General features: G+C 34.7%; 3 protein-coding genes, 2 non-coding genes and 2 pseudogenes across 6 annotated transcripts; 3 read left to right on the forward strand and 4 right to left on the reverse strand.

Moving 5' to 3' along the window:
- Nucleotides 1–355: 355 nt before the first annotated feature.
- Nucleotides 356–3092, forward strand: LOC143578645 (serine/threonine-protein phosphatase PP2A catalytic subunit; the record flags this gene model as incomplete). Its single annotated transcript, XM_077062154.1, has 10 exons — nucleotides 356–412; nucleotides 891–974; nucleotides 1095–1166; nucleotides 1255–1326; nucleotides 1408–1448; nucleotides 1676–1742; nucleotides 1826–2017; nucleotides 2311–2400; nucleotides 2494–2601; nucleotides 2724–3092. Coding segments are annotated over 10 exons (849 nt in total), but the record flags the coding sequence as incomplete, so codon positions are not given.
- A 568-nt stretch (nucleotides 3093–3660) lies between these two features.
- On the reverse strand, nucleotides 3661–6987 carry LOC143578658 (phytoene synthase 2, chloroplastic-like). Its single transcript, XM_077062160.1, has 6 exons — nucleotides 6558–6987; nucleotides 6404–6454; nucleotides 5666–5838; nucleotides 4805–5040; nucleotides 4090–4282; nucleotides 3661–4010 (listed from the first exon to the last, which is right to left on the reverse strand). The coding sequence occupies exons 1-6, from the start codon at nucleotides 6871–6873 to the stop codon at nucleotides 3852–3854; spliced, it is 1128 nt and encodes a 375-aa protein (XP_076918275.1). The 5' UTR covers nucleotides 6874–6987; the 3' UTR covers nucleotides 3661–3851.
- Nucleotides 6988–9225: 2238 nt separating this feature from the next.
- Nucleotides 9226–9297, forward strand: TRNAE-UUC (transfer RNA glutamic acid (anticodon UUC)). The gene has a single exon. It is a non-coding gene; the product is annotated as a tRNA-Glu (tRNA).
- Nucleotides 9298–13466: 4169 nt separating this feature from the next.
- TRNAE-UUC (transfer RNA glutamic acid (anticodon UUC)) lies at nucleotides 13467–13538 on the reverse strand. The gene has a single exon. It is a non-coding gene; the product is annotated as a tRNA-Glu (tRNA).
- A 3581-nt stretch (nucleotides 13539–17119) lies between these two features.
- Nucleotides 17120–18541, forward strand: LOC143578653 (putative polyamine transporter At3g13620 pseudogene; annotated as a pseudogene).
- A 2246-nt stretch (nucleotides 18542–20787) lies between these two features.
- Nucleotides 20788–22405, reverse strand: LOC143578659 (putative polyamine transporter At3g13620; annotated as a pseudogene). The gene is made up of 2 exons (XR_013143313.1): nucleotides 21016–22405; nucleotides 20788–20983 (listed from the first exon to the last, which is right to left on the reverse strand). The product of XR_013143313.1 is annotated as a putative polyamine transporter At3g13620 (transcript).
- Nucleotides 22406–24080: 1675 nt separating this feature from the next.
- Nucleotides 24081–28503, reverse strand: LOC143578660 (lysine--tRNA ligase, chloroplastic/mitochondrial-like). The gene is made up of 13 exons (XM_077062161.1): nucleotides 28279–28503; nucleotides 27237–27455; nucleotides 27040–27151; nucleotides 26838–26946; nucleotides 26683–26740; nucleotides 26513–26581; nucleotides 26331–26438; nucleotides 26150–26242; nucleotides 25943–26047; nucleotides 24785–24991; nucleotides 24530–24715; nucleotides 24297–24461; nucleotides 24081–24224 (listed from the first exon to the last, which is right to left on the reverse strand). Exons 1-13 carry the CDS (start codon nucleotides 28501–28503, stop codon nucleotides 24132–24134), a joined length of 1749 nt encoding a protein of 582 aa, XP_076918276.1. The 3' UTR covers nucleotides 24081–24131.
- Nucleotides 28504–56500: the final 27997 nt, after the last annotated feature.

Here is a 56500-nt window from a genome sequence, read left to right on the forward strand (position 1 = left end):
TATTTTTGTTTCTGTTCGTTTTGGTCGATTTTAATTTTGGATAAGATTGATTTAGGGTCAAAATTGGTTGATTTAATTTCTGCTCTATGATTGTTAAAGAACTTAAAGATTCGTAACTTGTTTAGATGTGTGATTTGAAAGTAAAGGTTTGATATTATTCAATTAGAGTTAGTTAGTTCTTTAGGTGCAATAAACTCAACCCTTTACACATACACTTATGCCTGGGGATAAAGCTTACAACTTTTCACTTAATTGCTAATTTTATTGTAGATGATTGTAACAGACAGTCGAATGCTTCGGTCTTCTTGCGTTTCCATTAAACATATTAAATTTTGTTTTACTTATATGAATCTAGGTGAAGTCATTGTGTGATAAGGCGAAGGAGGTCCTGATGAAAGAAAGCAATGTGCAGGTGCATTCCTTTTCTTGTTATCAGATGTGCATTTGGGTGTAAACGAGCCGAGCCTGTTTATTTTGAGATCTATTTCTAAAGCTCGAGCTTGGTTCATGAGAAAATTTTCATGCTCGAGCTGAGCTTGTTATAATTTATTAATTAATTTATGTATATTCATAATTATTTTTATATATCTTTTTTGTTATAATTTTTATATATAACATAACACACACACAGAGATATTAATTAGTTATTTATATCATATTGATATATAAATATATATTTAAATATTTAATACATTAAATTAATATATATGAATAATAGACTCGTTTGGGTTCGCAAGCTTATTTTTAGGCTCGAGCTGCTCGTTTAAGCTCGGTTTGGTTTGAGCTTCTAGCGAGTCGATCTCAAGCAGCTCATGTGTACTTTCATTTCATGATACTATCAAAAGTGCAATTTTCTACAAATAAATCACCTTTTGCACATTTTATTTCAGCCTGTTAAAAGCCCCGTCACAATCTGTGGGGATATTCATGGGCAATTTCACGATCTTGCAGAGCTTTTCCGGATCGGTGGAAAGGTGTGTTTTCATGCTTCTTTATCTTGTGGGCATTTTTTATTTTTACGTCAAAATTGCTGATAAATAATATTGTGATTATTTTAGCTAATCATGCTGCTCTCTTTTCTTTTCTTTATTTAGTGCCCGGATACAAATTATTTATTCATGGGAGATTATGTTGATCGTGGTTATTACTCTGTTGAAACCGTGTCTGTAAGTATTAAAACACTGTATGAGCTTGGTTTATATATGTTTTAATTTTTAATTTTTCATAGAAAATGTATTTAATTTGTCATTTCAGCTGTTAGTGGCTCTCAAAGTGCGTCATCCACAAAGAATTACAATTTTAAGAGGAAACCATGAAAGTCGCCAGGTACATTTTCTGGATTATATGATGATAATTTTGCAAATTATTAAAATAAAAATAACAGTAACCGCAATGTTGTTTCTGCAGATCACTCAGGTTTATGGGTTTTATGATGAATGCCTAAGAAAGTGAGTTTTCACGACATTCTTTAATATTTGACTTGCCTTAGTTCAGTCAACTGTTTGACTTTCTTTCAGATGTCTAATATACCCTTATCAAGAATGTCAATATTTTGTGAAGATGACGATATTCAGTTTTTAATTGATGGAAGGGGCAACACTTATCTCGTTTATTTTCAATTTTTAACGTGTATGACTATAGTTTTCTTCACGGGTCAACGGTTGACTTTTTGCAGATATGGTAGTGCTAATGTTTGGAAGACATTTACTGATCTATTTGATTATTTTCCCCTCACCGCATTGGTTAGTCACATCTAACTATTAAACCTTGTGCTTTACTGTTTGACAGTTTTAACCCTGGTGATTTAATTGGCTTTTGTTCATAGGTTGAATCTGAAATATTTTGTCTTCATGGTGGATTATCGCCTTCAATTGAAACACTTGATAATATAAGGAATTTTGACCGTGTTCAAGAAGTGCCACATGAGGGGCCCATGTGTGATCTTTTATGGTCTGATCCTGATGACCGTTGTGGTTGGGGTATTTCACCTCGCGGTGCTGGATATACATTCGGTCAAGTATATATCTCTCTCACTAAATTTACATATTCTTTTATTTTTATCTACGGGTAATCGCTGAAAAAGTAGCCACCTTTCTTTAGTTTTCTGTTCTAGGTAAGTATATTATTTTCTTACTTGTACAAAAGGTGCATAATTTAATGTTATTTTTCTATCTACGAGTGAGAATTAGTGGAATTACTATATTACCCATAATTTAAATTTGAGGAAAGTTGATTACTTTATACGTGATTAGTCTTGTATTATTGTGTTACTAATTACTAATTTTCTTTTGTTTCTATATTGTAATTCAGGATATATCCGAGCAATTTAATCATACAAACAGCTTAAAGCTCATTGCTAGAGCACACCAACTGGTTATGGAGGGATATTACTGGGGCCACGTAAGCATTTTATTAATTTCCTTTTTTTTGTTGGTGTAATTAAATTATGGTTTATATATTTTTTTAAACAGGTTATTCAATTGGTTATAACAGGAACAAAAGGTGGTTACAATCTTTAGTGCACCTAATTATTGTTACCGTTGTGGGAATATGGCTTCGATCCTTGAAGTAGACGATTGCAAGGGTCACACTTTCATTCAGGTAAAAATTTAAAATATATGAAAATATTTAACATGCGCGCTTGCATGCGTCTCTCTCTAGATAAACACACACACACACATATATGAGATAAACGTGTGTCGACTAATACTTTTGAATCACAGTTTGACCCGGCTCCAAGGAGGGGAGAGCCAGATGTGACACGTAGGACGCCAGATTATTTCCTATGATCCTGATGTGGCAGTTTACATCGGACCTGCATGGTGCTCGTGGGAAATAACGAGGGCAAAAAGGGAATACATGAAGCTTGAAAATTTGGCAGTGATGGTGGAGCACAAACATGGATTTGGTCATCTTATATTGTTTGTTCTGTTTGTATAGGAAAGACAGTTAAAATGTTGGATTGGTGTCTTTCCTTTTCATGTTTTGTTTTGCTGTTATAATTCTTTTTGACATTAGTTAAGAATGAATACTCCATTAATTTGTTATCAAGATTCTTTTGAAATTTGTTGGCTTGGCTCTTGGTCATTTAGAGCTCTTAGACTAGGCAATTACATGCATATTACATGGACATGTGATAGATCTATCCCGTTTAATAAACAGCGGGTTGATTTGTTTAAACTTATGATCTGTTAAACCCATTTATCTCAACCAACCAAGATACTTATGACTTGTTTAGTACGTTTACAACTTGATTACAACCCACTAAACTGTATACGACTTGTCAACATTTTTTTGACTTATTTAGACTTTCAATAAATAGATTAAGGAATTATTTTCTTAAAAATCATATGAATTTTTTTTCTAATTTAAAAATGACGCCAGATGAAAGTCTGTCGAGCCAGATTGAAGTCGTTGTGCCAATATGACAAATGTGTCATATCGTGTCGTGGTTGATCACTAGTTTCTAAAAGTCATGGCAATTTTGTTTATTATTTTGGTCAACATGACTATATTGGTGATTTTACCATTGTCTAAAGGGTTTGTTCGGTTTATACGATTTTAAGTAAGTCCAGGTCGGAGTTGATGAGTTCAGACGAACGGTCAATACGGGTTGTGTTAGTGTTCAACGATTTTTCTCGCCAACCCATAACCCGTCAGGCTGACACGATTGCCACCGGCCACCACTAGTAAAAGTACAAGAAAACCACTATGCTAAAGTACCAAAGTAGTCCATTGAGGGTAATTTCTTGTGTTGAAAGATCATTATGGCCAAATATACATTAATTGATACATTAAATAAAATAAAAAATATATAATATCAACACATATTTTGCACCCCATAAATCTTTTTAGAAGGCGAAACTGGTCGACACAGATCTAGTGTACGATAAAGGCAACATAAGTAGTTTCTTAGTTCTTCCAACATAAGCTCTCTTGGTCAAGTTATCATAGTCATTCTCCTCAATAGCATCCAATATTTTGCGGTACAACAACAATGATGACCAAACCTGTAATTAAAATGTTCGGTTTTAGACGAAATGATCTCGTTTAAAAAAATATAATTTTGAAATCTAGATATGAACATACCGGCCAACGACTATCTTTGTCAAGCTTAGAAGCTCCTTCTTCGGCCTGGTTGAAGTAGAACCGAGCCCGCCTGATCTGACCTTTCATAAATTCTCTCCAGTTATTAGTTACCCGCCTTGAGTAAACATCTTCGTCACATAGCCCGAATTGTGATAGTTCGTCTTGAGGAAGATAAACTCTACCTCTTAATGCACTGAAAGAAAGAAAGATGGCCGGGATTAGAAAATGGCATACACTACAAAGCATAGGACTTTCATCAATGGACTCCGTTGGCAATCTCTCAGTGAAGGTAGGGCCCATCAGTAGGCGTAGGGTTGTAAACGAACCTAAGCTTGACTCGTCAAAAGTTCAAGCCAACTTGTTTATTTTTTTAATATAGTTTAATTTTATATGTTTGTTTTTAACACAATTTGATATATGTAAAAACAAAAAAAGTAAAGAAAACTTTTAAGATACACATAATGCAAAATTTATAAACTCAAAAAAGGTATATAAAACTTATATATATGTTAAAACCTGGGTTATAATTTATCTATTAAAATCTGGGCTTTATTTTGTAAGAGCCAAACAAGCTAGCTAACGAGCAAGGTTACCTTGGCTCGGGCTTGGTTCATTTACATTAACTTCACCAACGGATAACCAACAACCGCATCACTGTTAGAACGACGAATATTAGACATAATAACAATGAAACGATTTAGAGGAAAAAACTTACTCTTCTCCAACATCTCTAAGAATATTGGTGAGCTGATTTCCAATACCAAGACTAAGAGCCGAGTTATAGATGTTTGGTGCATCATATGATGACTCCGGTGCAATACCCATGACCGGAACACTCATCAGACCAACTGTCCCAGCAACATAGTAACAATACAAGTAAAGTTCTTGAAAGTTTTCGTATCTACTTTTCTTGATATCCATTCTCATCCCTTCAATCATGTCTCTAAACGGCTGATCGAAAACCCAAAAATGGTTACTTATTTTAGTATGCATATATGAATAATATGGACTTTAATCAGGAGTTCAATTATCTTAAGGGCTTTCCTATACGGGCGTATAATATTCACATATCATACTGGCCATATAACTATATAAAATAGATCATATAGATCTGTCAGCTATGTCTGGATAGTGTTGTTAGACGTAATTTCCGTTGAGCTACTAATCGAGCCTATGATGAGTTGGTGTCTTGTTTATCGAGTTGAGCACGTGACTTGGTATGCATGGAATAAATTACTTGGTGAACAAGTCGAGCCAATGACTTGGACAACAAGGAATTTATTTATTAATTATTATTTAGATTTGTTTTTACCAATTAGTATTTGAATATGATTATGGTATTAGTATTCTAGTCTAGTTGGGTTTTCTAATCTAAATTAGTATATATACCCGAGCTTGTGGGTTATATCATTAAGAAGAAGAAGAGTTTTTGAGTATTGTAATTTTCGAGCTAATGAGAATTACAAAGATCGAGCTTATGATCTAAATTTTCGTTTTTGTGTTTATCGATCCTGATCACCAAACTTCAAGTGTGTGAGTGATGTTATCCTAATTAATGATCAAGGTATGTATGTACCTTAATGTCTAGTGGGAACTTTTGAACAGTGTGAGTTAAGGCAGCATCAAGCATGTCAAAGGGCCGGCCATGAAAGAGATCATGGAGTCTTTCTTCCCATCTGTCAAGAACCGCATCGCTCATGTGGATTGCGTTTGGTCCATCAACGAGTTCATCTGTTCTCCTACACCAAACTGTAAATTGCTGGAAATCAGGCCCAAGAGCACAAAATTTGATCTTAACCAAGATCGACTCATTCGGTTTATTATAATTCTTGACACTAACTACATACGCCTAACCATCTATTTATATTAAATATCTTCCTAAACATAGTATGACTCAAACTTCTAATATCTAGTAGTAACTCAAACAAACTAGATAAACATGCAGTTATTAAACCGATAAACAAACTAATAAAATAAAACTCTCTCTTGACTCTTGTATCTAACCAGGATTGACTTTCAATATAAATCAAGTAATGTTAATTTTGATCCTATAAGAATATGGGTTTGGATCAAATACAAATGATTTTTATGGTGAGAAGTGTATAAATAACTAGAGTAATTATTATTAAAGTATAACTTTTGAACTAGAGTAGTTATTATTACACTATATTATTTTTTATTACATAATTACTCTAGTTAAAACTGTAATTACTCTAGTTATTTGTATATTTAGTACGTTAATTTTATTTTACCGGATCCCACCCCATAAGAACATACCCATATATATATTAGAAAAATTGTTGCATTAACTTACCATATATAGCCCATATTGCTTTCTGTCTTTCTTCAGTCATTAACCTTGTTCCTGTCAAATTCCAAACCAAACTCATCAGTCATCACCAAAACTAAATAAAACTTTCCATTTTAGGAAACTTAATTTTTTAGTTAGCACAAATCAAGAATTTTACCTAGATAGAAAGTTTTTGCATATTCTGCACAAATATCTCTACACCGGTCATACGCCTCTTCAAGAAACTCTGGATGGAATTGATCAGGCTTTCCGCAACCAGAATAATCATCACGTCGTGTTTGCAACTGTCTTTGAACGATCTCTCGAACGCGTAGATCAGTGTGAGGAATTCCTTTTAATGATAACTCAGGCAAATTCGGTTTCTTTGGCGCTACAACTCTAACCGTTATCACGAATTCTCTACGAGAGTTCCTGTGAGTGTTGATCACTGATCCTATACAATGATTACCTAAAATAGAAACTGTAGATGCCATTTGGAAATCTTTATTGAAACCCAAAATTTATTTTCAAAATCTTTCTAAAAAGATTCTATATATCTTTTTTGTGGGATACTCTCCAAGAAGTGGCTTTGAGACCTTGTAGTAATAAGTTGTATGCATATATAGAACTTGTCGATCACCTTTTAAACAAGAATTTGAAAGTGACGTGGGACCGAGGTTTTTGAGTTTAGATTAACATATCTCTGTAGATGATCACTGTTGTCATGATCGCTTTTAATATGTTTCACGAATTTGGAAGTGCCGGCCATGACAACTACATGTGGCTCTTGTTGATATATAACTAATCAAACAATTACATATGCCTACTTATCTCCTCTCACATGATTGACTTTTTATTTGTAACACAAGTATTTGACACCTAACACGTGTTTATACTATTTACATTTGCTACTTTTGGTTTCCTAGCTTATGAGACTGTGAAGCTACTTAGCCGTGTCCAGTGGTCATGCATAGTAATGTTGTGACCGATTTTTTTTAAATGACTTAGTTTTGCTATCTGAAAAAGACTAGAAGTTCAGTTTGTTGCTTGTTTGCTTTCTGTATCGATGCGAACACAACCTTTTAAAGGTTCTTTAAAGTGAAGTCAAATTCGAATCCGTAAACCAAGGAAAAATAGAAGTGGAGAAGAAGATATTTACCTCTAATAATGAAAATGAAATAAACAATATTGAATTAAATATGTATGTGCCTAAAAATAACTGTTTATATATGTTGTGCTTGTCTCTTGATCAATCGATCTTTTTAACTATCTCATATAATCTTGATGAGATTTTAGGAGATTCTGAAATTGTTCTAAGCTCTTTATGCTAGGTGAGGCGAATAATGAATACCACGTACTATGTGTTTATATTGTCATAAAGTGTATAGGATTATTGAAATTTTACTTTTTCTTATCGGCTTCCAATCTATTGTATTAACTAAAATTATCTACCATGCACTATGCAAGATTCGAACTCTCTTCATTTATCGACTCACGAGAAATTTAAAAATAATTTTGAAATACATTAAAACTGTAATAATTATCATAATCAACTTGTTATGTTCACAATATTTGTTTTATACCATGCATATTCCATAATTTAGCCGTTTTCAAAAAAGTGCGACATCTTCCTAATTAAGGTTTTGGCTTTATTCGACGAGGAAACATGTTTTTATATGCGAACCGAATGAAGAATCTTGTAACCAATGATTCCTCTTGTTTCCCTAAGGTGCTTCTACATTGGATTTGTCGTCATCCAACCTTTGCCCTTATTTTCCAATAAAAAATCTGAAAAAAATTATATATATTTTTTTCTAAAGAACTAATTTTAATAATCTTCAAGCACTATACAAAGCCACCTACGCAAAATTTATCATGGTTTAACAACTGATTTATCCTGTATTAAACCAGTATCACACGTGATTTGTTCTTTTATATTATTTTCATTATGAACAATTAAAATAAATGATTTGATTCCTTTGATATCTTGTAACATTCTGTATTCATACGAATAATATTGCATCCTTTTATGCTATGGAAGAACGGCATGTGATTTCCTAAATAATCACACTTATAATATATTTTAATCGTAAATATATTTTAAATCTAGGTTTGTTATTCAACTAGTTACTAAATATAAGCAATTCACTATTTTCCCGTTTCTGAAAGCGGTAACCTTGTATATAATAGTAAGAAAATTTTAAAATTATTTTAGTTAAGTCACTCAAGTTTAAAAACTGTTTCAATTAAGTAATTTAACTTTTATATTTTATTTAACTTATAGATTTTAACATGCTTTTCTTTTCAATTAGGAAATCTTTTATTTTTTTATGTTGATGGGAAGTGGTGATGTAGATTTTATTTTTAATATAATTAACGTTTTTTTATTTAGTTAATAGAACTACATATATTGCAAATCCATACCCTCTACATCTTCTTTTCCATTGCTTTCTTGATGTAATGATGCATAAAAATCCGATGAGGCTCGATTTGAAGATCTCATAACTCGAAATGAGTAAAAATTGCATGTGTGATCTAATTAAAACACTTTTGAAAGTTTATTATTTTGTGACATTTTTCATTTATTGAATTAACTGGACATTCATCAGATTTAACATCTTATAATTATCTGCATTTAGTTTTACTTAAACAAACAAAACAATACAAATTCTGATATATATCATTAAATTAAATAAAATAACTTTCCGTCAAATACGTACTCATATCAACAGTAAATAATTATTATAAAAGTAAAGATTGTTACCTCGTTTTCTCTAAGTTTATTTTTGAAGAAAACAATAACTTAACATCTAGGTATAGGATAATTTAAAACGGATCTCAACATAGCGTTTGTAGTCCAACGGTTAGGATAAATGCCTTTCAAGCAATAGACCCGGGTTCGACTCCCGGCAAACTCATATGTTTTTTGGTAACTACTTTTCATTATTTTCCTTTTGTCTAAACGAACAATAATTGATAAAATTGGGCAACATCCATAACAACAAGAAGAAATGCCATTGCCGAATCACCACCTCAATATCATCCAAAACAATAGAATGACTTACCCGTCTTAACATCATACAAAACGATAAAACATAACAATAATAAAACATTAATGAAAACGATAAGACGTATAACCTGGAGTAGGCATATATACTTCTGTTAAGACATTTGATAAAACCCAAATTAAGAGATGTACAAGAAAAGACAAGACACTTGAGACCCAAAGAGGTGTTACAAAGCAACTTTGTGTTAAAACTCTGCCTTGTAGAATTTGGGCATCATACCATTTGTGTACAATATTTCACATGCTTGTGGTTGGCAAAGATGTTCTTGTTACCAGCAACGTTGGTTTTAGATACAAAGCTATTGCATTTTTTAAGAAATAGATAAAATTTTATATGGATATATAGGTATTTAATTTTAAATAACAACTATATCTTGGTAGTCAATCTAAACCATTCATATTTTTGGATCCTATGAAACTGTAGATTATATCAAAATGTATAATACTCTTTTTATTTAATCTCAAATTAAATAAAATTTATTTTCCAATTAGTTTGTTAAACTTTAGGTAATTGACTATAGCCTTATTGGAAATAAAGAGATGAAAAGGAGGAGATGAAGCTTAAGAATCAGGATTGAGGAGAAGGTCAAAATAAAAGGACTTTAGTGATTAGTGGCAATCATACGTCGAAATCTTAAATCTCATATTAGATGCCATATTTAAGTGAAAAGTTTTTTACTAACTTGATCATGAATAATTTTATATATATGACTTACAAAAATAATTATTTTTGAGACTTCGTTTTACCATGTGAGAGCTTCACAACGAACCAAAAGCATGTGAGTGTAGTTGGGTGCCAAGCTAATACGAATCTATGATACCACCACTCGTGCGTGAAAAATAGTGTCTTGAAAAAGAAAAGATGAACAAGACCTAACTACTCTACATACTAAAATGGTTATTATAATAAATAAACAAATATATAAGTTTGTGAAAATGTAAGGACGTTTGTGGGATAGAATGATTATTAGAGAAAAGTTTGTGGTGATGTTTGTAGTTGCTAGTATATCAAAAACACCACTAAGTTAACGTTGAATAAGTGCAGTTAACGATCTGAATGGAATTGACAAGACGCGTGAACCGTGAAGAGTCCAATTGCAAGAAAAAAAATATTTTAAACGAAATTGCCAAAAATGATCAAACCTTAGGGACGATACAGGATACTTTATTCAAAAACTAGAAACAAATTATTTACGATCTGAAAATACAATATTAAATGGTTACTTAATTTGCAAAACACCCCCTTAAGCATATATAGATGATAATAGAAAAAACATGATTTTGCGACGTCTATGAATAATCAGGTTCATGACCTAATGGTCTAATGGCATGGGGTCTAACTTTATAAAATAGAGGTAGTGGGTTAAATTCTTTGCAGGTTCAAGGTTAAAGGGATTTTGTAAATTTGCTGTTAAAATAATAAACTAAAAAAAAAAAAAGTGGCACAACACTTCTATTTTCAAAGGTAAACATAGCAATCCTTCCTTTGGATCGGATCTAGTCCAAATGCTAGCCCAGTGGGCTTCGAACCATAAATAATATTGTTGGTGTAACTTAATGGAACAAACCATAAATAATAATATTGTTGGTGACTTGGTGTCTTGGTGAAGTGTGATTATTCTATTTCTACGATTAGAATTCGTTGAAAGAGTTAACTTACCACATGCATTGTATTTTTTTATTTTTATTTTCCAAACGTACATATTAGATTAATAGAAGAGTCAATATGCCTTTCCATGAAGAGTCATATATCACCGAACATCAGTCGCCTGAAGCTGAAGTGCAACGTTCCCAGATGAGATAGCACATTAAATTTTAGCACGTCTCACCGAATTTTGTTAAATTAATATATTGAATATCCAATATGCTTAATAAGTAAATATAGATATTGATGTTCGGGTATTTTGTATATATATTAGTGTGTTAATTATGTAGTTTTGTTTAGTATATTGTTAGAACTTTGGTACTTCATACGTGCTTTTGTATTTCAGGTCATTGATCGTTAAAGATGCTAAATTGGAGACTTGTACGAGCATGGAATGATATCTCGGGATGACCGAAGCATAAATTGAAGTCTTAGGAAGTGTTATAAGGATTCGGGAAGAGTTTTAAATGACCGGTGATATATGACTCTTCATGGAAAGGCATATTGACTCTTCTATTAATCTAATATGTACGTTTGGAAAATAAAAATAAAAAAATACAATGCATGTGGTAAGTTAATTCTTTCAACGAATTCTAATCGTAGAAATAGAATAATCACACTTCACCAAGACACCAAGTCACCAACAATATTATTATTTATGGTTTGTTCCATTAAGTTACACCAACAATATTATTTATGGTTCGAAGCCCACTGGGCTAGCATTTGGACTAGATCCGATCCAAAGGAAGGATTGCTATGTTTACCTTTGAAAATAGAAGTGTTGTGCCACTTTTTTTTTTAGTTTATTATTTTAACAGCAAATTTACAAAATCCCTTTAACCTTGAACCTGCAAGGAATTTAACCCACTACCTCTATTTTAGAAAGTTAGACCCCATGCCATTAGACCATTAGGTCATGAACCTGATTATTCATAGACGTCGCAAAATCATGTTTTTTCTATTATCATCTATATATGCTTAAGGGGGTGTTTTGCAAATTAAGTAACCATTTAATATTGTATTTTCAGATCGTAAATAATTTGTTTCTAGTTTTTGAATAAAGTATCCTGTATCGTCCCTAAGGTTTGATCATTTTTGGCAATTTCGTTTAAAATATTTTTTTTCTTGCAATTGGACTCTTCACGGTTCACGCGTCTTGTCAATTCCATTCAGATCGTTAACTGCACTTATTCAACGTTAACTTAGTGGTGTTTTTGATATACTAGCAACTACAAACATCACCACAAACTTTTCTCTAATAATCATTCTATCCCACAAACGTCCTTACATTTTCACAAACTTATATATTTGTTTATTTATTATAATAACCATTTTAGTATGTAGAGTAGTTAGGTCTTGTTCATCTTTTCTTTTTCAAGACACTATTTTTCACGCACGAGTGGTGGTATCATAGATTCGTATTAGCTTGGCACCCAACTACACTCACATGCTTTTGGTTCGTTGTGAAGCTCTCACATGGTAAAACGAAGTCTCAAAAATAATTATTTTTGTAAGTCATATATATAAAATTATTCATGATCAAGTTAGTAAAAAACTTTTCACTTAAATATGGCATCTAATATGAGATTTAAGATTTCGACGTATGATTGCCACTAATCACTAAAGTCCTTTTATTTTGACCTTCTCCTCAATCCTGATTCTTAAGCTTCATCTCCTCCTTTTCATCTCTTTATTTCCAATAAGGCTATAGTCAATTACCTAAAGTTTAACAAACTAATTGGAAAATAAATTTTATTTAATTTGAGATTAAATAAAAAGAGTATTATACATTTTGATATAATCTACAGTTTCATAGGATCCAAAAATATGAATGGTTTAGATTGACTACCAAGATATAGTTGTTATTTAAAATTAAATACCTATATATCCATATAAAATTTTATCTATTTCTTAAAAAATGCAATAGCTTTGTATCTAAAACCAACGTTGCTGGTAACAAGAACATCTTTGCCAACCACAAGCATGTGAAATATTGTACACAAATGGTATGATGCCCAAATTCTACAAGGCAGAGTTTTAACACAAAGTTGCTTTGTAACACCTCTTTGGGTCTCAAGTGTCTTGTCTTTTCTTGTACATCTCTTAATTTGGGTTTTATCAAATGTCTTAACAGAAGTATATATGCCTACTCCAGGTTATACGTCTTATCGTTTTCATTAATGTTTTATTATTGTTATGTTTTATCGTTTTGTATGATGTTAAGACGGGTAAGTCATTCTATTGTTTTGGATGATATTGAGGTGGTGATTCGGCAATGGCATTTCTTCTTGTTGTTATGGATGTTGCCCAATTTTATCAATTATTGTTCGTTTAGACAAAAGGAAAATAATGAAAAGTAGTTACCAAAAAACATATGAGTTTGCCGGGAGTCGAACCCGGGTCTATTGCTTGAAAGGCATTTATCCTAACCGTTGGACTACAAACGCTATGTTGAGATCCGTTTTAAATTATCCTATACCTAGATGTTAAGTTATTGTTTTCTTCAAAAATAAACTTAGAGAAAACGAGGTAACAATCTTTACTTTTATAATAATTATTTACTGTTGATATGAGTACGTATTTGACGGAAAGTTATTTTATTTAATTTAATGATATATATCAGAATTTGTATTGTTTTGTTTGTTTAAGTAAAACTAAATGCAGATAATTATAAGATGTTAAATCTGATGAATGTCCAGTTAATTCAATAAATGAAAAATGTCACAAAATAATAAACTTTCAAAAGTGTTTTAATTAGATCACCCATGCAATTTTCTAGCTCAGGATATGTTCGTTTTACTTCCTGGTCGCTTTTTGTGAACCCATCTTATTCAGTTTTAACATTGGCTTTAGGTTTCTCATCCAAACTCTTCCCGAATCCTTATAACACTTCCTAAGACTTCAATTTATGCTTCGGTCTTCCCGAGATATCATTCCATGCTCGTACAAGTCTCCAATTTAGCAACTTTAACGATCAATGACCTGAAATACAAAAGCACGTATGAAGTACCAAAGTTCTAACAATATACTAAACAAAACTACATAATTAACACACTAATATATATACAAAATACCCGAACATCAGTCGCCTGAAGTTGAAGTGCAACGTTCCCAAATGAGATAGCACATTAAATTTTAGCATGTCTCACCGAATTTTGTTAAATTAATATATTGAATATCCAATATGCTTAATAAGTAAATATAGATATTGATGTTCGGGTATTTTGTATATATATTAGTGTGTTAATTATGTAGTTTTGTTTAGTATATTGTTAGAACTTTGGTACTTCATACGTGCTTTTGTATTTCAGGTCATTGATCGTTAAAGATGCTAAATTGGAGACTTGTAAGAGCATGGAATGATATCTCGGGAATACCGGAGCATAAATTGAAGTCTTAGGAAGTGTTGGAAGGATTCGGGAGGAGTTTGGATGAGAAACCTAAAGCCGATGCTAAAACTGAACAAGATGGGTTTACAAAAAGCGACAAGGAAGTAAAACGGGCATATTCTGGGCTAGAAAATGAATTACGGACCCATAATATATGAATTTTGGGTTTCTCGATGAGAGGAATCCAAATATGAAGTTATTTTGGACCATCGCGTTTCCTAGACCATGGCGCTGCGCGATGGTTCCCAAAAACGGGAAAGTTAGGGTTTTTGTTTAAAACATGTTTTGACAACCCTAATCGATTCCATTCAGTTTCCAGAGCATTTTTGGAGGAGAATAGCTGCCCACCATCACTTCCATTCATCTCAAGGCCATAGATATGATCCAAATCATCATAATCTAAGACCGAGAGATGCCGAGACGCGGCTAGATCCTTCGAGTCATACCCGGGATGTATAGTTTGTAATCTTTCAGTTTATTTCTCATGTATAGAACAACTAATTGTAATTGTTTTGATGTTAATCTATGAGTATTGATGTTTAGTATGTTCATACAATCAGTCGGTTTAGATTTATTTCGATCAGAACGATTAGTTTGTCGATTGCTATAATAATTGCTCATAGGATTGTTTGACCTGTTAATTGCAATAAAGTATACGTTTGCCTTTAGTTGAGTCACACAGGCAGGGACCGTTTGATAACCAGTGTCGTGTGTTAGCGAACGTGGATGCCTAAGGTTTAACCGGTTAGTCAGTCTGTAGTTGACACAAGATAGTTAATCTGTTAAGTTGCATGAGATTGTTGTTTGATTGCTTACTTGGATTCCCAGGTGTGATTTGCTGTATTTGATTGACTGAATCTTGAGTACTTGTTCATTTCTTATACAACTAAATTGTTTGCTAGTGTGATCAGCACTTTGATAGAATTCACTTCATAATCTTAGGAATCGATTTCACTGCACACTGACCACATACTCCTCGTGGTTCAACACCCTACTTACCCTGACTAGCTTAGGTGATTAGGACACTGATTTACTTGTTTTTGACTAGATAGCGACAGTCTAGCATCAGATATCTTACACTTCCATACCTTCCAATTATTCTGAATTATTATAACCAAACTCACAATTTATTGTAATCAAATACCTATATATATAAAGTATTGCATTTAACGTTATAATTATTAAGCATTAAATTCATATATTCATACAAAAGTTGTCACCATCATTATATCAAAATCTGACTTGATGTTCAAACCTTCTACAATCTGTTAACCCTTGCACTAATTTTGTCTTTAAACTCCATATGTACTTTTAGCTTTGTTGGATTCTCAGTCTTCAAACTATCCAACCCTCTCAACAACACAGAGTGTTCAACCTCAAAACAAGTGAAAACTTTGTATGAACCGTCTTCCCATTCAATCGCAGCTCGATCAAAGTCCTGAAAGTAAAACAATTCTTTCACATGATACTTAAACACTAGTCATATATTTTTAACAAATATTCTCCAACTTAATTAATTTATTATAATAAATAATAAAAACATTAAAAATTGGCATCTAAAATAATACAAGAAATAATTAAAATTAATGAAAGTTATCATTCGAAAAATGCAACCCATTTCAACAATAAATAACAGAAAATGGGTACGTTCATTGTTAAAAAAAATTAAATATATAAACACTAATAATAATAACAATAATAAAGTTATAAAACATAAAAAAATTATTGTTTTAAAATGATTTAAATAAATAAATAATTTAAGATAAACAAAATTATTAATTAATAAGAATATATAAACTTTAAATGTATGATAATGATAATGATAATTATAATAATATATAAAAAACTAATAATTTTGTTTAAAAAAATGCAAAAACTTGATGCGTACAACTAACAACACATAATTTTGTTGTTATGTTTTTGCAACCTTTAATTTTAATATAAAACACTTTAAATAACACTTTAATTTTAATGTTTATGTTGAAAGAAAAAAAACTTCGTGCCTACGTTCAAAACAAATATTTAATTTAAACTAAAATATATATTCTAATTTCTATAGAAATCATGATGAAACACAATTATGTGTTTTTACTTTTTAATGAAGTAACCATAAAACAATCAACTACATTTAACTTCCTTGCAATTTAAGTAAACCAAAATATTAACTAGGGTTTGGATCAAATACAAATGAAATTAACGTGCTAAACATGAGAATCAAGTAGAGTAATTAGGTAATTACATCATAGAGTAACATTACTCTATGATGTAATTACCTAATTACTCTACTTGATTCTCATGTTTAACACGTTAATTTCATTTGTACGTTAACTTTTCCCGTATTAACTAACCAACCCCTCTACCAATGTACTTTGGACATATAAATTTTATTAAACTTAAATTTTTTTTAAGTAATCTAAAAAGTTACATAAATTATTACTATAATTTAAAAAATAGATAACTCTTAACTAAAAATTCAAACTTAAAACCTCTTCAACACATTGAGATAATCTCGCAAGGTATCCCAGCTTGTACACAACACATTCTATGACCTCTATAAAACAACAATCCTCAAAAACATTCTTAAACTTAAACCATAAACCTCCCATAAACACATTCTCAATCTCTCAACCTTGTCGATGATGCTGCCGTCTGCCGCCACCACCACCACCACCACCACCACCACCGACACCCTCCCAATAACCAACCCATCCACCACCACCAAAAACACCCACAAGAAACTCACCCTCATCCCCCTAGTCTTCCTAATCTACTTCGAAGTCGCGGGAGGGCCCTACGGCGAAGAGCCCGCGGTCAAGGCCGCGGGCCCCGTCCTCGCGATCCTCGGGTTCTTAATCTTCCCATTCATATGGAGCGTCCCGGAGGCTCTAGTCACCGCGGAACTCTCCACCACTTTACCCGGTAACGGTGGCTACATCATCTGGGCCCACAAGGCCTTCGGCCCATTCTTCGGATCGTTAATGGGCACGTGGAAGTTTCTCACTGGTGTTATTAATCTCGCTGCTTTCCCAATATTATGCATTGACTATTTAGAAAAATTGTTTCCGATATTTAAATCCAAGTTACCAAGAACCGGTGCACTATTAGCTGCTAATGTTGTCCTCTCCTTTGTTAACTTTACCGGTTTGAATATCGTCGGGTACGCCGCGATCGCTCTCGGGGTCGTCTCACTCGCCCCGTTCGGTATCATGTCCGCGATCGCGGTCCCGAAGATTAAACCGCATAGGTGGCTCAGTATGGGACAAAAGGGTGTTACAAAAGACTGGAATTTGTTTCTAAACACATTGTTTTGGAACTTAAACTTTTGGGACACTGTGAGTACGATGGCGGGTGAGGTCGAAAACCCGAAAAGGACTTTCCCGTTAGCGTTGTTTAACGCGGTTATTTTAACGTGTGTTTCATATATGGTTCCACTTTTAGCTGTCACGGGTGCGGTTGCATTGGACCAGAATGCATGGGAGAGTGGATACATGGCGGTAGCAGCCGAGTTGATCGCGGGCAAATGGTTGAAAATTTGGATTGAAATCGGGGCGGTGTTGTCCGCGATTGGGTTGTTTGAGGCTTTGTTGAGTAGTTGCTCGTTTCAGATACTAGGAATGGCGGGTTTAGGGTTTCTACCGAGGTTTTTCGAGGCTCGGTCGAAGTGGTTCGATACTCCTTGGGTTGGGATATTGGTGTCTAGTTTGATTGCTATAAGTTTTTCGTTCATGCAGTTTACGGATGTGATATCTTCTGCCAACTTTTTGTATAGTTTGGGGATGTTGTTGGAGTTGGCTTCGTTTATTTGGCTTCGGGTTAAGTTTCCGAACTTGAAGCGGCCGTTTAAGGTGCCCGGGAACGTGTGGGCAATGGTGGCGATGTGTTTGGTACCCGCGGCTTTCTTGGTGGTTATTATGGTCATTGCTACGAAGATTGTGTACTTGATTAGCGGGGTATTGACGGTTGTTGGTGTTTTATGGTATTTTCTGATGAAGTTTTTTAAGTCAAAGAAGTTGTTTAGTTTTAAGAATGGTGATGAAATTGAAGTTGGTGAAGAAGAGTAGATTGGTTTGATTATGTTCTTTTTATTTGTAAATGATTTTAGGGAAAAGATTTATATGTTTATAGCTTTTTTTATTGCCTGTTTATCTTCTATTTCAATTTCAATGTGTATATATGTTAATGAAAATAATTATCTAGCTAATACAAGTTTTTATTATGTTTCATTGTGTATATCTTTTAATTGGTAAAACTATTTAATCTATTTTATGTGGTCAGTCTTTAATAGATTTTACATTGGATAACTAACTTATCGAGAATAGTGGGATCAATTAGTTGACCTTATATTGTTTTAATTCTATGTATAGAAATTTTAGTGTTTTATTTTATTTATATGTAGTTTTCGAAGTTAATAGTATTTTGTGTATTTTTTTTTGAACGGTCAATAAAAAGAAATTTATAAAAGAAAAAATGACAAGTATAAAACAATTAGACTAACAAGACACTAGTCAACACAACAACCCCAATAACAATTACACTTTAAACCTACATCAATCCTTCCATGACAAAAGGAAAAACGACAAGTACTTTGCATTTTTATTAACAAGTCATTGGAACTTTATCTCAGAAATATAAACAAAGTTAAGTTCAATATTTCAAATTGATTAAATAAGTTTTCAATTGACGGAATAGTTTGATATTTTTAGGTGTTATGTTTTAGCTTGTACAAGGCTTACAAGCTACAAAATCCAACATCTTTGTCTCTTTGATAACAGCTTTTACACAGTTTAAGTAAGGCCCATTATAGACAATTCCTAGTTTGGTCCGGACTAGTGGGTTAAGCTTTACCAATAAGGCCCATTAAAGTTTTTAGTCCATCCACACCATTCTTGTTGAATGTTGACCACTTGACCCTGTATAGAGATTTAATCCAATTGGTCCACTTGGAGAGAGGACAAATAAATGTTGACATGAATAATCCCCTCTTCCAAACGCCTAAGTCCTACCGTAGAAGTTAGAACTCTATATATTCTCAACACTCTACACAATATTTTGGATATGCATGTGATCGTGATGGTAAAAACTCCGTCTAGGGGTCGATTAATATCCAATTAATTGTTAGTCGGTATGCCACCGACTGCTTATCAATTAATTGCTATTTGGTTAATATTGTAAATTTTACTTTCTGATTTCTACAACACTACATGTGATACACACATAACATACACGTGTTGATACTTGTTGATTTTGTCTACACATAATAGACTTTAGCATCCGAACGGTTCAATATCTAATGTTCTTTACAATGAAAACTAATTCCTAAACCAGTCAGTCTCCCTAAGAAGAACCTCAAGCAAGGATATTCAAATCCTCATAAAATTAGACAAAAGAGTTGGAAAATAATAAGATTATATGATATTCTTTCAAAAGTAATATGTATTGAGAAATGCTTTTGAATCACTTGGTTAGACAACTTGTACCTCCATGTTGTGGTAAAGTTTATTCTTTAAAGACCAATCTTGTTGATTAATAATTATTTTGATTTGGTAGGCGTGACAAATTCGTAGTCCACAACTTTGAAATGCCTACACCACACATACATATTTATATATCCAATTGTACTAGAATAACATAATCCCAAAGACAAGACAGGTTCAATTTCAGACAATATCCATACATAAGATCATCAACAAGCTACTGGTGCATCTAAGAATATATTCCTTCTTTTTAAAGTTTCAATTATGCATAGAATCATATCAAAATGCTTCTAATCACAAGTTCCAAACCAACAATGTAACGAGAATTTATTCAACCCATGGTATCATTGATGCTACCTTTTGTCACTTGTGCATATGAATTCGATTCCCTTGTAAACTTAGGTAAGTTAAAACAGGCGGTTGGATCACATAACCAGTCATAACGAGTTTTAATCAAAATATAAAAAAGTACTAATTCGGTTTGGGTCAAAATTTGGTGTACCAAAATAAGTTATGAAAAAATAAATGTAACAAGCGTAAAAAAAATAATAAAATAAAATAAATTGTACCAACTATTTATTATCATTATTCAGAAGCGTTGAAGATAGAGGAGACAATATAAAGAAGAGAGGTTAAAATATGTAGAAAAGAAGGCATGATAGACATATTTTATACAAAAACGTTCATTTTTCAAGTATTTTGAGTAAAGACAGTGCATTTTAGGACGTTTTTAAAGATGAATTTTACTATAACTTTGTGAGACAAAATGTTGACAAGATGACACATATGATTACTTATTATTAGTAAAGCCAGTTTTGAAGCTCATTGTGATGTTCTAAAGATATAAAATTATGATATATATAGTAAAATATATAAAACTTGTACAAACTTGAGGTTGACCGATAATGACTTCATCTAAACAAACCTACACTACATACAACCCAGCCAACCCTGTCAGCCTTGACTAACCACCAACCATGAGCCACTCAGTCAACTCACCACCAACCATGACCCCACCGGACCCAACGTCTAAACAAAATGAAAAATATCACGGTGACAACGTTTCTTTGCCACCGTTTTCAAAGGCAAACCATTGCTTTGACTTGCAATAATTCATCAAAAAATACCACAAAACAGCCCCCCCAGTCATCAACCCACTAACCAAATAAACAATCCTGGTAGCAATAACCATAATAATCACCAAAAACGCTGACGGAACCAGACACATCACCACCAGCCCCGGCAACCGCAGCGGCACCTTATACGGCCGCTCCAACCGCGGAAACTTCCTCCGCAGCCACAAGAACGAAGCGAACTCCAACAACATCCCCAAACTATATAGAAAATTCGCTGACGCCACAATATCCGTAAAATCCATTTGAGAAACGCCAAGGGTGATCAAAGTCGATATTAGTATCGCCAACCATGGAGTATCGAACCACTTCGACCGAACACCGAAAAACTTCGGTAAAAACCCGAGTTCCGACATTCCGAGAACCTGATACGCACAGCTACTTAACTGAGCTTCGAATAAACCGATGCCCGATAACACGGCTCCGATCTCGATCCAAATCTTTAACCACTTACCTGATATTGTTTGTGCTGCGACCGCCATGAACCCGGACTCCCATTCGCTTTGGTCGACTGAAACCGCGCCGGTGACTGCCATTAATGGGATAATGTAAGCGAAACACGTCAAGATGACCGCGCATAATAGGGCTTTCGGGAAAGTCTTTTTAGGATTTTCGACTTCTCCAGCCATGGTACTGACTGTGTCCCAGAAGTTTAAGTTCCAGAAAAGAGTGTTGACATATAAGTTCCAGTCTTTTTTGACACCTTTTTGGCCTAAACTTAACCACCTGTGTGGATGAATTTGAGGAATAGCTATTAATGACATGACCAGGAATGGGGCTAGGGAGATCACTCCGAGGGCGATCGCCGCGATTCCGACTATGTTCAACCCGATGTAGTTCACAAACGAGAGGAATACGGTGGAGAATAATATTGCTAGCGTTCGAGGTAAGCCCGATGAGAATACTGGAAACAGTTTCTGCATGTAATCTATGCAGAGAATTGGGAAGGCAGCTATATTGATGACTCCTGTCAAGTACTTCCAGCTGCCCATCAACGAGCCCGAAAACGGGCCGAATGCTTTGTCAGCCCAGATGACGAACCCGCCGTTACCTGGGAAGGTGGTGGAGAGTTCTGCAGAGACTAGAGCCTCTGGGATACTCCATATGAATGGGAATATTAGGAATCCGAGGATGGCGAGGAGCGGGCCGGCGGCCTGGGCTGCAGGCTCTTCACTGTACGGGCCGCTGCAACTTCGAAGTAGATTAAGAAGATGAGGGGGATGAGGGTGAGTTTTTTGCTGGTGGTGACGGTGGTGGCAGGTGGTGATTTTGGTTTTTCCGTTAGGATTTCCATGCCCATGATTGTGATAAGGCCGGAGAGTATGGGTTAGAAACTTAGAATGCTAGAATGAGCATTTTCCAATGGGTTTACTGCTATTTATTATGGGGTTTTCTAAGGGCACATGTAAGAAACATTAATTAAGTGAATATTCTTGTTAAAACTATAATGTTATATTAATTACATTCATTTTTTAATAACAACCATATTTAACATTATATTGTTTCCTTATAAATATTTCCTACATTGATGAATACTAAATAATATTTTTCTAATTCCTTCTAAAATTATTTAGTAGTCATCAATGTAGGAAATATTTAGAAGGAAATATAATGTTAAATATGGTTGTTATTAAAAAATGAATGTAATTAATATAACATTATAGTTTTAACAAGAATATTCACTTAATTAAAGAAAATAATATAAATAAATGATTTTTTTAATATATTTATTTCACAGTGTAAACAACTAGACAGAAGCAAATTTCAAATATTCGTTTTGTTTTCAAGAATCTGCACTTATTCTTTGAAAGTACAATAATTATTTTTGCGTTTAAACTTTTCAGGTATCTATTTTATTTTATCTTGAAAATTAAGTATTTTTGTACTTCACTTTTCAGTTTATAAATTCACGTGACATAATTTAGTGCAAGGTAGAAGTATACCTAACTGTATTTATTATTGAATGATATTTTGTTGAGATGAAGATAGATATTAAAGTTGACTTCTGTGTTGAATTTAATAGGCGTATGCCATCATCCAAATAATTGGTAGGAAATTTTATACTAACTTTTAAATTGGACACAATTTTTAAATGATGTTTTGATGGGTAAGCTTTTAGCATGTTGTCCTTGATTTTTTATGTCAAAAAAATCCTAAAATCAGGGATCTAAAAGGATTACTTTTCATATTTTAGTATATATGATTGTTGTTCCGATATATATGCACATGCTCATTGTCTTAGAAGAAAATCATATGCTCTGTTAACGGCTGACACAAACTCTAAACCTGCTTATAAATATATACCAATGTCTATTATAGGGCTTGAAATCTTAATCTGGAAGAAACACTATTTTACACATCATGATATCATTAGGCTAGAGGTCCTTTGGTACGAAAATCTATGGTTAATGTTCAACATGTGCACATTACGCACCCTCCATTTTACGATCCAAGTTTTTTCATCGTTACTACAAAACCCTTCAGCGGCATTCGATTAGTTGAATTGGAATCTTAATTCATTCCTAAATATTTGGTTTGTAAAATTTGTTAGAATTGGAATCTGAATTCAAGAAATAACATTTAGGCTAGAGAATTCAATTCCAATTCCTTTGACAACTCAATTGGATTCTTTCCCTCGAATTCTTGATTGTTCTAGATTTCTTCAAAAAAAATGTCTACAAATTAAATCGTTTTATCGATTTTTTTTTCCTTTGTTTTCTCTCCAATTCTTCGTTTCGTAAATTGTTTTTTTTTTTTCAAAAGTGAGTCAGGACTCCGATTGTACCCTAAACAAAATCCGTGTAAAAGAACCGACTGTTTAACATTTAATGTATATGTATAAATATTTTTTTCATTTTAAGAATATAAAGCTATGTGTAGCATATTAAATTTAAAAAAACTACTACAAAATTATGCTTTGAAAAAGATGGTCTCACTCAAATTACAAATTCACCCAGTACTGAGAATCCAAGATATCAATAAATGCCATCACATATCATTGCTTAAAAATTAAAACAAACCTGAAATTCAGGAACTTCAATATATTATTGTTGAATCTTAAGCACAGGGAAGGCAATAACATCTCTGATACTGGCTGAATTTGTCAGAAGCATCACAAGCCTGTCTATCCCAAGTCCCTAAAATCAAAATTACTCCATTAATAACATTTAACAAAACGAATTAAAACATTAAATGAGGTAGAAATGTACCATTCCTGAAGCTGGTGGCATCCCATATTCCAAAGCTGTTAAAAAATCTTCATCAAGAGTCACTTCATATGACACGCCATCATCGCCTTTTGTGTCCGAGTCTTTTGAACTTGCAGCTTCTTTCTTTTGACTATGCTGCTTCACTTGTTCTTCCAACCGACTTCTCTGTTATAACTTATAAATTGTTAGTTATATAACGAGTAAATAATATCGAAATAGTGATAATAATATACCTGGTCCAAAGGATCAGTTAATTCAGAGAACGCGTTCCCTAACTCACGACCGCAAATAAATAATTCAAATCTCTCGGTTAAACCTGCATGCCTCCGATGAGGTTTAGCCAAAGGAGATACCTCAACAGGATAGTCCAACACAAATGTCGGTTGCACTAGTGTCGGTTCAACCACCATCTCAAAGATCTGAAAGCACAACTATTATTGTTAGTATTCGACTAAAACCTAACATTAATAAGAATTATTGAAATCGACCTCATTCAGCATGCGACCAACTGAGGAACATGCTTCAATTAAATGTCTTTCTTGACTATTTGGACCCAAATTAAGCTTGCTAAAAGTCGCTTCTTTTAGAGCATTAAGATCATTTTCAAATTCATTAATATCAATCCCTGTAGCTTCTTTGACTAAATTGTGCATTGTCTCCCTCTTCCAAGGTCTTTCTAGATTAATTTCAACACCCTGCATGCAAATAGATAATTAACAGAAAGTAGTAATGACAGTTTAATCCCAAGATTATGTACAGTAAATATTAACTGAAACAGTAGAAAAGGAATGTGAAAGTAGCATTTAGCGACTTAACATTTGGGTCTACATTTTTGCGGTTAGATATTACATATATATGATTATTATCATTGTGACAATAAATTAAAAATCATTTATTGTTTTAATATATACATGCACGTTACAACAGACTAACTATATTATATACATACTGTTATTAACATGGCTGTAAACATATTGAAAGCAAATTCTATTATAAGACACACACACAAGTGATACAATAATAGATTAACAATAACAATAATAAATAAAAAATTATTGTTATTACGACAATAAAGTAAATGGACACAGATATTACAAGTTTCATCTCTAATATATTATGTTACCACTCCCAAAATGGCAAAAATATTGGATTATGTGTTACGGTGTGTATGCTTTATGTAAAGTGAAAAGTTTTTTTAGGGGGTGTTTGGGATTCCTTATTTTACCTCCTTATAACTTTTCATTAAGTTAATAAGTTACAAAAGTGTAACTTATGGAACTTTTCCTCTCCACAATATAAGCAATCCCAAACACCTTATTACTTTTCAAAAAGTTAATAAGTTATAAGTTGGTGAAAATAAGCAATCCCAATTCCCAAACACCCCCTTAAATCCAGTGAACTAATCAAATTATGAACTAACATTGAGAAATAAATTAAAACTTTGTGAAATCATTATAATATTCAGTAATTTGAAACTATACTTACACAATAATTTAATTTGAAACTATACTTTCATTGTTCAACAATTATGTGCAAATTTAAAAATATGATAGGGTACAAGTTAAGAAGATATTAATCAAATATAGTAAACTGGAACTCCTAAAAGTTTGGTGTAAAATGTTATGGGCAATAGCATTACACCTTACCTGATAGTCAACAGTAAGCTTCCCATTAACTGAAAGAGCACATTGAGTTACAATTTCTTCTGCCATGTTCATCATACTTTCATAGTCTGAATATGCTTCATATATCTGGATCATTTTATTAACAAAACCAATAAACCCTGATAAGTGATTACACGAACACAAAAACTTGTAATATACAATTATGAAGAAAAATGATGCATTTATTACTTCAATAGTTGTGAATTCTGGATTATGACGAGTCGAAATGCCTTCGTTTCTGAATATTCTGCCAATTTCATATACTTTTTCAAAACCCCCAACCTATATTGCAAAACATTTATTTAAAAACATATAATAAAATGCTAACAAGTTAATATATTTATTAAAGCTACAGTATTTAGAATCTCACCAGCATTCTCTTCAAATGTAGTTCAGTAGCAATTCTCAAGTAAAGGTCCCTACCAAGAGAGTTATGGTGTGTAATAAACGGTCTAGCTTCTGCACCACCAGCCGCTCCCTAATTAATAAAAATAATTTAAAAAACCAGATCAAACTAAACAAAGTTTACGCCTTTTTGGATGATTAACAAACCTGAAGAACCGGTGTATCAACTTCAATAAATCCCACATGTTCAACAGTCTGGCGTATGACTGATACAATCTACTGAAGTGAAGCAGAGATAAACATACTAATTAAGTAATTATGCTATTATATGAGTAAGAAATAAGGAGATATAAAAATATGATATGTTTCAAACCCACCTTTGCTCTTTTCCGAAATACATCAGCTACCTCAGGATTTGCAATCATGTCAACATATCTGAACAAACAAATAAAACCGCTTACAATAATGCTTCAACAGTTATTTACATACACACTCATACACACTTTCCCCATAAAAATATTGGAAAACTAACCGTTGGCGGTATCGCTTATCCACATCTGTTAGACCATGAAACTTATCCGGAAGTGGAAGTAAAGATTTTGTGAGAATCAAAAAAGAATTAACACACACAGAAAGCTCCCCTGAAAATACATTAAAAATTGCATATAGTGTGGTAATTAGTACTAAAGAATGTTTTATTCTTAAATAATGTTGGTTAGCGTAATGAAGCAAACCTTTCTCAGTTCGTTTAATTGAACCACGTGCACCCAATATGTCACCAATATCAACAAGGCTTTTTAACTGCTCAAATTGATCATTTACAAGCCTTTCTTTCTCACAGTAAAGCTGAAAACATAAGTTAATATATCGGTAACAGACATGACCTATAATTAGTGATAAAAGCATGTTCACTTAGTTATGCAGATAACACCTGTATTGTCCCAGAATCATCCCTCAAAGTCAAGAAAGCCAGTTTTCCAAAAGCCCTACGCGCCACAATTCTTCCTGATATTGACACTTGATCATCTTCACCATTTGATTCTTCACCATTTTCTAAATGTTTATAAAGATCTTGCAACTGATTGGCAGAATGAGTTCTGTCCCATTTGTAAGCATAGGGTTCAAAACCCTTGCTCCTCAGTTCTTCTACCTATAAAAGCATACATTACACAACTTTCATTATAAAATAATAAAAACCTTAGATATTATGTATTATTAATCAACTATCTAATCAAATAATATCTCCTAAACATGATAACAATAAACCTAGGGGCTGTAAACGAACCAAACTGTTCATCGAACAGTTTGTGAACCGTTCGGCAGGGAAGCCGGGAAGTTCGTTTATGTTCGTTTGTTTAATAAATGAACGAACATGAACAGAGATTGTGTCTGTTCATTTGTGTTCGTGAACGGTCAGTATCGTGTCATTTATGTTAGTTTACATCCGTTTGTTTAAGTTCATTTAAAAGGTTTGTTTTATAGGTTTATTTGTAATAATTAACCTAACATTTAAATTTTATAGTTTTATTGTTTATGTGCAGTTTGTTTCATTTTATAAAGTCTTGCTTTAACTAACAACAAATCTAACTCGTGCTTCATTGACATTAGAATAAACCACTGACTAGGGGATTATTATGCTTTATATTATTATCTCAAGCAGTCTAAGTGCTTAACTTTATATTTAATTAAAGTGATTATGTCTGATGTTTTAGATTAAGAACGTTGCTTTTTTTCCCCTTAAAACAGTAAATGTCCGTTTGTGTTTGTGAACAAGTTCAACTCTTTAACGAATGAGCACTAACAAAATTTTCCGTTCGGTTAGTATTTGTGAACAAGTTTCGTTCGGTTCTGTTTACAGCACTAAATAATATTCACATATTCAATCAAGCAGATATGACCTAAATTAGCATCTTCAGTGATTAAAATCAGCAATTTAATTATGAAAGGTTAATAATAATATTAATGAGGCGAACCTTTTTGAGGCGGATAGCGCGAATGGCGTCTCGGTCGGAAGTTGAGGTTGCGGTTGAATTGGCTGGTTGTCGCCTGCCTCTGCCGCCTTGTTTTGGCACGGCGGCGGTGGTGGAGGAGGAACAGCAGCGGATGAAGGAAGAAGAGAGGTGTGATTTAGAAGGTGAGGAAGCTAAATGGAAAAAGTGTCTTAGAGGCCGTGAGGACCAGACCTTCAACGCCTCCATTTTTGTTATCTAACTGATTGTTGATAATAATCGGAATGTCATCAACAAGGTTGAAGACGGAAGGGTATGGTTGTAATTTTCTTCTTAATAAATGGGTGAAGGAATTCGGGTCAAGCCTTAAACATGTTTAACTTGACGGCTTGTGTTCGGATGAACTTAAATGGCTTTATGAGTTGGCTCGTCTAACATGTTTCAAACGGGTGGTGTGGTTGACGGGTCTACATAAAATTGAAAATCATGTCAAACATATAAACCTAAGCATCACATATAGAATTGTCTGATCCAAATCTTTTTCTTATTTGGTATCAATACTTCAAATTATTACTTTACAATAAACTACAAATGTATACTTAACAAATGGATTATAGTTGTAAAAGCTTAAGAAGTTTAAAATTTCGCATAAGAGACACATCATACAAATAAAAAGGATATATGGGTTAAATAGGTCAAACTCTAAACTTGTCATGTTGACTGGAACTTGACTTATTTATCTAAATTTGTTTGCGGGTTTAAACTAACCCAGATTTGTTTATAGTAAACCTCAATGTGTGAACTTCATCTCGTGTTAGAAACTCACAACCCTAATAATATTCCAATTTTAGAGTATTAAATATTCTGTAAAAAAAATAATAAATAGAATTTCCCGTTCAATATGCCATATTCATGTTAGCCTACACAAACTTGTGTCATGTTCATCATATATGTCTTAATCTAACATGATTTTCATGTTCACGATTGACCCGCTAATACTGATAGTAGTGGACTAACACACCGTCCACATCAATCAGATCATGCCCGCCAAACCATTTCATGGTGAAGAAGTCAGGCGTCAATACGTTAACGAGCAAGGGGGTCAAAAGGTGGGGTCACAACTTTAGTCCAACCAATCATATATACACACTCACATTTTTGTTTAATAAAAAGAAAATTATAATTATATTGTTAATTTAACCGTTACGCATTTTAAATGAAAAGTTAGTAACAAAAAAGTCACCATTCTATAAAAAAATAAGTGCCCTGTTAATCCACACTTAGGGGGTGTTTGGGTGAGCTTCTAAAATCTGCTTATTGGTTTATTAAAAAGTAAAAAGAAGTAAGTGCCTCGTTAATCCACACTTAGGGTGTGTTTGGATGAGCATCTAAAATTTACATATTGATTTATTGAAAAGTAAAAAGTGTTTGGTCAAGCTCTTCAAAAACTTTAAATTAAAGCTTTTTAAAAATATCTTTTACTTTTCAAAAAACTAAGTAAGTAATTTAAAAGCTCGTCCGAACACCGCTACGAAGAGTCAAGTCTTTTCTTTCTTCCTAATGGGCCGGGCCTTCGTTCACACTGTAGCGCTCCGCTCCCCTCTCAATTCAAAATATGGGTCATTTCTCTGTTATCGAAAACAAAAGAAAAAGAAACAGGGAGATGAAACCTACAGCAGTTTCAATGAAGTCCGGCAAGAGAGAAGCTAACAACAATAAGCCCCAATTCCGGCCGGCTACTGACGATACGAAGCCCCTTCTTCAAGATCCGGTACTACTCTCTTTCTTTCTTTCTTCCAGTCCGATTAAACAATGAATTTGAAGCTGCTGTTCTTGCTTGTGTAGATTCTAAGATCAGATCCAATCGAGACGGAGGAAGCTGCTCTCCGATTGCCTCCGGTTAACTTCACTTCTAATTCATGTTCATGATTTCCTACCTACTCTTGCAATATTGACCTTAACTATTCATCTCAATTACAATTATTATTATTATTATTATTATTATTATTATTGTATTGAACTTGTTAGGTCATACCAGAAAGGGGCAAATTAGTCAATTAGTTTTCTGCTAATGTGCTGGAAAAATGGATTTGCAACATTTGTATTGTATTTTGCACCCAGTTCGCCTTCTGTAACGTGCTTTTTGAAAAACTAGCAAAGTTTATAAGAAGAGCTTGCAAAAGTAATCTGAAAGTTACAACGGTGCCACTAAAACCAGCTGTTGTGGTTCATGAGATGAGAGTTTGAGGAACATGGTCAAACCAGCATTTGTGGTTGCAAAACACCACTTCCTCGTTCCTTTAGCCGGTTTTCTGTTAAGGTTCTTTGAATGTGACGTTTTGACATGTTTGAAACGTTGTTGGGTGATAAGTTAGGTGTTGGGTAGTATTCTCGCTCACTCCATCTTTCTGTGATCTCCCTACCAGGAATGTCTTTCAAGCTATTGTTTCAAAATTCAAACATGATTCCAGTGAGATATCCGGCTTAATTGTGACCATTTTTCCCACGAGCTCCCATAGGATTCGTTTTGAGACGCTGCACCATTTTATCCAAACATTTTTGTAATCTTTCTAATCATGCCAGAAGAAAATAAGCCGATGCATTTCTCTGATCAAGCAAAGCACATGTCAAGGGGTAGATAAAAGACCAAGAATGGAGTCCACGTAACTTTGGAATAAGATTTGATGTCATTCACTTGGATGCCCTGCCATTTAACCCAGACTAGAATCCCCTAAGTTTCAATTGTCAATTAACCGGAAAAATATTTAGTTATGGAACTGGAATTGTAAAATAGACGCTTAAAAGAAAACCCGAGCAGGACCACTGACCCTTCGCAAGAAGACACCTATAGGTTTCTAATAAGTTTTAATGCTCACTAGTTTTAGAAATCAAGTTTCCTTACGGTTACCTGATTAATTATGAACTAGTTCCTTTATATGAAATCCTACCATACAACGCGGAAATCAAAGGCAGTCTAATATATTCAATTGACTCAATAGACAAAGTTAATTAATCAAACCTAGACGGACTCCTTACGAAAAACTAAATCTAGCAATCATGATCAACAAAGACCTATCAATAACCTAGCACCTTACAGCTATTTAGGTTAGCAACACGCTTAGGTTTATTTGATTAATTATATTATTCTTTTGATCTTAATGCATATCAATCATAGAATAGTCAAAAACACAAAGTATATAACCTAATAGCAACCTATCATATGACAAACAATAATCAACGCAACTATGGAATAATAAAATTCAACAAACAACCTAAGCACATATATGTATCAATTTAATATAATCAAACCTTTTAACTAGTGTTCATAAAACCATAACGATAAATAAATCCCAAATCAATCACAACGTCAAAATAGCCTCATCATATGCCTAAGTAGTTTATAAAGTCTAGCCAAGCATTGCAAAATTAAACACAATAAACTTAAAAGAATTCATGGTGAGAATAATGGAAAGCAAAAGAAAATAAGCGTAAAACCCGTATTCTCTGTCTTCAATCGATAAGGACTTCACCGGATGATTCTTGGCCTTCAAACCCGCAAAAAGTAGCAATCCTAAGCTTGGGGGAAACTCCAAAATCGGCTGGCTCTCTTCATGGTATCATTAGGGTTAAGTTTAGGGTGCTAGACTTTCAAGGCTCAAAACCCTAAAATTCGTAGAATATTCTGGAACATGGGCCCAATGCGTCATGTAAATAATATCAGCCCATATGATATTTCAATTATTAACTATGCCTGATTATATAGACATAAATAAAAGGAATATTGGCCTCATATAATCCCAACTATGGCCCATTGGCAAATATAAGGACCAACTATCGAAATGGCAAAATATAATCCCAACTACGCATGTGGGTGGAAAATTAACTGGAAATTAGCCTTCCGTTAGTTTTTGTGACGTGGCGGCTGAGTTGTCACGTAACCGGCTGACTGGGATGTTGACTGGGATATTAATTAAAAAAACATATAGATTAAATTAACGAGGATGATGACATGGAATTCGTAATATACTAAAACCTAATAATTTCGTCACTCCTTAATCAATTGACCAGTCACCATTCACTCTCACCCTAATTCTCTCCTTAATCGATTGATCGCCGTTTCACTCTCACCCTAATTCTCCTCAATCAAGCCCCAATTTCTTCATTTTCGTCTGCTTCACTCCAAACCCTAGCAACACTGACAATGGGTGATAATATTATCATCGACTTCAAGACAGGTGGGAAATTTGAGGTCGAACCTCCGAAGCTAAGGTATGTTGGTAATGTAAAAACTACTTCATTAGAGTTAGATGTTGATAAGCTATCCTTTTTTGAGATACTTGGTTATGCAATGGATTATGGTCCGTATGAAAAGAAGGAAGATTTGTGGTTGTATGCCACGATACCCGGTGATGGACGTGTGAAATTGTTGGATAGTGATAGTGTAGTGCATGAGATGACTTCTTTGTTATGTGCATCAGAACGTTTGATCATATATGTTCAAACCCAAAAGATAACCAAACCAAAGCCATCGGAGCCCAATAATCCTCAAGCCAAGCCCATTAACATGGAATCCCAGCCCACCCAGCCCATTAACATGGAAGCCCAGCCCATTAACATGGAAGCCCAGCCCACTAACCCTCAAGCTCTTGCTAACCCAGTCCTAGTTATTGCAGCCACTTCTCCATCAACTACCTTAAGTCCTCGTAGGTATTCCAAGAATACAGCAAGAAAGCAGGTATTCCCAATTTCACCAGTTAAGATTTCAACACCAGTAGTCAAAACTCCACCTCCACCACCAGTAGTCAACATTTCATCACCACCAATTGTTCAAACTCCACCTTCACCACCAATTGATAAACCTGCATCCCCAATTCATAGTAGTTCAGATGAGTCTACTGATGTTGGATTTGGTGATGATTCAGAGGATGAATCTTATAATTTCAATCTGGATGATGATGAGGGATATGAGGATGAAGAGTTCAGGAGCTCATTTGTTGCAAGAAAACAAGTGAATGAACAAGCTGTTGAAAAACAAAAGAAGCTTCTTGATGATTTGTTGAAAAACAAAACAAGTGAAGATGCAGATGATTTGAACTTCTTAAGTCATGTGGGGACCAGTCACTTAGACACATACAGTAGTTATGAAGATTCAGATGGTGATCTTCACACACCTGGAAATAGTGAAGATGATGACATAAGAGGCAACAAGTACAGAGAAAATGTTCCAATTGTAGGTAAGCAAACTGATTGGGCAAATTTTAACTGGTCTGTTGGAATAAGGTTTATAAGTAGGGAGGCTTTTAGATCAGTTGTGAAGAAGTATGCCGTGGTAAATGGTAGGAATATGTCTGTTTCTTCTAGTAACAAGCACACAGGTGGCAGAATAAGTATTAAGTGTGTAAAAGGGTGTCCATTCAAGTTGTTTTATTCATATGATACTGGAAAAAAAGCTACAAGATTAAATCTGTAACAAATGAACACAGTTGCCAAAGAAACATGAAAAAGAATAGGCAATTGACTAATTCATACATTGCTACTGACTTTTTACCAATGTTTAAAGCAAAACCAAATTGGTCTGCCAAAGATATTCAAGATGTTGTTAGAGAAAAGTATCATGTGATCATAAACAAATGGATGGCTTATAATGCCAAGAGTTGTGCTTATAAAATGTTGAATGGGTCAATGAGGGATCATTACAGCAAACTCGGTTCATATATAGCAGCATTAAGAAAGGCAAACCCAACATCAACATTTGAACTAGTTACTGCCCCACCATGATACAATAGGGAAGATTTGGAAGCATCCCCAATAGAGTCTTTTTTCAGGTACATCTTAACTTTTAATGATTATATAGTTTTAGTTAATATATAGAAGCTTTAACATAGAATTGGTATGTTTTCAGGTTGTTTGTATGTTTTGATGGTTTGAAAAGGGGGTTTCTAGCAGGCTGTAGGAAGATTTTGTGTCTAGATGGTTGCTTCCTTAAAACCTTTCTGGGTGGTATGTTATTGGTTGCTATTGGTAGGGATCCAAACAATCAAATGTATCCTGTAGCATGGGCAGTGGCTGAGGGTGAAAACAATGACAGTTGGGAATGGTTTATGCTTGAGTTAAGTAAGTGTTTAGATGTGACTGATGATGGGAAAGGTTGGACATTGATCTTAGACCAACAAAAGGTATTTGTGACTTAATCATTTGTCACATTTACATGCATATACTAATATTTTGGTCTGTTGTGATAGGGACTTGTTAATGCTGTTCATGTGGTGTGAAAGAATGCTGAACACAGAAACTATGCAAGACATATTTTTGCCAACTAGCATAAAGACTACAAGGGTGAAGAGTACAACAAACTTTACTGGAGGGCATGTAGGGCTTATACCGAAGTTGATTACAATGCTGCAATGAAGGAGATGTATGATATATCACCTGATGCAGTGGAAGCATTAACAAAACAAAACCCTAAATGCTTCTCAAGGTGCTTTCTTGAAACTGATACCAAATGTGATGTGATAGTAAACAACATGGCAGAAACTTTCAATGGAACCATAGTTGCAGCTAGATCCAAACATGTCATTGATATGTTAGAGGATATTAGGGTGCAAGTAATGAGCAGGCTAGCAACAAGGTACACACAGATGTTACAAAAAAATGTGGTTGTTTGTCCTAGGATTCAAGCTAAGATTAATAAAGAGAAAACTTGGGCCCATAAATGTAAAGTATACCCCTCATCAACAGTTGTATTCCAAGTAAGTGATTTTGATGAAGACTTTGTAGTGGACATATGTGAAAGGTCATGCACTTGCAGAAGGTGGGACTTAACTGGTGTACCATGTAAGCATGTTTGTGCATTGGCTGGGTTCTTGAAAACAAATGCAGAGGATTTTGTTAATAAGTGTTATCTTAAGGAGCAATACTTGAAGGCTTATGAATTCAGTATTACTCCTTTGCCAAGTGAAAGGTACTGGCCACATGTGGACTTACTTCTTGACCCACCTCTTGTGAAGAAAATGCCTGGAAGACCAAAGAAAAAACAAGAAGAGAGACCCACATGAAGATCCAAAGAAGCCAGGAAGGTTGACTAAGCATGGAGTTGTTATGAAATGTAGTTATTGCAAGTCCACAACACACAACATCAAGAAGTGCCCGGAGAAACATAAGGGTAAAAAAGTGACAGATGTGAAAAACAAAAGAGGAAGGCCAAGAGCACAACCAAAACCAACCCCAACTGAGGGTGTTTCAACCCAGTCAGGTTAACATGTGTCTGGTAAGTTTCATTTTTGATGTAATAATATTGTCTTGTTTGTTATTTAATCATGTATGTTTCTCTCATTTATGATTGTCAGGTTCTAAAAGGCCAAGATGATGGGACAGACTACCAAAGGGTAGATTCACAAAGGCCAAGTCAAGTCAACGAAGCCAGTCAACCAACACAGTCAACTCAACCAAGTCAACCAACACAGTCAACTCAGCCAAGCCAACCAACATATTCCTCTGTTGCAACAAGGAGTAAGAGCAAGGGAGACAAAGAAGCTAGTTGAATAGTGTTGAATTTGGTTGAAATGTGTTTTTAAGACAAGTAATCTACTATTTTGGATTAATGTAATCTGTTCTGGTATTAGTAACATGTATGCTATGGTTATTTTGTATGACTTTATGTGTGGTTATTTTGTATGACTAAATGGTTATTTTTGGATGAATGTAAATGGTCAAGTGTTTACTTTTTGGTTTGTTTTTGACCAAGGGTATTTTGGTCATTTCTGGAATAAGGGTATGGTTATTTTATTAGTGCAGATTGTTAGTTAGTGCAGATTGCTTATTAGTGCAGATTGCTGATTAGTTAGTGCAGGTATGGTTATTTTGTTAGTGCAGATTGCAGTTAGTGCAGTTTGTTATTAGTGCAGATTGCAGATTGCAGATTGTTAGTGCATATTGTGGATTGTTATTGCTTATTAGTGCATATTGCAGTTAGTGCAGATTAGTGCACATTGATGATATTGCACATTACTTAATACAAACCATTGCAGTCATATTAATACAGGTTGCACATTGAATTCAATAACAAAATGATGTGTCCAAGTAGATCAAACCATTGCATTCAACTTACAAACAGCCAAGTCAACATAACAAACTGATGTGTCCAAGTCAAAATAAGAAACTGATTATCAAACCTAAAACATCCAACATATTGCTATCATTACAACTATTAAACCTAACACAATTTGAAGCTTCCAATTGTTCTTTTTCAGCAAACACAAATCCTTTAGTTTCTGGTTTTCTTCTTGCAAAAGCATGTTCTACAACTTCAAGTTTTCCATCCTTAAATCTTCAAGTTCTTGTTCTTCTCTGGTTCTGCATATGCATTGGCCATGCTCCTTCAAAAACTCATCAATCTCTTGTTTCCACATGAAGAATTTGCAATCTTCATTCTAAAAACACACAAAGATTGTAATCGACCAACAGAATTTGATAATTTGTACATTGGACGGGAGTACTTACAAGCCATAAAGGGCACCCATAGAACTCTTCTCCATTGCGAACACTTTTATGCCCAGCAACTCTAACCATCGAAAGCAAATCATGTTTACAATACACCTTCTCATCAAAATCAACCATGAACCTTTTAGGGTTTTTCTTACGGCGAGATGACGAAGTGGAAGACGAGCTCAATTCCATGGATTTTGTGTTTCTAGGGTTCTTGAATGATCCCAATTTGGGGTTTTAGGGCGTAATTGAACGAACCAGGTGGTTTTGATTTAATCTATATGTTTTTTTAATTAATATACCAGTCAGCATCCCAGTCAGCCGGTTACGTGACAACTCAGCCGCCACGTCACAAAAACTAACGGAAGGTTAACTTCCCGTTAATTTTCCACCCATATGCGTAGTTGGGATTATATTTTGCCATTTCGATAGTTGGTCCTTATATTTGCCAATGGGCCATAGTTGAGATTATATGAGGCCAATATTTCTAAATAAAATAATTAATATATCTTCACTGATTTTATGATTAAATGTAGGAAACAATTAGAAATATTAAAATATTATTTGTTTCCTTGTTTTAATTAAGTTTTCTTTATTAATCACAAAAACTCATGAGATCTTTACCAAAATTACAACTTGATTTATTATTATTCAAATTATTTGTTGTGATATGATAAAATTCATATTTTACCTCGTTCCTTAAGTTTTTTAAATCTCAAATATGAATTCATTAAAAGTAATTATTAACCCAAAAATTATTCAACATGTAGGAAATATTTATATAATTTTATGTATATTTTAGGCCTCATCAACTTATATTTAAAATAAATATATAAAAAGTTATATCGGGTATATAATCGGGTAAGCATTATCGGGTAATCCGGTCGGGTATCGGGTATTATATAAATCCCAAACCCGTGAAAAATTTCAAAACTAATCCCAACCCGTCCTAATTATCATCGAGTTCGGGTTTCACTGCCATCCCTACTGATGCTTTTAATACACCTGCTTTCTGGAGCATTCATTTCATCATCCATATTTATGTTCGAACACTCCATTCTTCATCCACACAGCCACACTTAATGTTCCAGATCAACTATCTCCTGATATTAATGTTTAATGAACGCCCCTCACGTAACTCCATTCTTCACCCACACGGTCACACTTAATGTTTGAAATCTACTATCTCTTGATATTAATGTTTAATGAACGCCCTCACGTAACTCCATTCTTCACCCACACAGTCACACTTAATGTTTGAAATCTACTATCTCTTGATATTAATGTTTAATGAACGCCCTCACATAACTTATTTAAATCAGGTTTTTTTTATCGTGACTCACATAACTTGATATTATTTTTTTATTCTAGAATTGAATTGCTTTTACTTTTTGGTCCTTGAATACCCCGTCACATTTCACCGATTTCAAATAGATCAGCTACAATATCGAATGTCACATTACATATTCATTACACAAAAGGTTAAATATAATATATATGTTTGGAATATATACCATTAAATTAAAACAGAAGGATTACATACGCATACGAAATTTACATGCACGTACAAAATATGTAACAAACATACCAACATGTAACATAAGAATAAAAGGTGTGGATACAATTTTGCTTTCCAATTTATATTTATAGTGCTACGTCAACGCCACATCATCCCACACTTCATTCTTTTATCTTTCACACTACCATGAAAAAGATCACCAATTCACAACTTCTCTTCTTTTTTATAAATAAAATAATAATATTTATATAACTAAAATTAACTTTAGCTACCCAATATTAATTTAGTTTTGATACTTATTTTAGCTACCCACGTACAATGGATGTGTTGTCTCACGCTTTTAGACACATTGAATTCACAAATTAATTTTGTTTTGATATTTGTGATAAAACACTTCTTATCAACCTGTATCGTTTGATCAACAGTTAATTTAAGATTTTAACACAAAAAAGCAGCCAAGAAAATTAAAATTTATACAAATTATATATGCTTTTTTGTTGGTAAATTATAAAACATTGTTTGGACAAATACTGTAAACACCTCAACCAAGAACAGGCTGACATGTCACTATTACAGATATCGTAACAGAATTCATATAAGCCTGATTCAAATTAAATGTAGTCTTTATAAAAATTTTTGAACTTTGTTACTCTCTCTCTCTCTCTCTCTCTCATCACTAATTCCCTTGATTTTTCCAGATTACATGTCAACAAATAAAGAAACATACGACAAAGAAAATATGACCGAGTCAAAAATTGCCAGTAGCAAAAAAGAACAAAAGTACAAGGGACAAAGAAAATAATCTATGAATTTTAGTTCAACTTGAAACCAAACTTTAAACTGAAATAAATACTGAACATACACTGAGGCATAACCCGATACTTAATCGAAACATAACCAAATGCATACAGAAGAACATAAGAAACATATCAGAACACATAGACACATCAAACCATGCGACTACTCATAATTAGAAATAATGTCGTGTGAGAGTGAAGCTCCCACGAGCATAAACTAAACAGACTGGTACACAACTAGCTAGTCCATGCACATATGAGACGGTGAATATTGCTTGTACCTATTATTCCATCTCCACACAATAAACACAAACTCAGAGCTAAGATCGATCTATACTCTTCTAGGGGCCAAAGTGCTACACAAGCAAAAGCTGGAAACGCCATGAACTTTTATTACGCACCGTCACGATAAGTGCATGCCGTTGACACCCATACGATATTTCAGACATGCTCGGGTGACATAGTACAAAGGCTAAAGACATGTAAATAATCAACATGCAACAAAAATACTTCTAACAGAACATGCAATAACAAATACAAAATATATAATCTATTGCATGTTACAAAAATAAATATAAAGCATAACATACTAAATAAACTGAACTCAAACTGTAACTAAAAGCTAACGAAAAGTCTGCACTACAAAGTGACAGACACAGAAATAAAAATGAAATATAATTAATACTACAAGTAAACGAAAACCAGAAACCATACCTTAGTTTAGCAAGAAAAGCAAAACAACTCAACTAGCCATTAACAATAGAGAAAGCCTACAATCAATTACTCTCCGAATTAAAATATACGGAGTTCAACCTATTTATTTTATTTATTTGTTGAGTGATTTTCCAGTGACATAAACAGGAGCTCTTGTTCGTAAACATTCTTTATAGGTAATTTATTTGAACCTGTTGGACGTAATTTCCATCTTAATAAGCCCGTCACGTGTAGGTGACCGTGTTAAACCTATTGGGCATGTGGGATTCGTTAATGATGTAATGGGGTTTATAAGTTAGGGTTAGTCTATATAAACCTAGATATGTTAGACATTATAGAACGTGTGAGATGCAATCAAGTAGGGTTCATCTAGAGACACACATCAGATGTAATCGAGTTAGGGTTCATCTAGGTGCAACTAAATTAGGCTTCATCAAGAATCAAAACGAGTTAGGGTTTGAGAGATTGTATCGTTCTTTTTAGTTATATTTTCTGGTCAATATAAACGAGAGTTAATCGTTTACTTGATGTTCGATTATCGATTGGGACTTGAGAACCTTCCCGTTTTGACTAGAACATAACACTAAGGCCTCATCTAATCAATTAATTAGAATAGTACAACTCATTTAAAAATTTAGTCAGTAAGTAGGTAGATTTTAATCATTCCAATTAACTATTATATTTTATAAAATATTTCAGTGTAAATCAATTTAGCTTATAACCTGCTGTATGCAACTACGTATATATAAAACATTGATCATGACGACTTATTCTCCTATTAACTGTGATATACTCCTAAATTGGATTAAAACTTCCTCCATATTTAATTAAATACTTTTAACGTAAATAAAAAGCTTATACGTGTTATAAAGTCATATATATGTACTCTGTCTCAAAACTTTGTTTGGGGATTTAAGTGTGATAAACTGAGTAGAAACCGAACAAACAAAACTCTTGGGTGACAAATCATGATGTATGTTTATGTTCTTCAACAAAAATCAAATTTAACATCTTAGTCGCCGGAAACAAATCGGAATTAACTAAACCCGATTACTCATGCAAACGAACCATGCAAACGAACGATTAACAAAAGTGAGAGCGGCGGGACTAAACGGACGCGTCGGTAGCTGCGTAACTAACCGAATTAATTATAACTTCTGCAACCAGAATTTCATGTAAATATGATATCAAAAGAACGAAACAAACTCGCGCTCAGGAGTGGCTCGTGGGACAACGCAAACAAGTTAGGGATTTAGGCCCACACTTAATCAAGGCCTCCAAGTGAAAAAAAAAACATTATATATAGATATATTATATCAGTAAAGTAAATCAAAGTAATGTATTGGTGTGGTGGTAGGTTTGGTCGTTAATAAAGAAGTATAGGTTATGAGTTCAAAACTTATAACAAACAATTTTTTTTCTTAACAATTGTCATGAGAAGGCAACAAAATTTTGTTTTGATTTAGGCCTCCACATTCAACAGCGAGATCGATTAGTAATATCCAAATATAAGATGAAGGGAACAAAGATTATGTTATTTAAACGAGTGTTAAGCCCCCAATTTCGGTTTACAAGTTAGAACTTCAGATTAGGATTATTCAAATATAAGATATAGGAGTTGGTACAAATTCGGTTTGAGGAAATAACAACTTTGGTCCTTTATTTTATCTTTTTAATTCATTTTGATGTTTTACAAATAACACCCTCTATATTCAAACCTAGACATTTAAGTATGTTTTACAAAACGTAAACATTATTATTATTATTACTACTACTACGAGTATTACAAATACATATTACATCCATCAAAGTAAAATATATATTATATAAACAAACCAATAATAACCAAGAAAAAATGAATAGTAGTTTTGTAAGTAGTACTATAAAAGTTGGTTTTTAATATATATATATAGAGTAAAGTAATATAAACAAATATCCCAAGTTTAAAAAAACCCTCATCTTCTCTATCACCCCCCTATTCTCTCTCTCTCTCTCTCCACAACACCCATCTATCTATGTCTCTCTCTAACAATTTATATTAAAAAAAGAAGAAAAAAAATAAAACAAAACATTTAAAAAAGAAAGAAGAGCACCATTTTCATAGGAAAGATTTCCGCAAGTTTACCACCGGGCGGCACCAACACGCCTAGGGCGGTATTCACCACCGGTGCCGCTGGCTAGGCCAGATCTTAGGCGGCAAATCGAAGCCCATACCCTTTAGTCGAACTACCAATAACTAGATTCCAACAAGTTGAGCAAACCGTAGAAACTAATATGTAAGAGCGTTCACATTTCTTACTTCATCTCTAAATCCAAAATTATACTAAAAGTTACTATATTTTCTCTTTCATGTTCAATTAAATAATAATTTTTATATCTTTATTATTACATTTTCTCCTTCCTATAATCGCAACTACTCTAAAAAATATTAAAAAAATTATAGCGTGCTACATGAACTTTTCAAATATACAGACCAATCACAACATTTTCTCTCTCCTTCATTCCCAACCAGGGACGGATCTACGTTATAGGTACCGGGTTCACGTGAACCCACTGGGTTTCGGATTTTTAGTAGAACGTTTATATAAAAAGCTGCAGTGAACCCATAAATAAATATAGAGTGAACCCATAAACAAAAAGATCAAATGCTCTGTTGGTTCTGTCTTTGCTTTGTAACTGTAGGAACCCGGGTTCTAATCTCTTCCTTAGCATGTTTTCTATTTTTTTAAAGATATATAGCTGAAATGATAACTATATAGGACTTAAGTCATTACTGCAGAATTTAGTTTGTATATATTTTTAGAAATGCACACTGCAACTGTGTTAGTATAGGGTCATTACCACTTGTTCAAAGATGCAATAGCAATGGATAGTCACAATTTTAGTGTATATAATTAATAAACTAAACTTGTCAAAGTTTGTCAAGAGGTATCAACATGATTTTATTTTTGTTTTTTCATTTCTAAAGATGTTTTTTTACTATTGTATCGTAATTTTATTGTGTGATGAATCTTACCCGACCTAAGCCGAACCGTCGAACCGACCCGAAAATTTTTATATCCGGCCTTGTGAAATTAGAGCATCTAAAACGAGTGAACCCACTCTAAAAATTTTCTGGATCCACCACTGTTCACAACACCCTAAACCAATCCTTATATTACAAAAACCCCACTCACATAATATGATGGAGGGATTGAGAATACTCTAATATATTTGTAACCTATGTAACAACAGTTGTAAAGTATTGGTACCACACAAGTAACAGGGCCAAGAAACGAATTCACGACTTCTCTAATTTTTTTTACAAGTTTTCATTGCTTGTAACAGGTATTCACACAAGTTGATTTTAACTAAACTCATACTAGTCTGGAGTTATGTAATCCAGAATTATTTCAGTGCACCGACCCTGCAGGCTGTTGCAATCAAACCCATAATTTCCAAGAACAACATGAGGAAAGCTACCGTGTGTTGCGGTGTAGCGGGCTAAATGCATTATATGTTTGAAAGCTACCGCGTGTTGCGGCAAAAAAGAGGCAGAAAGTCGGTCAATATCGGTTCAATTTGTAACAGTAAAAGTTTTGTGACAAAAGCTTCATTACTAATGTTGAGAAACCAAAAGGTATAGACGTAAGTTGAAAAGGCAAAAAAAGTAAATACATGAGATTAAAGTTGAGCGGTTAAAAGATATGTACGTGAGAATTTTGTGGCCAAAGCCTAATTAACCGAAGTTTGTAAAAAATGTTAAGGGGCGAAAAGATAAATTTTAAAACTTATATGGCTAAAGCATAGAAAACTAAACTTTTATATTTGCATTTTAATTATATATATAAAGTTGAAGGCTAAAAAATATATATTTAGAACTTTTATGACAAGAGTCTAAATAACCAAAATTTGTACATAAAGTTAGATCAAAGATAGATTTCGAAATTTATGTGGGTAATGTATAAAAAACTGAACTTTTATAATTACACTTTAATTATATATGTGTAGGTTTCAGGAAAAACATTACCCATGAGGTCATGATGTTCAAATATATAGCGCAGTGATACACATCTGAATATTCTCTATATTGGCCGGTCTAGATTCAAATCATCTTTCACTAAATTCCTGTTACGAAGTTGCTGTTGAATTACGAAAAGTTAAGTGTTTAGATGGAAATTTCTTCTTCTCACTAACCAAAATAATAGATACCGGGCCTAAGGGAAGCTTCGTCGCTGTGGCCATTTATATTGGTTTACCAAAATTAAATATTGTGAAGTTTCTCAATAACAAACGTGTTCTGCGTGTTCGTGCTCGTGTTGGTGTTCGATACCCGGTACCAATTCCATTAGTTTCCCGGGAAACACCCAAACCAAACTCTGAGGCTAGCGTGTACTCGATTAAGACAACTCGATTAATAACATAACACGTTTGTTATTTATTTTATTTATTTTTTGAGTGATTTTCTAGTGACATAAACAGGAGCTCTTGTTCGTAAACATTCTTTATAGGTAATTTATTTGAACCTGTTGGACGTAATTTCCATCTTAATAAGCCCGTCACGTGTAGGTGACCGTGTTAAACCTATTGGGCATGTGGGATTCGTTAATGATGTAATGGGGTTTATAAGTTAGGGTTAGTCTATATAAACCTAGATATGTTAGACATTATAGAACGTGTGAGATGCAATCAAGTAGGGTTCATCTAGAGACACACATCAGATGTAATCGAGTTAGGGTTCATCTAGGTGCAACTAAATTAGGCTTCATCAAGAATCAAAACGAGTTAGGGTTTGAGAGATTGTATCGTTCTTTTTAGTTATATTTTCTGGTCAATATAAACGAGAGTTAATCGTTTACTTGATGTTCGATTATCGATTGGGACTTGAGAACCTTCCCGTTTTGACTAGAACATAACACTAAGGCCTCATCTAATCAATTAATTAGAATAGTACAACTCATTTAAAAATTTAGTCAGTAAGTAGGTAGATTTTAATCATTCCAATTAACTATTATATTTTATAAAATATTTCAGTGTAAATCAATTTAGCTTATAACCTGCTGTATGCAACTACGTATATATAAAACATTGATCATGACGACTTATTCTCCTATTAACTGTGATATACTCCTAAATTGGATTAAAACTTCCTCCATATTTAATTAAATACTTTTAACGTAAATAAAAAGCTTATACGTGTTATAAAGTCATATATATGTACTCTGTCTCAAAACTTTGTTTGGGGATTTAAGTGTGATAAACTGAGTAGAAACCGAACAAACAAAACTCTTGGGTGACAAATCATGATGTATGTTTATGTTCTTCAACAAAAATCAAATTTAACATCTTAGTCGCCGGAAACAAATCGGAATTAACTAAACCCGATTACTCATGCAAACGAACCATGCAAACGAACGATTAACAAAAGTGAGAGCGGCGGGACTAAACGGACGCGTCGGTAGCTGCGTAACTAACCGAATTAATTATAACTTCTGCAACCAGAATTTCATGTAAATATGATATCAAAAGAACGAAACAAACTCGCGCTCAGGAGTGGCTCGTGGGACAACGCAAACAAGTTAGGGATTTAGGCCCACACTTAATTAAGGCCTCCAAGTGAAAAAAAAAACATTATATATAGATATATTATATCAGTAAAGTAAATCAAAGTAATGTATTGGTGTGGTGGTAGGTTTGGTCGTTAATAAAGAAGTATAGGTTATGAGTTCAAAACTTATAACAAACAATTTTTTTTCTTAACAATTGTCATGAGAAGGCAACAAAATTTTGTTTTGATTTAGGCCTCCACATTCAACAGCGAGATCGATTAGTAATATCCAAATATAAGATGAAGGGAACAAAGATTATGTTATTTAAACGAGTGTTAAGCCCCCAATTTCGGTTTACAAGTTAGAACTTCAGATTAGGATTATTCAAATATAAGATATAGGAGTTGGTACAAATTCGGTTTGAGGAAATAACAACTTTGGTCCTTTATTTTATCTTTTTAATTCATTTTGATGTTTTACAAATAACACCCTCTATATTCAAACCTAGACATTTAAGTATGTTTTACAAAACGTAAACATTATTATTATTAATACTACTACTACGAGTATTACAAATACATATTACATCCATCAAAGTAAAATATATATTATATAAACAAACCAATAATAACCAAGAAAAAATGAATAGTAGTTTTGTAAGTAGTACTATAAAAGTTGGTTTTTAATATATATATATAGAGTAAAGTAATATAAACAAATATCCCAAGTTTAAAAAAACCCTCATCTTCTCTATCATCCCCCTATTCTCTCTCTCTCTCTCTCCACAACACCCATCTATCTATGTCTCTCTCTAACAATTTATGTTAAAAAAAGAAGAAAAAAAATAAAACAAAACATTTAAAAAAGAAAGAAGAGCACCATTTTCATAGGAAAGATTTCCGCAAGTTTACCACCGGGCGGCACCAACACGCCTAGGGCGGTACTCACCACCGGTGCCGCTGGCTAGGCCAGATCTTAGGCGGCAAATCGAAGCCCATACCCTTTAGTCGAACTACCAATAACTAGATTCCAACAAGTTGAGCAAACCGTAGAAACTAATATGTAAGAGCGTTCACATTTCTTACTTCATCTCTAAATCCAAAATTATACTAAAAGTTACTATATTTTCTCTTTCATGTTCAATTAAATAATAATTTTTATATCTTTATTATTACATTTTCTCCTTCCTATAATCGCAACTACTCTAAAAAATATTAAAAAAATTATAGCGTGCTACATGAACTTTTCAAATATACAGACCAATCACAACATTTTCTCTCTCCTTCATTCCCAACCAGGGACGGATCTACGTTATAGGTACCGGGTTCACGTGAACCCACTGGGTTTTGGATTTTTAGTAGAACGTTTATATAAAAAGCTGCAGTGAACCCATAAATAAATATAGAGTGAACCCATAAACAAAAAGATCAAATGCTCTGTTGGTTCTGTCTTTGCTTTGTAACTGTAGGAACCCGGGTTCTAATCTCTTCCTTAGCATGTTTTCCATTTTTTTAAAGATATATAGCTGAAATGATAACTATATAGGACTTAAGTCATTACTGCAGAATTTAGTTTGTATATATTTTTAGAAATGCACACTGCAACTGTGTTAGTATAGGGTCATTACCACTTGTTCAAAGATGCAATAGCAATGGATAGTCACAATTTTAGTGTATATAATTAATAAACTAAACTTGTCAAAGTTTGTCAAGAGGTATCAACATGATTTTATTTTTGTTTTTTCATTTCTAAAGATGTTTTTTTACTATTGTATCGTAATTTTATTGTGTGATGAATCTTACCCGACCTAAGCCGAACCGTCGAACCGACCCGAAAATTTTTATATCCGACCCGAAAAGTAAATACATGAGATTAAAGTTGAGCGGTTAAAAGATATGTACGTGAGAATTTTGTGGCCAAAGCCTAATTAACCGAAGTTTGTAAAAAATGTTAAGGGGCGAAAAGATAAATTTTAAAACTTATATGGCTAAAGCATAGAAAACTAAACTTTTATATTTGCATTTTAATTATATATATAAAGTTGAAGGCTAAAAAATATATTTAGAACTTTTATGACAAGAGTCTAAATAACCAAAATTTGTACATAAAGTTAGATCAAAGATAGATTTCGAAATTTATGTGGGTAATGTATAAAAAACTGAACTTTTATAATTACACTTTAATTATATATGTGTAGGTTTCAGGAAAAACATTACCCATGAGGTCATGATGTTCAAATATATAGCGCAGTGATACACATCTGAATATTCTCTATATTGGCCGGTCTAGATTCAAATCATCTTTCACTAAATTCCTGTTACGAAGTTGCTGTTGAATTACGAAAAGTTAAGTGTTTAGATGGAAATTTCTTCTTCTCACTAACCAAAATAATAGATACCGGGCCTAAGGGAAGCTTCGTCGCTGTGGCCATTTATATTGGTTTACCAAAATTAAATATTTTTCCTATGAACGACTTTCTTGTGTTGAGGCCACCGCCATCTCAAATTGGAGAGCCTCGTTGCCCCACTCTGGCAAACTATGTTGTCTTAATCGAGTACACGCTGGCCTCAGAGTTTGGTTTGGGTGTTTCCCGGGAAACTAATGGAATTGGTACCGGGTATCGAACACCAACACGAGCACGAACACGCAGAACACGTTTGTTATTGAGAAACTTCACAAAACTCAATTACTCAGATTACAATCTCCTAAACCCCAAAGCATGGGTATTATAAGCTAACATATCACGTTTAGACTACAACTAGGATTGCTAAATAACAGGACATGATAATTATACTAACAATTAAATCTGAGCACATTTAATTGTTTATAATTATTCACTCCTTAAATCATGTTACTTTGCTTTGCACGCCAAGTAACGCACTTGAACCGAAATTCTCAATAGAAACCATACCGCTGGCTGCCATTTCACAATCGTTGTGCCCCCACAAGAGCATGGCATAGCGTAACACACGGTGGGACTAAAACCCTGGTGGGCTCGGGATTCGAACTGAAAACCTTGTTCACAGCCTGCTCAAATTATTCATTGCCTTAATCTACCAAAAGTGGCACAACTGATGTAACACCCCGGCTTAAGCGGAAACGCCCGAGTGTGACGTACAGATTGCTCAAACACACGTGGCACTATTAAGTGACCATAATAACATTAATTCATTTAATAAGCCTAGTAACACAAGTTCGAAAGTAACAATACAAGTTCAAACCAAAACATAACCATAACAATAGTTCTTTTATTGAAATACCCTAAGTAATTTAAGTGTCTTCAATACTTCAACCTCTAATCACGGTACCTGTAACATATGTATAAAATATGGTCAGCTATAAATATAGCTGGTGATTTTCCACAGTTTAAATACGTACATAAAAACCATACAATTCATAGACATGTGATAAACGAGCAAGTAAGTCCTTTCCAGTTGGTACAACCAACGTACTTGGATAATCGTGCAAGTAAGGTCCTTTCCAATTGGTAACAACCAACGTACTTGGATAATGAGGCCCTTTTTCCACTCGATACAAATGGACCAGAGTGCAAAGGGGGGTGTATGATCATACTTAATGAGGCTTCCCAATCGTGCAAGTAATATTCGTGCAAGTAATACAAGTAACGCACAAGTCCATATACGAATTGTAGTTTTGTAATAGAAGAAATAACACTTGAATCTTTATAAGGATACATATGCTACCCAAAACATTAAAACATTAAAACGGGGTGGTGAAAAACTAACTCACCTTAGTAATTGAAGTGAAAAAGGAATAAGAATAATTGGAGGCGTCAAAGGAACCGAAGCAATCAATCCGTACGAACTATAAATAAGAATAAACATGACTTTTAACGGCTATTCCATCGGGATTTTAAGGTTGTTTAATTGTATGATAGTTTTAGAAGATAGTTATTATTTTATTACGAATCTTATGGCTCTTAGATTATTATATTATTATTTATGTTTTAACGACAACTTGGTTATTAGTACAATTTAAGCACTTTAATGACGAGAAAACAAAGTTTATATGTTCTAAAAGCTTGAACTATTGTTTACAAGTCGAAAATATAATTGTTGCTTTAACAAAACGATTTTTAGAGAATTAAAGTTTACTTTGCGATTATTACACGATTTTTAATAACGACTTATGAAAACGAGAAACTTGATATTTATATGTAAAATGGTGAGATATATTTTATAGTTAATTTACATAATTTTTATTTAATTTAAAAAGGTTTTTATAAATTTATTATGATTATTAATTGATTAAAATGATTTATTAATTAATAATAAACTGGAAAAATGTTTAATAAAAAAAATATGCGATTGACCCGGGTTTCAAACCCGGGTCTTGGTGGTATAAGTTCTGGGTATTATCCAACTGCTCTGGTGACAATATTCGTTTATAGTATGGTTTTTAATACTTAAATATACCATTAGCTTTGAAATGGATTTTAATAATAATAATAACAATACAGTTTATTAAACCAAAAAATGAGCATGACCCGGGTTTCGAACCCGGGTCTCATGGTTGCGAGGAGTTGAGTTTAACCAGTTGAACTAGAAGGATATTCGTTTAAGAGTTAAGAATCATTATATATATATAATACTTTAGGTTCATCTTCTTCACATGAAGAACATAAACCCTAATAATTCAATCTCAGTTTCTGTTTCATGTGTGTTTAAATTAGTATAGGGTTTTTGTTTATTGGATCAAAACTAATCAAAAACATGTTACAATTACCTCAAAAGGTGTTGATTTGGTGAAGAACAAGAACTCGCCGGAGCCGAAGCTTTGCCGGATTATTACGACTATTGTAGAGAGAATTAGAGGGAAAGAAGGTTATGAGCGAGTTGTAACAAGGCTTAGGTCCCTATTTATACAACTAATCGGAGCGTCTAAGCGTTAAATGCCTTGATTTGATTACCCGGATTTTCCGGCAACGATTACGGGGTGATTTACGGATGTTAAACGCAATTAAATAGTTAGTTATTGTTTAGTGTTGACGGCAAATCATTTTTATATATTTAATTTGGAAAAAAAATGTGTTTTAAGGGGGTGGCGGCCACCTCCGGCGCCGGATTCCGGTGGCCGGAGGTCCCGCCGGAAAAACGAACAAGGAAGGGGGGGGGCGGCTAGGGTTGGGTATATTAATAATATAATTTGAATTATTTTTATTTCTAGTCCCTCAAGTTTCAATAACCATTTAAAAGATAATTTAAGTTCTTTTAAGTTTTAAATAAGTATTTGATGTTTACATTTTTAACCCAAACTTTATAATTAAATTATAAAGTTTTCGGTTTTGGATTATTTACGCGTTTTACTCGCGCGGCTCGATTAACGCTAAGGTTCGGAAATTTATAAACAACGAACAACGAATAATGAACATTAAATGTCGGGAATCACTTTATTAAAATATATTTAATACATCAAAACGACCCAACGGGTCGGGTTTACAATATGAACACGAATCGAAAATTGACGAATGTCACAGCATTCCCTACTTTTGAAAATTTCGTCCCGAAATTAGGTTAAAGAATCCATATCAAACAAATGGGGATACTTAGTTCACATTTGGTCTTCCCGCTCCCAAGTAAATTCAGCGCCTCGTTTAGATTCCCAACGAACATTTACCAAAGGTATACGGCTACGTTTGGTCTCTTTGTCCATGCGGTCCATGATTTCCATCGGCTTCTCAACAAAGTGCATAGATTCATCAATGCGCACTTCGTCAAGTGGTATGTGGAGATTTTCCTCGGCTAAGCATTTCTTAAGGTTCGACACATGGAACGTCGGATGAATATTCGCGAGTTCTTGCGGAAGTTCAAGAGTGTAGGCCACGCTTCCAACACGATTGAGAATTTTGAAGGGTCCAACATATCGAGGAGATAGTTTGCCTTTCTTACCGAAACGAACAACACCCTTCCAAGGAGATACCTTGAGAAGAACACGATCACCAACATTAAACTCGAGAGGTCGTCGACGATTATCTGCATAGCTCTTTTGGCGACTATGAGAGGCTAAGAGATTTTGTCGAATTTGCGCGATCCGATCAGTGGTCTCTTGGACAAGTTCGGGACCGGTGATTTGGGTTTCACCAATCCCTTTCCAACAAATTGGAGAATGACACTTACGACCGTAGAGTGCTTCGAATGGAGCCATACCGATGCTCGTATGAAAACTGTAATTGTAGGAGAACTCACTCAGATGAAGATGAGAATCCCAGTTTCCACCAAAATCCAAAACACAAGACCTAAGCATATCCTCAAGCGTTTGAATCGTCCGATCAGATTGCCCATCGGTTTGAGGATGATAGGCGGTGCTAAGGTCCAAACGAGTTCCCAACGCGGTTTGCAGAGATGACCAAAAGTGAGAAGTAAAACGACTATCACGATCGGAAATAATACGCAAGGGTACACCATGACGACACACGATACGTTGAACATAGATTTGAGCGAGTTGATCAACCGAGAATTTTTCATTGATCGGAATGAAGTGCGCGGACTTAGTCAAACGGTCAACAATAACCCAAATTCCATCGTGGCGGTTTCGAGTGGTTGGAAGTTTAAACACGAAATCCATGGTCACATCTTCCCATTTCTAATTCGGGATGTGCGGTTGCACGAGTAAACCAGATGGTCGCTGATGCTCGGCCTTAAATCTAGCGCAAGTAAGGCACCTTGCGACGTACAATGCAATGTCTTTCTTCATACCGGGCCACCAAAATGTGGACCGTAAGTCGAAATACATCTTATCCGCACCGGGGTGAATAGAATATCGCGACTTATGAGCTTCGTCCATGATGAAAGTACGAAGATCGTCACGATTGGGAACCCACAAACGATTAAGGTAATACAACAAACCATTGCGCTTGGTTTCGAGTTGAAGCTCAGCGCCACAAGACATTTCGTCGTGCATATTACCCTCGGTGACAGAGACATGTTGAGCTTCAAAGATTCGGAGTTGGAGATCGGTTTGGACGGTCACACTATGAAGCAAGATAGATTTGACATGAGTTTTTCGGCTAAGGGCATCGGCTACAACATTCGCTTTACCGGGGTGGTAGCGAATTTCGCAGTCGTAATCACTAAGTAATTCGGCCCATCGACGTTGCCGCATGTTTAAATCCTTTTGGTCAAAAATGTGTTGAAGACTCTTGTGGTCGGTGAATACCACACATTTTGTGCTATAAAGGTAATGTCTCCAAATTTTTAACGCAAAAACCACAGCACCAAGCTCGAGATCATGCGTCGTGTAATTTCTTTCATGAACTTTGAGTTGCCGTGAAGCGTAGGCGATGAATTTACCTCATTGCATAAGGACACAACCGAGGCCTTGGTTAGAAGCATCGCAATAAAAAACAAAGTCCTCGTTGCCCTCGGGGAAAGCAAGGATCGGCGCATCGCAAAGCATACGTTTGAGGGTTTGGAATGCTTCATCTTGCTTTGCCCCCACACGAAAGGCTTATCTTTGTGAGTCAAAGCGGTTAGGGGCAAAGCGATCTTGGAAAAATTGAGGACGAAGCGACGATAATAACCCGCGAGACCAAGAAACGAACGAACTTCGGTAGGAGAGGTTGGAGTCTTCCAATTCTTGATGGCTTCGACCTTGGTGGGGTCAACGTGAATTCTTTTTTCGTTTACTATGTGCCCCAAGAACGGAATTTCGCTCAACCAGAATTCACACTTCGAGAACTTCGCGTAAAGTTGTTCCTTTCTCAAGAGATCAAGGATGGAATGAAGGTGCTTTGTATGCTCAATTTTGGACTTAGAATATATGAGGATATCATCAATAAAGACAATCACGAATTTGTCTAAGTATGGCTTGCACACGCGGTTCATGAGGTCCATGAATACCGCGGGTGCATTGGTTAACCCAAAGGGCATAACCCTAAACTCATAATGTCCGTATCGAGTCCGAAAGGCGGTCTTGGGTACATCATCTTCATGCACACGTAGTTGATGATAACCCAAACGAAGATCAATCTTGGAGAAGCAAGAAGCTCCTTGAAGTTGATCGAAGAGATCGTCGATGCGAGGCAAGGGGTAACGATTCTTGACCGTAGCTTGTTGAGCTCGCGGTAGTCGATACACATACGGAAGGAACCATCTTTCATCTTGACGAACAAAACGGGTGCGCCCCATGGAGACGAACTAGGGCGAATGAACCCTTTTTCCGAAAGTTCTTGGAGTTGGGTAGACAATTCTTGCATCTCGGAGGGTGCAAGACGGTAAGGAGCCTTCGCAATCGGAGTTGCACCAGGCACAAGATCGATGCGGAACTCGACTTCTCGAACGGGAGGAAGACCAGAAACGTCATCAGGAAACACTTCGGGGTAGTCGCGAACAACCGCAATGTCTTCAATCTTTTTCTCCTTCTTTTCAACAACATGAGCCATGAACGCTACATACTTCTTGCGCAAGTATGTTTGGGCTTGAAAACAAGTTATGAGGTTAAGACTCGAAGGAGAAGGCTTTTCACCGATAACACGAAGGGTTTGACCATCGGCAATCGGAATACGAATTATCTTCACGAAGCAAACAATTTCGGCACGGTGAGAGGACAACCAGTCCATGCCTACTATGATGTTGAAACTTCCCAATTGCATCGGGATGAGGTCGATTGAGAACGTGTGGCCATTAAGATTCATCTTGCAACTTCGAATAACAGAGTCGATCGTCACGGATTTACCATTCGCTACTTCAACAATGTATGAGCTCTTAAGTCTAGATCGGGGCTTAGCAAGCAAGGACTCAAATTCAAAAGACATAAAACTCATATCGGTACCGGTATCAAATAAAATGGTAGCAAAGTGGTCGTCTACAAGAAACGTACCGTTCACCACATCGCCGTTTTGTTGCGCTTGGTGGGCATTTATCATGAAAGCACGCCCACGGTTATCTTGAGGAGCTTGAACGGCTTGAGCGGCTTGAGCCTCATGAGGTGCAGGTGCTTGAATAACTAGCAATGGTGGAGCTTGATTAGCCATCAATTGAGGAATTTGTGGCTGAATCGCTTGGTAGACTTGGTAAGCTTGGAGCTGGAATTGCGGAGCAGGAGCCAGCCGAAGTGTGTTCACGTTTGCGAGTCGTGGACACGCACTACGAAAGTGGCCAAGTTCACCACAATTATAGCAAGCCCGCATTTGGTTAATGGGTTGGATGTATGGCATGGGTCGGGGGTTTGGTTGAGCAGCCCTCGGGGGAGCCGCTATGGTGGTTTCACGACAAGTGGGGCTAAGATGCCCGTAACGGTTGCAACGGGTGCATTGTCGGCAAGAGGCATAGGCGGGATGGTGACGTTGACAGGTGTTACAAAACGGGTGAGGTCTGTCATAGGGTTTCTTGAGAGGTGGCATGGGGTTGGCTTGGGTTGAAGGTGCGGGTTGTTGGGTTAGCGGTAGTTATTGCGTTTCTTGTTGCGGTTGTGGGAGGAGTATGTGGGTTTGGATGATTCGGGTGTGGGTTCTTTGGGTTCAGCAGCGGGTCTTTCGATCGGTTTCTTGGATGATTTTAATGTCAAAGTCCCGGCTTTGACATGGTTGTCGGTTAGGGTTTCGACTAGTTTAATCGCATCTCCAAGTTCCTTAGGCGAACTACTAAAGACACTATCTTGGATTTGCCTTGGTAGTCCCCTAATGTATTTCTCGATGGCACGCGAGGTAGGGGTAACAAGATGCGGCACCAGCACGCTCAACTCGTTGAAACGGGTGGTGTAAGCCAAGTGCTCACCGCCCTCTTGTTTGAGGTTCCAAAACTCAGCCTCCAAATTCATGAGCTCGTTTGGAGGACAAAACTCTTGGGTCATAAGATCCTTCAATTCGTTCCATGGCAAGGCCATGGCAGCTTCAACACTAGGAGTCGACTTTTCCTTGACCCACCATGTAAGTGCGCCTTCCTCGAACATACCTGTAGCGAATCGGGTTCGCTTATCATCAGGACATTCAATTTGGTAAAACACGCTTTCCATCTTTTCGTACCACTGAAGTAAGGCAGTGGCACCTTGAGTTCCATTAAACTTGGTAGGTTTGGCATTAGTAAAGTTCTTGTAGGTTACAACGGGAGCTAAAGGTGGGGGAGGAGGAGGGTTAACGTTGGCCATGATGTTCTGGTGCATCTGGGTCATGATATTAGGGAGGACCGCGGTCAAATGCTTGGTAATCTGGGAGGTTATCTTGCTGCTAGATGATCGACGCTTAAGGTTGCGGGAAGCCATTCTGCGAACAAGGGTGACGAAAATCGTGAGACTCGGAATAGTGCATGATATACATAAAGAAAATAAATCTTTTGTAACGTTTGTTAAAATATAAAAATCATAAATACAATAAGTGTTGTGGGAAACTTAGAGTTTTTCATGAACCACCATGGACTCTTGTGTTCCAACACAACATCGAAATTTCAAAAGTAAATCGAACCCAAAAGCTGGCTATTCGTGTATCACCACAACTTGACAGACTTTCGGTTAAAACACATTGTAAAACATAGAGGGTCGGAGTCACATGTTGCATGAACCACCATGACTTGTATGACCCCTAAGAGTGCAACGATATCCTTATCACAAAGAGGACATGATCACGGTTGAAAACATAAAGTGGTGAATCGTATGGCGTTTGGTGTAGTATGCTTTGGCCTAATAAGTTTCATGCCCTTCCCGAACTCTCCAGGTAAGCAACCATGTCCCGCGGCTGATTGGGATTTATGCGCATTGCTTATCCTAGGTTTCATTAACCTTGGTGTCAAGAGTTCGGGAAATAAGCACGTCCCCCTTTCAGTTAGTACATACCCGCCATGACGAGTCATCTTTATGCAGAGAATTATCGGAACACCATAATAGAAATTGATTTGAAAATTTTGAAAATTTTTGCTTAGGCATAAGCCTTGGACTTGTGTGTGCTTTGTGTACATGAGGCGTAAACGAATTAAGCAATATAGCAATAATAGTAAGTGCGTTCAAACAATCAAATAAAGGCCCACATAATTTTCTAATCATGCAACCTAAATAATTTAAACAATTAAGCTATAGCTAAACTAGAACACTACGTCTAATATCCTATCTTATAGCCACGGCTCTGGTACCAATCTGTAACACCCCGGCTTAAGCGGAAACGCCCGAGTGTGACGTACAGATTGCTCAAACACACGTGGCACTATTAAGTGACCATAATAACATTAATTCATTTAATAAGCCAAGTAACACAAGTT

The sequence above is a fragment of the Bidens hawaiensis genome, unplaced genomic scaffold (assembly GCF_021521415.1).
Source record: "Bidens hawaiensis isolate Kalapana, Puna unplaced genomic scaffold, B.hawaiensis_p1.1 tig00029316_1, whole genome shotgun sequence".
Taxonomy (NCBI): Eukaryota; Viridiplantae; Streptophyta; class Magnoliopsida; order Asterales; family Asteraceae; genus Bidens; species Bidens hawaiensis.

What these genes read in the sequence shown, in the direction of transcription:
- LOC143578658 (XM_077062160.1), bottom strand. Translation starts at nt 6,873, where the DNA reads ATGGCATCTACAGTTTCTATTTTAGGTAATCATTGTATAGGATCAGTG. An exon ending in TGCAAAAACTTTCTATCTAG is followed by an intron (nt 6,455 to 6,557) that starts GTAAAATTCTTG and finishes GGAATTTGACAG; the next exon opens with GAACAAGGTTAATGACTGAA. An exon ending in AGCAATATGGGCTATATATG is followed by an intron (nt 5,839 to 6,403) that starts GTAAGTTAATGC and finishes AGCAATTTACAG; the next exon opens with TTTGGTGTAGGAGAACAGAT.
- LOC143578660 (XM_077062161.1), bottom strand. Translation starts at nt 28,503, where the DNA reads ATGGAGGCGTTGAAGGTCTGGTCCTCACGGCCTCTAAGACACTTTTTC. An exon ending in TACATTTGAAGAGAATGCTG is followed by an intron (nt 26,243 to 26,330) that starts GTGAGATTCTAA and finishes TTTGCAATATAG; the next exon opens with GTTGGGGGTTTTGAAAAAGT. An exon ending in CAGAATTCACAACTATTGAA is followed by an intron (nt 26,048 to 26,149) that starts GTAATAAATGCA and finishes AAAATGATCCAG; the next exon opens with ATATATGAAGCATATTCAGA.